At 33.5% G+C, this 65,427-nt stretch overlaps 1 protein-coding gene across 1 annotated transcript; it reads left to right on the forward strand.

The window, feature by feature from the left end:
• The first annotated feature begins 21,697 nt into the window (after nt 1-21,697).
• Nucleotides 21,698-26,833, forward strand: LOC120163633 (acyltransferase-like protein At3g26840, chloroplastic). Its single transcript, XM_039173520.1, is given in 15 exon segments — nt 21,698-22,177; nt 22,289-22,340; nt 22,451-22,506; nt 22,958-23,116; nt 23,304-23,408; nt 23,643-23,749; nt 23,985-24,106; nt 24,209-24,317; nt 24,547-24,677; nt 24,953-25,322; nt 25,614-25,727; nt 26,051-26,084; nt 26,087-26,135; nt 26,248-26,357; nt 26,443-26,833. Coding segments are annotated over 15 exon segments (2,094 nt in total). The 5' UTR covers nt 21,698-21,792; the 3' UTR covers nt 26,634-26,833.
• Nucleotides 26,834-65,427: the final 38,594 nt, after the last annotated feature.

Genomic DNA, 65,427 nt, shown 5'->3' on the forward strand with positions numbered 1-65,427 from the left:
AAACGATGAAAACAAATATAATTTGAAATCTATAAAAATAAAATATTTACAACACATAAAACGAATAATGTATGTCTAAAATAATGCAGAGAGTTGTAATATACAAACTATATATATACATGAAGGACTAGAACAAAATAAAATAAAAATTACAGCTCTAAACACAAATAACATAAATAATCACATTGATGATTTTAAGGGACTAAAATAGTATTAAGAGAAATCCTAGAGATTGAACAACAAATACAAACAAACCAGAGCCAAGATAAAAAATATTAAACAATACAGGTACTGGAAATACAAATAACCCATAAATAATAATAAGGATTGAAATAAAATAAACCAGAAATATGAAGGAGTAAATAATAATTAAACCATATGCAAAGAAGTGACTAAAATGAAATAATTACAAATATTAACAAAAATAATATAGCATATAAGAAAATAGCTAAATCACAAATATCGAAATATAAGTGCTCAAAACAAAATAAAGTAAAAGTTCATTAAATGGCTAAAAGGTGAGATTACAAAGGAGCATGGAGCTAAACAACTATTTACACTTTCTCAAAACACGCTAAAACCCCCATATACGACGTTGTTTTACATTTAATATATATATATATATATATATATTATCTAAGGCAAAAAAATGGTCATCCCTTCATTTGCTCGGCCTCCTCAACCGAGGGAAGAGATAGAGTCTCCCAAACTCTCTCAACTTCCTCTCGTTGGAGAAAGGGAGCCACCTCTCATCGACGATAGTCACAGCGGAGCTCACGATGGCTCACGCTGGCCAGAGGGAGCAAACGATTCCAAAAGTCCCCTCTCGTCCTCCCTAACCCAAATCTTAGGCCCCTTAGCCTAAAAACGACCCTAGAGTCCTAGATCTAGGGAAAAACATTCGAAATCTATCTTCCTCCAACGTAAAAACCACCGTCCGATATGCCTGCCGATCACGAGGTTGATCTTCTCTCAACGAGGACCTTTGGTTTGAAGGCTAAAATGTAAGATTTTTTTGGGTTTTCTTCCAATATTTTTTCTCTCTTCGAATCCTCTTATTTTTGGGGGGTTTTCTTTTTGTTCCAAATTCCCCTTCTATCCTCTCTGTCATCGAATATATGGTTACATGTTGATATCTCTTTTATTTTTGCTGCCATCGAGGAGATAGGGTCGTGGCAGAACTAGATCTGCCTTGGGATAACATTTAGATTTCTTTTTATTTTTATTTGGTTGTTGATTGAATGATTTGCTTGTTCTCTGACTGCTTCGGTGACTTTTTGTCACGTTCGATGGATGGGTTTTGATCGACTCTGACGGCGGAGGTGGGGAGAGTAAAGCTCGGCTTGTGCAGTGGTTGGTGTTAGGGTTTTAGAAACCCTAAATATCAATGATCTATACTATTAGATGGGTCCAGATCATGCGGCTGAGGGTTTGTGGCGCATGACTTGAGATGGAAAAAACTCTAGCGAGTTCGGGCCAGCTGATTGGGCCTGGTTTGGGTCATTCGGTTGGATCTTGGGTCAGATTTTGGGTCGGATTGACTTTCCTGGTGGGTTATTCCCTGAGCGTTGGGTTTGGTCTTGTATTTAGGTCTCAATTTTGAGCCTACAAAAATAAATGTAAATATAATAATAATAATAATAATAATAATAATAATAATAATAATAATAATAATAATAAATGACGAACGTAGAACCCGAACAAAAACGGGTGTCTACAAGTTTTCTTCGGTTTTATTTTTTTTCCTTTTATATTTTCGGCAAATTTGAAATAAATATAAAAAAAAAAAATGAAATCAGTTTGCATGTAATTAAAATGGAGAAGAGGGGTTAGATCTATTACCTTAGGAAGAGTTCGAACGAGGCCAATTCGTCGTTGCCGGAGCAGGGGATTCGAACAGTCGGGATCGTTTTGGAGTATTTTAGGGAGTTTTTAGGTGGGTTTAGCCTATATTAGTCGTCTATAGGTGTGGATATAAAATTTTTAGGTGTTTTGGGAAATTTTGGAGATTTTGGCCACCCTGTATGGCGGCCGGAGCGATGGCTGGATGGAGCGTAGGGCAGCCGGTAGTGGGCCGGCCGAAACTAGTTGAGAGAGAGGAGACTCTCTCTCTCCCTTTTTTCTGGTTTGGTGCTCAAATGAAATAAAAAAAGAATAAGTTGTATATATAGGTAAAATTTCGGGTAAAATTGCTTTTAAGTTCTCCAACATTTAGCACATTTTTGTAAAATGGTCACCTGTAGAGACCGAACTTGCGATTAACATATTTTTATGCATAATATATATTTTTAGGGTTATTTTCATTATGGTCCCTACACTTTTATGTGTGTTTTGCATTTTTGTCATGTGTAGTGACTAATTAATTTTTTTAAATAATTAGGGACTGATTTAGTAATATTTATTTTTTATTTTTTCATCTTTAACTTTTTGGTTTATTTTCTTTCGGACCCTATACTTTATGTGTGTTTTCCATTTCGGTTACTAGTCCTCGTTTTAGTTTATTTCTTTAATTTTGTGCTATAATTTGTATTTGTTTCAATTTAGTCATTTTATTATTTTAATTTATTCTAATTTTGTCACTTGTTATTATTTTTATTCCTTTTAGCCACTGTTTGGGTTCTGCTTATTATTTAATTATAAGTTAGATATGAAATCTTCAATTTATGCATTTTAGTCATTGATGGTTTATGGTTTATGATTTGTATATTGTTTTTGTTTTTATTTCATTTTAGTCTCATTTCACGTGTTATCTTATTTTTAGAAATATTTTAATTTGAGTGCCTTACATTAGTAATTTTCATTTTCGTCTTAAAAGATTAAAGTTGGTGTATTTATGATTATAGTTCTTGGATTGTGAAATATTTGCAATGGTTGCCTTGGTTTCTTGTTGGTTTTATGATTTAATCCTTAAAGTCATAATCATTATTATTTTGATCCATCATTTGCAATTTTGTTAATTACTCGCTAGTTGTAATATTTTTAAACGTTATTTTACTCGAGGAATTTATAGAAACGCGCCTTAACTGAGAAGGAGTGTGTTTCCAAGAATTGTTTGAATAAAATAATACAATTTATATTCAAATGAATTTGTTTTTAATATAATTAATATATGTATTTGGGTAATATTATTTTGTATGGGGAATCCATTGAAATGCCCCCTTAACAGACAAGGAAGGTATTTTCGAGAATTGTTCGTGCAAAATAATACCCCTTAAATTTTTCTAAAAATGATCATAAGTTAAATATATATTCGAATTTGCCAATTTCAATATTTAGATGATGTATAATCATTTAGGTGCTGATTTCTTATGTTGTGGGGGTGTTAATCCTTCCCTACACGTAATCGACTCTCAAACCTTTTCAAAACGAGTTTCTGGTTAAACACATATCATTTTTTATCTTTTAAAATTATTTTTCTTAAAACTATTTTAAAAGGTATTTTTAGGTATTCGACCTACCTAACCCAAAGGTCGATGGTGACTCCAAATTTGTAATTTTATGTATTTATTTTAAAACCCAACCTTTTCTAAGATTAAGTTGGATCGCTCCCCTCCATAGCCCTAAAAAGCTTAAAGACCGTTTCGATAGCTGTAGATACCCGTTTTCGCCCGGGTTATTATATATTATTATTATTATTATTATTATCATTAATTAAGTTTCATTTTTCCTCTTCAGACCCAATTACAAAACCAACCGGGCCACCACCCCAATTTCATAGGCCCAACAAGAATAGACCCAATTCAAGCAACCCATACCCAACCCAAATCCATATTCTGCTAACCCCCATACCCTACTCCATCAGACTTGGTTGAAGCCTCCATACCCTGTCATTCCCACGTAAAGCAACATCACTCCCCACCATGCTTGCTCGGTTGGTGCCAGGCCCTTAAGATATCACACACGCCACCTCCTGCAACAGCCATCACTCCATCAATCAACCAAAGATAGAACAATTTTAAAAAAGGATTATACCTATTGTAAAATGGGTATAAAACCCAATTCAACCTAATGTGAAAAGGGGGGACCCCAGGGATTCTACCAATGTAAAATCTATCTAGACTCTTTTCGATTTTCCAGGAAAAAGCAATAATATCAAAAGAGTTTGAGGTATTTTTCTTCGGTTTTTTTCCTTTTTTATTTTTGGCAAATTCAAAATAAATATAAAAATAAAATGAAATTAGTTTGCATGTAATTAAAATGGAGAAGAGGGGTTAGATCTATTACCTTAGGAAGAGTTCGAACCAGGGCCGGTTCGTCGTTGTCGGAGTAGGGAGCCGAACGGTCGAGATCATTTTGGAGTATTTTAGGGAGTTTTTAGGTGGGTTTTAGCCTATATTAGTCGTCTAAGGGTGTGGATCTAAGGTGGCGTTTGGTTCGCTGGAATGTTTATGAGGGAATTAGAATATGTGAAGGAATTGGAATCTGTAGGAATTGGAATCCAATTCTATATTCTGTTTGGTTGGCAGGAAATGGAATTGGAATCCAATTCCATATTTTGTTTGGTTCGCAGACATGTCAGATGAATTTGATTTCAGTAATGTAAAATGACAAAATTGTCTTTCTTATTTTTTTGCTTTATTTTAGTTTATTTTACAACTTACATGTAGTAATATATTATAAAAAATATTAAATTTTCATTTTATTGATTGATTATTCATTTCAATAAATTATAAAAATCATGCTAATAAACATTATAAGTTAAAATCGTCGCAATCAAAATATGTTAATAAGTTACCAAAAGATAGAGCAATATTTGATACATTCCAATCGGAGTATGTTAATTAGTTACCAAAAAATATACCAAAAACTATTTTTATTCAATATATGAATTAGAAACTCGACCCGACACGATCAAAATAATAAAAAAATTTATTTTTATTCAATAAAAACATTGACTTAATTGAAAAAAAAATATAGAGGGGTATTATTGTAATTATTCCTAAATATATAAGGTAAAATTATATATTTTTTTCGGGTCGATCCAGTTTTTTTCACCCTAAACCCGAACCGACCCAACCCGACCCAAATATCACACTTAAAAAAACCCGACCCGACTCGACCCGAATATCACACTTAAAAAACCCGACCCGAACAAAATAAAGTTTCATCCGACCCGACCCGAAATAATAAAAAATTAATTTTTTTAATAAAAACAATGACTTAATCCGACCCGACCCGAATTATATATATTTTCGGGTAAGTCTGGTTTTTTCACCCTAAACTCGAACCCGACCCGACCCGACCCGAATATCACACTTAAAAAAACCTGACCCAACTCGACCCGAATAGCATACTTAAAAAACCCGACCCGAACAAAATAATTTTCATCCGACCCGAATATATAAATTAGAAATCCAACCCGACCCGAAATAATAAAAAATTATTTTTATTTAATAAAAAAAGTGACTTAATCCGACCCGACATGAATTATATATATTTTCGGGTCGGTCCGGTTTTTTTCACCCTAAATCTGAACCCGACCCGACCCGAATATCACACTTAAAAAAACCCGATCTGACCCGACCAAAAATAAAGTTTCACCCGACCCGACCCGACCCGAATATATGAATTAGAAACCCAACCCGACCTGAAATAATAAAAAAATATTTTTATTCAATATATGAATAAGTTACCAAAGGATTGATGAAAGTAGTATAGTCAAATTTCAATTCCCTCCAACAAGGGATTGAATTCCATCCATTTTTGATGGAATTCACTTTCCCTCATTTGATGGAATTGAATTCCATCAGGGATTCCAATTCCCTTGAAAAACTTGAACCAAACATGGGAAAGTGGTGGAATTGGATCCCAATTCCCACCAATTCCAAGGGATTCCATCCAACCAAATGCCACCTAAAAGTTTTGGGTATTTTGGGAAAATTTAGAGATTTGGCCACCGTATACGGCGGTCAGAGCGGTGGTCGGACGGCGACCAGACGGAGCGTAGGGCGGCTGGCCGAAACCAGTTAAGAGAGTGGAGACTCTTTTTTTTCTGGTGTGGTACGCAAATGAAAAAAAAAGAATAAGTTGTATATATAGGCAAAATTTCAAGTAAAATTGCTTTTAAGTCCTCCAACATTTAGCGTCTTTTTGCAAAATGGTCACCTAGAGGGACCAAACTTGTGATTACCTATTTTTTGCATAATATATATTTTTAGGGTTATTTTCATGATGGTCCCTACACTTTTATGCGTGTTTTGCATTTTTTTCATGTGTAGAGACTGTTTAATTTTTTTTAAATAATTAGGGACTAATTTAGTAATATTTTTTCAGCATTAACTTTTTGGTTTATTTTCTTCGAGTCTTTATACTTTATACGTATTTTTTCATTTCGATCACTAGTCCTCGGTTTAGTTTATTTCTTTATTTTGTGCTATAATTTGTATTTTTTTCAATTTAGTCATTTTTATTACTCTAATTTATTCTAATTTTGTCATTGGTTATTATTTTTATTCCTTTTAGCCACTATTTGGGTTATGTTTATTATTTAATTATAATTTAGATATGAAATCTTCAATTTATACATTTTAGTCACTGATGGTTTATGATTTGGATATTGTTTTTATTTTATTTCATTTTAGTCCCATTTCACTTGTTATCTTATTTTTAGAAATATTTTAATTTGAATGTCTTACTTTAGTAATTTTCATTTTGGTCTTGAACGATTAAAGTTGGTGTATTTACAATTGTAGTGCTTAGATTGTGAATTATTTGCAATTGTTGCCTTGATTTATTGTTGGTTTTATGATTTAATCCCTAAAGTCATAATATTTATTATTTTGATCTATCATTTGCAATTTTGTTAATTACTCACTAATTGTAATATTTTTAAATGTTATTTTACTCGAGGAATTTATAGAAACGCGCCTTAACTAACAAGTAGTGTGTTTCCAAGAATTGTTCGAATAAAAAATACATTTTACATTTGAATGAATTTGTTTTTAATATAATTAATATATGTATTTGGGTAATATTATTTTGTAAGGGGAATCCATTGAAATGCCCTCTTAACTGACAAGGAATGTATTTTCGAGAATTGTTCATGCAAAATAAAACCATGTATATTTTTCTAAAAATTATCATAATATAAATATATATTCGAATTTTCCAATTTCAATATTTAGATGACGTATAATCATTTAGGCGTTGATTTCGGGCGTTGTGGGGTGCTAATCCATCACCACACGTAGTCGACTCTCGAATTCTTTTCAAAATGAGTTTCTGGTAAACGCATATCATTTTTTATCTTTTAAAATTATTTTTCTTAAAATTATTTTAAAATATTTTTAGGTATTCGACCTTCCTAACCCAAAGGTCGATGGTGACTCCAAATTTGTTTATTTATGTATTTATTTTAAAACACAACCTTTTCCAAGATTAAGTTGGATCACTCTCTGTCGTAGCCCTAAAAAGCTTAAGGACCGTTCCGACAGCTTGGCCACTCCATTGGGGACTATCGAGAGTCATGTTGTAATCTATTATACGTAATCTTTTTAGTTGAAAATGTTAAATTCGAAAGGTTGTTAAATTTTGATCCTATTGTTTTGGTTGCATCACATTGTACATCGTTTATTTATTAGTTATACTAATGTGTGATTTACATGTTTCAGATTTCTAACCTTTTTTAGTCTGATTATTTTTGGGATCGCGGCAAAGAATTGTGAGTTTCCCCCCTCTCGTGCTATAACCGTTCGAATATTTAGAGCCTTCTAGTTGTGCTATATCCCGTTAGGTAGGGGTGAAGGCCATGCTTAAGTGAGAAAAAATATTTTTCTCCGCATGGGCTTTAGCAAGTAACCTCTAAGGTACATATGCCTTGTGTTTACGAGCGAAACATTGAGTTTCCTTACATGGACATGGGAAATGCATCCTCTCAAATTGAACTCGATCCGTTTAAGCCTATAATGGGTGAGGATCAAGGGTCTGGCATGCCCAAAGGGGCACCAACAAAGGATAATTCGAGGACCCTTTTACTAGTACCAAAACTCTGCCTGTTTTGTTCCAAAATTAGGTCTGTGGTTTTTCAAAATTCACAAAGGGGAAATTCACTCTAACCTTTTCTTTGAATCTATTTATTTATTTTGCAAAAAACATGAGAACTAGAAGAGTATGCGGTTAGGTTCATTTTTTTTCAAACAAGCATGCGAACTAGATGGCAAGAGGTTAGGATTTATATGTTGAACAAAGCATAGGGGTAGAAAACATGTATGGGTAGGACTGTTATAAAACCATGTCAGGGTAGATACCATGTTGGGTAGGATCTTTTCCTTTTGTAAATATTTCTTCTGTTTTTTTGGTTAAATGGTACTAACAATTTCTTTTGTTTTATTTTTATCTGCCTTATGTTTGCATTTACATTTTCACATGTAACCAAACAATGTGTTAATTCACAAGTGATTGATTTAATCAGAAGGCTTTCATATCGACATAAGAGTTCCATAATTATGTAGTCAAAACCGTAAGGAATATGACTCACAAAAAATTAAACGACGAGAGAAGAGCTCAAGTTCAATCGAAGACTCCTGTTAAATGAACAAAGACCGAGATGGTATCAAATAGCCAGATGATAGTTGAATTCAAGAGATCCTTTGCGAGATATCAAGGTTGTTTTCCTCTTGGAGAATCCCACGAAATAGAAATATAGAGATCCAACAATCACGGTAAGTGGAGTAAAATGAAGAAATGTTGATCAACATTTTGAGCAGTCCAACAACTAAAGACAAACACCAAATCGTGAGAAATGCCTAGATCGAGTAAATGAAGAAAATGAAGCTTGTATGTCTAGTGTAAGGAACACTTATGATATGATGAAGGTTGTTCTATTGTGAACGCTTTTGGGAATTAAAACCTTCTGCATTTGCATATGCATTTGCATTATCGTTTTGCATTAGCTTATCAATTTTGTTATTTGCTTATGTAATAATCTTGTTATATCATTTGTATTAACTTGTTTTTATGATTGTTTTTCTTTTTACTTGCATCGCATGATCATGACATAATCAAAAGATGTTGATTTGTGAGTGGTCATCAAGTAAAAGGTTTTCATGATGGACAAAGGGTTGCATGATCAAGTAGACTATAACACAACTAGGGAATTACATCATGAGGAATCTCCGAGAATAGTGGAGAGTTGTACACCCAAAGATCGTATGTCTAACGAAGAGCAAAAGGAGATAAGAGACAAGAGGGAGCAAATATCAAGGATGATGAATATAATAATTGTTTTGGCCAAAGGAAAAGAGACTTCTGCAAAAGGAAAGAAAGAGTTCAGTTAAAACAATCTTGCGATGTCAAATACAATATGGACCACTGATCTTAACCAAAATGCAGTCACCATTCATATCAACAAGTTGTCTGGAGACACCAAGAAAATGGTGACAACTTTAGAAGTTCAAAAAGATGAAAAGAGTCATGCAATAAAAAATCATTGGTGTCTGAGAGTCTACTTCCAGTGTTAGGGGAATAAACCTGAAGACTCCAGTTTAATTCAAGCCAAGAGGTGACTCTCATCTTGATTATATCCCTATATCATATAAGGAGCTATATGATAAGCTTTTAGAAGCCCAGGAGGTGGCCCCGCATTATGTGAAACCTTGGCAGCCTCCGTATCTAAATTGGTATGACGTTAATGTTCGTTGTGAATATCATGTCGGAGTTCAAGGACATTTCGTTGAGAATTATATCGCCTTCAAGCATCGAGTCCAATATATTTTGGATCATAGAATCTTGGAGTTCGAGATGAAAGACCGACCTAGTTTAGTAACTGATTGTCCTGTTAGGTTAGAACCAAAAATGTTCAAAGATAAAGATATCAAGGGGGAATCCACGAGGAAGAAGATTTGCTAAAGTATGAAGCTCAAGTTTGTCATTTGAGGAATGAAAATGATAAACTAAATAGAGAAATGAAAGCCATGCATAATGGTTTTCAAAGGATCGGTCAAGCCTTTAAAAATGTTGGTATGGGAAATACCCAGAGGAGTAGACAACAGGGGTCCCTAAAACGAAAAACGATGTTGAACAATGGAGAAAGAATTGCAAGGTGCATGAAGGTCGAGCCAAGAAGTTCTCTTATGATTTACAGATTGTAGAAGAAAGGCGTAATATAATCGTTATTGATTTGGATAGATGTCAAGCCAAAAATCAGATGTTGAATATGTTTATAGCCAACATGGAAGCTTCATATCAGTGCCACAAGCGTGAGACTAATTTTGAGCTAGAAGCCACTAGAGCTAAGAACAAGACATTGATGAAGATTGTAGATGATTATGGAGATATTGCACGAACCTTTGTAACCACAAAGATTTCTTACAAAGAAGAATGAACAACATTGTCTACAGCTCCAAGAGCTGACTCAGAAGATGAAGGAAAAATTACATCATGCAAGAAGTTGTTGCCCAAGCAAGCAATGTGGCTCGCAAATTGGTTGATTTAGCGGGCTTTGCAAGAGAATTGAAGCAAATTGACAACTCAACACCTAAGCATGAGTGGAAGTTAACTTGGCTTTTGAGGGAGATAGATAAGTTAGGAGTAAAAGTTATCCCTTATATGTAAAGTTTATTGTATGTATTAAAACCTTTGTGTTCAATGAAAGTTGTTTTAAGATGGTAACTCTGGAATGACACCTTTTGCATACACGCATTTGCATCACATTTATTTATTTAAGCATTTTACTTGCGTTGGTTATGAAAACATGAAAATATCTACAAGATCAGTTACAAGAGCAGTTGGTCGGGTTACAACAAGATACGATGAATCAATCATTGGGATCTCTACAAGATGTATCAAATCAGATGATCCAGGTGATGGCAACTAAGACTGATGATAGAGAGAAGATAGCTGGTAAAGAATATCAATGTTATCAGACTAATGCATCGAGAAGGATAATATACCCTGGGGCATCCCACTCGAACCTAAAGAATAGCCTCATTAATCATGTGTAATATGAGTATGGATTCAAGCAGTTGAAGGAAGCAATTGGAGCTATAAAAAATGTTAATGCCTCCCACAAAAAACTTGAAGCGAGAGAGCTCACTTTGGTCCCAGATTTGGTCATCCCATATGAATTTAGGGTGCCTAATTTTGAAAAATATGATGGTACCAGTTATCCCCTAATCCACCTAAGAATGTTTTGTAGAAAGATGGAAGGTTACTTAAACGATGATAATATGTTGATTCACTACTTATATGATAGTCTTGTTGGGTCAACTATAATATGGTATAATCGTTTAAACATAGAGCGGATCAAGAGATGGGTTGAAATAGCTGACGCCTTTGTGGGGAAATATCGATATGTTAAAGGCTTAGCTATAAAGCGTCATGATCATCAAGAAATAAGGATGAAAGCCAATGAAAGCTTTAAAGAATATGCCCTAAGATGGAGAGGGGTGGCAACACAAGTTCAACCTCCCATGTTAGAAGAAGAGATATCATATACGTTTCATAATTTTCTCCCATAGCCGTTCTTCGAGTTAATGCTGGCAAATTCAACAGGGAACTTCAAGGATCTTGTGACAGTTGGGGAATTAATTGAAAATGCAATCAGTGAAGGAAACTTAAAAGTCACTTCCAAAAGCTCAACTGATCAAAAAGAGAAAGCTGATGATGTAAATGAATGTCACGTCCAGAACCCCTACAACCGCAAAAGAAAATGAGCAACTAGTCGTTCGGACCAACCAAAGAAAGTCTCACAATCGATAAAATAGTTTGGAAGTGTTCCAAACTTCTATTTCAGATTTGTACCCTTATTTGATTAAAGGTCAATACCGCATACCGAGGCCAACGAAAGTGCCACCAAATTCTTCTGACCACAGCTATGATCAATATAGTGTCTATGATTTCCACTTGAGGGCATATGGGCATTCTATGAGGAATTGTAGGCCACTGTTAAATGAGATAGAGATGTTTGTTGAAAATGGGACATTGACACAAGAATTGGTGGAACAATGGATGATGGACTCGAGTGGGGCATCAAAGCACAATGTGTAGCATCTGATTGAGTCAAGTGACACTGCATTAGATGAGTAATGGGGCATCATAATTAGGGAGAAATAATCCATCATGGAGCATTATTCCATTTGTAGCATCTTGTTTGAACATGTTTTTTTTCTTTCTCAATTTTTTTGTAAGGATATTTAAATAAACTTATGTTACTTTTAAATATAATGAGCATTGAATCAAATTTGCAATCTTACAGTTCTTTGAATATCAACTAAATTAAAAACTCTTTAAATGATTAGAGTTATGGATCTTTGACAAAATGATAAGATTGAAAACTGATAAAACAATGACCCTTGACCATACCCCAAAAGATACACTCGAACACCATACCCTTCTCTTGCAGGGACCGATATAGCCTTCTTCTCTCATAAGGAAACGAACAAGAGGCTTGGTATTCAGGTATACATAGGAGAGGACAACATGGGGCATCTATTGTGAATGATATTGAAAAACTGACTAAACTATACTTCTGTTAAGGACATTTAGTAATGTTCCTAATATTCACAAATGGAATGGTGGAGTGGATGAATTTAGTATAGGTCAGTTGTTTGAGAACTGAACTCTAAATATGAGATTCTCTAACCATCAAAGACACATAGACTATAACAGGTTATTCTCGATGAGCTTAAGAAATTCTAATTTTAATACTCAAAAGGTTAATAGGTTTATTATCATTATAGATTATACAATAAAGCTAAGCTATTCCACTAAAGCAATTGGTTATAGAGGAAACTCAAAAGCCCCGACTTTATGAATATATTGTATTCAAATCGTGACATTGCTCGGGTACTCAGTAGTTCAGTGTTTGCTCCACTGTAATTGTCAAATCGAAGACTTTGTGATGAGATAAACCCTTCACATAGCCCAATGAAGGTGATTATAATATATATACAATAAATTTGAATTCAGCTAGCCAAACAATGGCAAATTAAATCAAATTTATCTAATAACGAGTTTCAGTAAAATGGACTAAGGGAGTTGAGGAACACCTGTTATAGTCAACCTCACACAAGCACTCAGGAATTTTATATTTAGACTGATGTCTCTACACTACTTCAACTAAATAAGTCTACGAAGCTTGAACAAATGAAAGATTTTAGAGAACTGAAATAAAAGTGTTCTAGAAAGTCTAGTAATTGAATATACCAGCTACGTCATTTTGTCTGCATCCGGTTAAAATATCAAGCCAAGAATAAGGGGCATGTTATAATGTTCACAAGGACTGAGAAAGAAATGACATCTTTGGTGACCAAAACCTTAGAAAATAGGAAACTAACCTGAAGCCAACCCATCAATTTTGACACTTATCAAAGAGCCTATAACTTTGAAAATATTAAAAGAGTTGTTGATTCCTTTAATATTATGTGAACTCATGTTTGTGATTTGATTATGAGCCTGAATTAAGAAGTAATACTTTACAAGTTTCTTTCATTCTTTGCTTTTTAAAATAAAAGAAATGAGAAAAACATTTTCAAACATGGCAGTCTCAAATGCGAAAGGTACTGGAAGCAGTTGAGGCACATTCTGCCTAAATTGGAGAAAAAAGAATAAACAATGCCATAATAATGAAACATTCCACAATCTTGAAAGCAAGTAGTCCAATAGATCAGAAGGGATATAGGATAGAACTGGTAACACTTCCTTGTGACATTGTTGGTAACCCGTCAAGAAGCAGATGATCGCCTTATTCAAAAGGGACACATATCCCAACTCATAGCATTTCTGTTACCAAAATTGATCACTTCTTAAGTTTCTGTGGCATAATGACATTGTTGTTTAGTAATACAATAGTGAGACCAATTAAGGATGAAATTTTTGCACACAAATAGGGATGAGTCATGAAAGTACCTGCATTGGGCATGACCAAAATTCTAGATCATGTTGGGATAACAAGGTTCAGGCCGAGACATTAAGAATGAGCCTCACAACTCAGAATGTCAGGGATAGACTATGAATTCGAGAAGAGCATACCTTACAGAGAAAATCAGTCGAGCATTAATTAACTGTAGGGTCCTGTAAAAATAACTCTGATAGTGCAATTGAGTTAGGGACGGAAAGGGGCATCAAGATCATAATTCTGACTGCAGCAAGAATTCAAGAAATGAAACATCTCTTCTAAGACTTTAATGAAAATGGGAGGCAAAGAAAACAAAGACATAAGTTGATCAGATAGCTATTAAAAAATGCAAGCTTGAAATTATAGGTTTTTACATTGATATCTGAAGTAAACCCTAGAGATGAATGATTAAGTGGAAAAAGACCGAGTTTGGCACTTTGGAGTCAAATGAAGATTGAATCAACATTTATGCATTCATGACAACATCATTTGTATAAAATAAAATACATTACATTGATACAATTAATTGCATTCATATTTCACACATAAACACATGGTTTTTACAGATCTTCATGTAAAAAAGAAGAATCATGATGTCAAAATCTTTACAAGTGGAAGGTAGAATTCAAACCTTAAATACAAGGAATCATGTTTAGATATACAGAACCTGAAGAACAGGGTAGGCCCAATCCACAAAGAAGCATTACTTTGAAGTGGGCATGTTATCTGACCATTAAGTTGTTTTAAAAATGAGAAAATAATTTCCAAAGTTTCTCATTTAATGTTTTTAGAAAATGAAATTTTTGGAAAGTAAGAAAGCGATTTCCAAAGTTTCTTACCCGGTAAATTATTTCCAAAATTTGTATGTCCTACAGGCCATCAGTAAGTCTTTCGAGCATGATGCTTAAATCATTCTGGTCATCTGTAAGTCTTCGAGCTAGATGATGAGTCCTTCAGACCATCTATAAAACCTTCGGGATGAATGTTTTCACATGATTTTGAAAAATGAGAAAGTGATTTCCAAAGTTTCTTATTTAATGCTTTCAGAAAATGAAATTTTTGAAAAGTAAGAAAGTGATTTCCAAAGTTTCTTACCCATTAAATTATTTCCAAAATTTGTAAGTCCTTCGGGCCATCAATAAGTTTTTCGAGCATGATGCTTAAATCCTTCAAGTCATCTGTAAGTCTTTCGAGCAAGATGATAAGTCCTTCGGGCCATTTATAAGACCTTTGGGCTGGATGTTTTCACATGATTTTGAAAAATAAGAAAGCGATTTCCAAAGTTTCTCAGAAAATGAACTTTTTGAAAAGTAAGAAAGTGATTTCCAAAGTTTCTTACCCAATAAATTATTTCTAAAATTTGTAAGTCCTTCGGGCCATCAGTAAGTCTTTCGAGCATAATGCTTAAATCCTTTGGGTCGTCTGTAAGTCTTTCGAGCAAGATGATAAGCCCTTCAGACCATCTATAAGACCTTCGGGTTGGATGTTTTCACATGATTTTGAAAAAAGAGAAAATGATTTCCAAAGTTTCTCAGAAAATGAAATTTTTGAAATGTAAGAAAACGATTTCCAATGTTTCTTACCCAGTAAATTATTTCCATAATTTGTAAGTCCTTCGGGCCATCAGTAAGTCTTTTGAGCATGATGCTTAAATCTTTCGTGTCATTTGTAAGTCTTTCGAGCAAGATGATAAGTCCTTCGGGCTATCCGTAAGACCTTCGGGTAGGATGTTTTCACATGAACTTCGAAAAATGAGAAAGCGATTTCCAAAGTTTCTCATTTAATGTTTTCAGAAAATGAAATCTTTGAAAAGTAAAAAGTGATTTCCAAAGTTTCTTACCCAATAAATTATTTCCAAAATTTGTAAGTCCTTCAAGAAATCAGTAACTCTTTTAAGCGTGATGATTAAATCCTTCGGGTTATATGTCAGTCTCACTTGAGACAACGTCGAGACGGAACCGACAAAAATGTGTAGTCTTTTTATCTTTGCCCTATTATTGTTAACACAAGCATGGGCAAAGAGGGGCAGCTGTAGATACCCGTTTTGCTCGGGTTATTATATATTATTATTATTATCATTAATTAAGTTTCATTTTTTCCTCTACAGATCCAATTACAAAACTAACCGGGCCACCACCCCAATAACCGAGGCCCAACTGGAACAGACCCAATTCAAGTAACCCCTACCTGGCTCAACAAGCAATCCAACCCAAACCCAGATTCTATTAACCCCCATACCCTGCTCCATCAGACCTGGTTGAAGCCTCCATACCCTGTCATTCCCACTTGAAGCAGCAACATTCCCCACCATACTTACTCAGTTGCTGGTAGGCCCCAGAAGATATCACACACGCTACCCCCTGCAATAGCCATCACTCTATCAATTAAGCAAAGGCTGAACAATTTTAAAAAATGATTATACATACTGTAAAATGGGTATAAAACCCGATTCAACCTACTGTGAAAATGGGGACCCCGGGGATTTAACAAATATAAAATCAATCTAGATACTTTTCATTTTTTTCAGAAAAAACAATAATATCAAAAGAGTTTGAGGTATTTTTATTCGGTTTTATTTTTTTCCTTTTATATTTTCGGCAAAATCGAAATAAATATAAAATAAAATCAATTTTCATGTAATTAAAATGGAGAATAATGGTTAGATCTATTACAATAAGAAGAGTTCGAACCGGGCTAGTTCGTCATTGCCGGAGTAGGGGAGCCGAACGGTCGGGATAGTTTTGGAGTATTTAGAGAGTTGTTAGGTGGTTTTAGACTATATTAGTCGTCTAGGGGTGTGGATCTAAAAGTTTTGACTGTTTTGAGAAAATTTAGAGATTTCAGCCACCGTGTACGGCGGCCGGAGCGTAGGACGACCGACAGTGGGCCGGTCGAAACCAGTTGAGAGAGAGGAGACTTTGTCTCTCCCCTTTTTTCTAGTTTGGTGCTCAAATAAAAAAAAGAATAAGTTGTATATATGGTAAAATTTCAGGTAAAATTGCTTTTAAGTCCTACAACATTTAGCGCATTTTTGCAAAATGGTCACTGTAGGGACCGAACTTGTGATTTACCCATTTTTATGCATACTATATATTTTTAGAGTTATTTTCATTATGGTCCCTACACTTTTATGCGCGTTTTGCATTTTTTTCATGTGTAGTGACTGTTTAATTTTTTTAAATAATTAGGGACTGATTTAGTAATATTTTTTTCAGTATTAACTTTTTGGTTTATTTTCTTCCGAGTCCCTATACTTTATGCGTGTTTTTTCATTTCGGTCACTAGTCCTCGGTTTAGTTTATTTCTTTAATTTTGTACTATAATTTGTATCTGTTTCAATTTAGACATTTTTATTATTGTAATTTATTCTAATTTTGTCACTGGTTATTATTTTTATTCCTTTTATCCACTGTTTGGGTTATGTTTATTATTTAATTATAATTTAGATATGTAATCTTCAATTTATGCATTTTAGCCACTGATAGTTTATGATTTGGATATTGTTTTTATTTTTATTTCATTTTATTCCCATTTCACTTGTAATCTTATTTTTAAAAATATTTTAATTTGAGTGTCTTACTTTAGTAATTTTCATTTTGGTCTTGAAAGATTAAAGTTGGTGTATTTATGATTGTAGTGCTTGGATTGTGAAATATTTGCAATTGTTGCCTTGATTTCTTGTTGGTTTTATGATTTAATCCCTAAAGTCATAATCTTTATTATTTTGATCCATCATTTGCAATTTTATTAATTACTCGCTAGTTGTAATATTTTTAAATGTTATTTTACTCGAGGAATTTATAGAAATGCACCTTAACTGACAATGAGTGTGTTTCCAAGAATTGTTCGAATAAAATAATACATTTTATATTTGAATGAATTAATTTTTAATATAATTAATATATGTGTTTGGGTAACATTATTTTGTATGGGAATCCATGAAATGCCCCCTTAATTGACAAGGAAGGTATTTTCGAGAATTGTTCGTGCAAAATAATACCCCTTTTTATTTTCTAAAAATGATCATAATTTAAATATATATTTGAATTTGCCAATTTCAATATTTAGATGACATATAATCGTTTAGGTACTGATTTCGGGTGTTGTGGGGTGTTAATCCTTTCCCACATGTAATCGACTCCCGAACCCTTTTCAAAAACGAGTTTCTAGTTAAACGCGGATCATTTTTTATCTTTTAAAATTATTTTTCTTAAAATTATTTTAAAAGGTATTTTTAGGTATTCGACCTACATAACCCAAAGGTTGATGGTGACTTCAAATTTGTTTATTTATGTATTTATTTTAAAACCCAACCTTTTCCAAGATTAAGTTGGATCCCTCCCCACATATCCCTAAAAAGCTTAAGGGTCATTCCGACAGGTTTGTCTAAAGGTTAATAATAATATAAATGTAAAATAAAATAGGTGCTACCTATGATGTTAAATAGGCACTACCTATTACGTTAAATAAGCGCTACATATTACATTAAACTAGCTATGGTTTGTTTAAAGGTTAATAATGCTATAAACGGCAAAATAAAATAGGCTCTACCTATTACGTTAAATAAACGCTATCTATTATGTTAAACTAGCTACCAATTTGTTTAAAGTTTAATAATAATGTAAACGGTAAAATAAAATAGGCGCTACCTATTATGTTAAATAAGCGCTACCTATTACGTTAAACTAGCTAATGGCTTGTTTAAAGGTTAATAATAATGTAAACGGTAAAATATATACAACTTAACCGTTTGAAATATTTTTTTAAAATTCGAAAGTATTGATACTTGTAGGTTGATGTGAGGGGTAGAATTCATCAACTTTTTCAAAAATATTGATACATCAAATATCAATTATCGATATTTTAACATTCATAATTTTTTTCAAATGCTGAAGTCTCGATAACAATTATCAAAAATCTAAAATTCTAAAGTATCGATATCGGGTATTAATAATTTTCCTGAATACATACTGATACATATAAACTAAGTATAAAATAATTTCCATACATCTATTCTAAGTATCAATATTTTTACAAAGATATTTTAATGGAATTTTGTAAATAAGTCACTTTTAATCTTAACATTTCAATTTTTTTTCTTTCAAATTAACAAGTTTCTAAAATAATAAAAATATCGAACATCATAGATGATATTGATATTTGCTAAAGTATCGACCGTTAGATCATAGTAGTATCAATATTTATTTTAAAAATAATTGTCATCCAAAGATATGTAATATATTAAATCTTACTGATATCATTAAACACAATTTTAATATTCCAGATTGTAACCTACTTCTTTATTCAAAATAACATTATTGAGTGCAACCTAGTATGTTAATATTTATTTATAACAAAATAAGAAATTAACTTATTTTGTTGTCGTGGGATTTCGAATGTCAAATCAGTTGGATCTACCTAATATGTTGATAATATTAATAACAAAATAGGTAATTAACATATTTTGTTATCGTTGGATTTATAAGCCTCCATCAGCTTAAACTTTGGTAATATTTTAGGCGCTATCTAATATATTAATAATATTGATGACAAATTAAGTAATTAACTTATTTTGTTATCGTTGGATTTCTAAGGCCCCTTTAACTTTAAACATGCACTGCCTGTTACATTAAATAAGTGCTAACTGTTATGTTATTATGGTTGATAATATTTACAGTAATTAAACGATTATGTTAAAATCAATATTTTTTGGCGCATTTTACATACGACAATAATATTCCCGTTATTACCATTATTATTACAAACACAAATAATATTTCTGGTAAAAACATATAATATTTCTGGTAGTGCTTTTAACCGGTCACTTATTTAACCAGTCACGCTATTTTTAACCGTATTTTAACCGCCTCACAGCAGAAGCTGCTTTTTGGTATAGAACATTTCCAAGTTTTGAATCCTTTTTGAGGCATATTACTCTTAGTTCGAAACCCTAAACCCAAGGTTTAGGAATCATTGGGACAATATACTCAAAAGTTTTGGAAACCCCTCAACAAGGTTTCCAACCCAAACCCATTTTGGCTAACTTACAATTTAATCACATTTGATGTTCTATTTTAATTTTTGGGACTTTCAAGTTTTTTATAATTGATATTTAGTTCAAAATGGAGAATTTTTTTATGATTTATAAGATTGATTATTCAATTTGATTCTGATTCGAATTTGGTTAAGTTTTGATCAATTGATGAGATATCTCTAGTTTAGTTTTCAACTAGACTGTGACAGATGTGTTACAGACATGGTCAAATGAAGGATTCAAACTAAATAATTTGATAAAAATAAATATAATTTTACGAAAATTTTCTAATAAGACAATATAGAATCAATTATAAGATTTAGACTATTTTTTTTTTATGTTGACTTGAAATTTTCTAAATTTGATTTGTTTGAAGTTTTGATGTAGATGCATAATGCTTTTTGTTTGATGTTAGTATGTTCCTAAAATTCCAAATTGATTTTGAAATATAAAATATAAAACCCTAAAATCAATTTTAAAAAAACCTTAAATTAGTTTTAAAATATAAATCATAAAATCCTTAATCAATTCTGAAATGAGAAATCATTAAATTATCTGTATAAAATAATTTATCGTATTTTTTAGTGAGTTATTTCTCAATTTATTCACTATTTTTTAACAAACTTATGTCGATATATTTTTTTGAATAGATATATATAAATATGTGAAAAGAAAATTTAACTTACACTGATATAAAAATATGAAATTAGTAGTTAAAATTACAATTTAAATATTAATTTTAAAAAAATGCTTAAATATGAAGGGTAAATTACACCATTCCTCAATGAATTTTACTCTCTTTCCTATTTCACTCACTGTATTTTTAATTTTTTTAATTTACTCATTGAATTTTCAAATTGCTCTTATTTTTGTTACTACAAATCATTTTATTATTATTATCTATGACATGGCATATATTATTATTATTAAAATATAAAAATAAATAATAAAATAATGTTTTCACTTTTCCATCACCCACAACATCACCACCACCCATTCATGTCACCGTTGGCCTTTGGAATCAGTAACTATTTGATTCCAAATTATATCGAGAGATTTACTTCGACATGTTGAGTCTGAATCCAGTGCTTGTTTTATTAAAAAAATATCCAAAAACTCTGAATCTCGACTGAAACATTTTGGTTTCCTTACTTTCGATCTCTTATTTGTGGATTCGGAGTATGTTTCGAGAAAATAGAGGATATATTTGAACTTATGGGGTCAAGATGAAGTGACCCATGAAATTTGAGACCGAAAGACCATCATCTAAAGCGGTCGACAACACCGATGTTTCAATTTTTTCACTTTTAATTTGATCTGGAGCATGCTCCGACAAAATGGAGGTTGGACTCAGACTCAGGTGTTGAACGAAGCGTCCGATAAAATCTGAAACCAAACAGTCACAATCTACAGTCGTCGACAATGGCGTCCAACAAACAGTGAACACCACCATATGTTTTTATTTTATATTTTAAATTATTTTATATTAAATAATAAAAAATGTCATATTGTATCAAAATAATAATAAAATAATTTATAGTGACCAAAATAAGAATAATTTAAAAATTCGGTAATTGAATCGAAAAAAATTAAAGTATAATAAATTAAATATAAGAGAGAATAAAATCTAATGAATAATAGAGTAGTTTATCAAATATGAAATATAAAATAAAATGAGTCGGTTACACCTAACCAATAAATAACTTTCTTGATATGGACATTTTATATAAGGCGACGTAATTATTCTACTAAACACAAAAAGAAAATGGCCAAAAAAAGCATAATTATCTAAAAGAATCAGTCTATACATACAGCTGAGCATCGTACACCTTGTTATATGCTCCTTTGTCTCTTTAATCCTTCCTTATCAATTTTCCCATTTCCACTGTTGCTTCAATCAGAGAGCTAAAAGGAATACGTCGCCATGGCGGCAACCGGATCTTCTCCCTTTCTCTACATTCCGTTTGTGAAGTCAACGCACGCTAATTCCGGGAGGTACCGATGTGTAAGCTTACATCGACCCATGGCGGTATCCGCAGACCAGAGCTCGTCGCCGGCGAGGGTCACGATGCAGAACGGAATATCGTTGGACTTGGGGGAGAAGAAGAGGAAGGAAGCAAACGAGTTCATATCAAAAATTTACTCCAATCCGGACGAAATACCAGATGAGAAGGGAGAAACGTTGAGAGATTATTTGGAAGAGTGTAAAGATTTGATGATTGAACCAAAGGCGGGGCCGCCACGGTGGTTTACTCCTTTGGAGTGCGGGTCCTACACCAGTGATTCTCCTCTCCTCCTCTTCTTGCCTGGTTCGATATCGATTTCTTTTCTTATAAGGAAATCGTAGCTAGCTTCTGACATTAACTTCAAAGCTATCAACTTTTGGAAACGAAATTTATATTTGGAATTTACCGATACAGGGATAGATGGCATGGGGTTTGGACTCATTAAACATAATCGTAAACTTGGAAAGTAAGTGGAAATATTACTCTTATTTTCAGTCGAATTTATTTCTTTTTCTCAAGTTTTGAATAGAATTTGAATTTCTTTGTGTTTTCCCCCCTTCCTGATATTGAATGCAGGATTTTCGATATGTGGTGTTTGCATATTCCAGTTACGGATAAAACATCGTTTACGGGTAATAATAACATCCTTACTTTTTGTTCTATACTCATTTGCTTTCATGCATATGTTAAAAACATGTAGTCCTTGTTGTGTACTTTATATTTTTTACCATTTAAAGATGGTATAAAAGCAAATATTAATCATTACTTATATGATAAATCTTACAAAGTAACTGGTAAATGTTATCTACTACTCTTTATTATGATTTTTCTTATTCATGATTGAGAAATTCTTCTTCTTCTTTTTTCAACTTGATTATCTCGAGAACTCATTTTAACTGCTTTGGTAATTAACTTGTAAATGGTTCAGGGTTTGCTTTCTCACAAAGAACAAAGCAAAAAAGCTAATGCCTAGTTGATCAAAAAGTCTCTTTATGAATATTAAATCAGAAATAAATTATCAATAGCCTGTCTTAATCTTGTTTCATCTTTATTATCTTCAATTTCATTATTTTCCTTCCGTAGATCTAGTGAAGCTGGTTGAAGGAACAGTAAGGTCCGAGTGCAAGAGATCACCAAACCGACCAATTTATATTGTTGGGGAGTCTCTTGGAGCATGCATTGCCTTAGACGTTTCTGCTCGTAACCCTGACATTGATCTCATGCTAATTTTGGCTAATCCAGGTGCAAACTTATGCTGTTATAATCCTGTTGACAATAAAAAAGGATTGATATAGGGACCTGAACATAACAGTAATAGTAAGAAGTGTATAGGACACAGTTATGATATCATATTTTAAGATAAGATGTATTTCAGACCCAGAAAACTGGCTAAAGAGTGATGATCATTGTATTTCGGTTCTGTTTGCAGCTACATCATTTAGCAGGTCACAATTACAATCTCTAATACCTTTACTGCAATTCATGCCCAGTCAACTCTTGCCTTACCTCCCTTATATGATGAACTTGGCATCAGGTTTGGAGTTTGTTCTCAAATTTCCATTTTGTTGGCCTTGCTACTTACCTGAGGTTGAGGTGTACAACTTGTTTTATTTAGTCTAATTGCCTTAAGAGAAGAATGTTAATTAATTCTCGTTGAAAACATGTAAAGCAATGATATTATAGCATAGTGTTTCATAGATTTATTCTTGTTATTGCTGATCAGAGAATTATGAATGTTGGTGAGATATGAGCATTGCTATCTATTTAGGTGATCATCTGAGGATGGTCTTGGAAAATACGGTGAAGGGACTTATGCCACACCAAACCATTGGAGAGCTAACACAGGACCTGGTTGCAATCTCATCTTACCTCTCTGTAAGATTCTTTCATGAAGCATTAATACTATTTCAGTCGACATTTCTTGTTGTAGTCTTCAGCTAAATCGTTTTGTTGCAAAAATATATATGGAGATGATAGTTTCAATACACTTGTATCTTTGAGGTCATTTGTGAAAAGATGATAGCCTCGTGGAGGTTATGACACTCACGCAATACAATTCTCCTAATATTTTCCAATTTCTTGCCAATAGAATTGACAATTTAAGTATCAGGTTCTGGCAGACATATTGCCCGGGGAAACACTTGTCTGGAAGCTGCAAATGCTTAAATCTGCTTCTGCAACTGTCAATTCACACCTCCATGCTGTAAAAGCTCAAGCACTATTGCTTTGCAGGTCCGTAGTCATCAGCTCCATCCATTGATCTTTTTTGTTAATATTCTCGCCTAGTTTGTGGACTTTATTGTGATGATGGATGATATTTCTATTTTTCATTAGTGGAAAGGATCAGTTGTTTCCCAGTCAAGAGGAAGCCCAAAGACTGTACTGCAGGTTGCCTAAATGTGAGATCCGTACTTTTGAAGAAAGTGGGCATTTTCTCTTCTTAGTAGGACTCTTATCTCTCTCTCTTTTATGCTTTGTAACTAGTTAGCAGCATGAAAATTATTTTGATAGAAATTTGGGTAAGAAGGAGATTAAATAAAGCTGATAACTAACTCAGATGAGTCTACGAAAGTATCGTTTGTTTACATGGTAATGCATAATCTTTAAATTTCTTGAAATATGGTTTCAGAACCCATTTTAATATGCATCATAGTTGTTCTCATTCATTGCAGGAAGACGATTTTGATTTGGTAACAACCATCAAGGGTGCTAGTTTCTATCGCCATGGAAAATACCTGGACTACGTGTCAGATTACATTCCACCAACACCTTATGAATTCAAGAAAATATATGAATCATACAGGTAATAATTATCCTCCTATAGGAAAACTTTTGTGCAAATTGCATTAGCAAGAATAAATCATGAGTGATTCCAACTGGAAGAATGACATTTTGTTTGTCTCAGGTATGTAAAATTGTTGGTTGGTAAAGCTTTACCTTATTCATCCATGCTGATGTGTATGCTTTTACTTGAAGTGGACTAGATCACATTGGTAGTTCCCAATTATAGCATATTTTGTTAGTCGTGCAAGCACGTCAACAGCTAATACTATTGTCTCAAAATATTGTTATTCGTAGAATGGTATTTGCTGTTACTAGTCCTGTGATGCTCTCAACTTTAGAGGATGGCAAAGTGGTGAGGGGCCTGGCTGGAATACCCTCAGTGGGACCAGTCTTGTTTGTTGGTTATCACATGTTGCTTGCATTTGAATTAGCTCCCCTAGTGCTTCGGTTTATGATGGAGAGAAATATTCTTTTGCGAGGGATAGCCCATCCAATGATGTTTAATAGATTTAAAGAAGGCAAAATGCTTGATCTAGCATCATTCGACACATATAGACTAATGGGTGCAGTTCCTGTCTCCGGACCCAACTTCTACAAACTTCTTTCTTCAAAGTCTCATGCCTTACTGTATCCTGGAGGTGTTCGTGAGGCTCTTCATAGGAAGGTAATATACCACTTCATGGCGACATTATCCATCTGAAAAATTGTTCAAATGTTCATCTTAACAGAAGAAGTTCAGGCTTCTCCATACTTGACACAAGTTACATGCCTCTGTTATGAATTAAAAAATAGCGACTGTGATGGGTAGATAGATTTTCTGCTTCTCGATCTTTCCTTAGTGTCTTTCTCCATATTTTAATCCTACAAAATTTCACTCTCTCACAGTCTAATGTTGATAACTTAAAGGAAAATTGCATCTCTTGAACCCGCACATATTCTTTTTAAAAATTCTCAGGGTGAAGAATACAAGTTATTCTGGCCAGAACAGTCGGAGTTTGTGAGGATGGCATCTAGATTTGGAGCCAGAATTGTACCTTTTGGTGTGGTAGGGGAGGATGATATTGGTGAGGTGAGCCAAATGTTTTTTTCTACTGTAGCATATTGTTTTGGAGCACATGAATGATGAGACATCGGTCTTCTTGTCGACCGTGTGCTTGTAGTCTTGGTAATTGTTCTACATTAAGGAAGACATCGTAAGTAAAATCGAGATAAATTAATAGCCTAAATTTATGCAAATTTGGTATGATGCAATTTAAATTTGAGGTGAGACAGACATGGATAATCTGCTTTGCATATGAAACACTGTGTACCATCCTTTTCTTTCCTTTTTTTTTTCTTTCTCTTTTGGTATATTACATACATATTTTTTTTCATACGGATTACTGTTGTCAGCTAGTTTTTGATTACAATGACCAAATGCAAATTCCTTCCTTGAGGACTTCATAAAAGAACTCACAGAAGAGGTTGTGCAGTTGAGGTACCATTATTTCTCTGAGACATACCTTGCATCTGAAGTTTTCCATAATTGCTACATATTCCTTCCCTTGCATCATTCTCTTTCTGGTATCCTTACAAGTTTGGAATGGTAGGACTGATGCAAATGGTGAGGTGTCAAACCAAGATGTCCACCTTCCCGGAGTTATTCCGAAATTGCCTGGCCGATTTTATTATTATTTCGGGAAACCTATCGAAACAGAAGGTACTTTCTTTCAACACTATTTGTTGAATAAAGATGTTCATTAGCAATATAATTGACACAATACTCTTGTGTATATTTTTTGAAGGGATGAAAAAAGAGCTAAGAAGCAGGGAGAAATCTCAGGAACTGTATTTGCATGTGAAGTCAGAAGTTGAGAAATGCATAGCCTACTTGAAGGAAAAAAGAGAAGAAGACCCCTACAGGAATTTGTTGCCTCGGTTGTTATACCAGGCTACACATGGTTTCACTGAAGAAGTCCCGACGTTCGAGATTTGAAACTCGAGACTGTTTGCATCAAGGTTGCATAATTACATGTCAAAGAACAAAGGCAAAGCTTCTCTTCGGATTTGTAGATCAAGGTTGAAGAAACACGTTCCATTTATAAGTCTAAGGGAACTATTAGGAGCAAAAGTAGGATACAGAATAAAGACAGAAAGCTGGACCATTAGAAGAAATGGCCAAAAATTTAGGAATGAAATCATTAATGTGACGAAATCGGTTAATTAATCAAAATTATTAAATATCTTATATATAATATAATATTATTTATAACCAAATTGCTTTAAAGTATCCTTAAACATTCAATTGACATTCTTTTTTTTCTTTTTATCAAATTAAGTTTTTTACAATAAACATTTAATTACCCTTGCAGTTATCGATGTACGAACTCATGACCTCTAGGAACAAAATCGATTTCTTTAACTATTGAGGTAAGTTGGTTCATGCTTTAAGTGATAATAATTTAGATTTATGACTGACATTATAAAAATAGTAGAATCAAGTTATGTTAAATTAAAATATAAAGATAAAACTTCAAATTATAATAAAGAAATACAAATAATAGTTTTCTACCCCCAAGATACTTTTAACTTTTGCTTAACCCACATGATTCCTATCCCTACTGTACCTCTCTAACTGGTTCCATCACTTGATCCCTGCTGCAAACAAACCAAATAAAAACGTCAGTTATTCTTCAATGGCTAATAGTTGAAATTTCCATGCATGAAGGTTATAATTTCCAAATAAACTAATTCCATTCCTTGTTGTTATCGTTCTCTGCATCACACTGTTGTTTGCCCTTCTCTACCTCTTCTGCATTATCATCTCCTTGGGTGTTTTCATGAGTGCAAAATACCTTGAAACTTGGTGATCGAGGACACTCGATGATGTCGTCTCTCTCGAGTTCATCTTTGGGCCCTTCTTTGCCCTCTGAACCCATCTTCTCCATAGGCACAGCATGCTCTGCAGGTAACACCAAGATGACACCATCCGCAACAGCTCCGTCATTGTTTCGAAGACATGCTGAGGTTGTTCGGACTTTTGGCATTGAAATACCGTAACCCATCGAGCCGAGGAGGAGATGATTTAATGCCTACTGTATATGCCCTTCTTGTCAATGTATGTATAACGTGTTTCAATAGTAACTATGGAAATATAAGGAGAGATGCAACGAAAATATTGGGATTTGCTACATAACCACAAAGAGGTTCATCACAATCTTCCAATGCATTCTTGTTTTTCCTTTTGTTGTTGTCCAGTACAGCCAGAACCGGCATTAATATGACAGATGAAAACCAATTTGCCTTGTTAACCACAATACTTAAAATGATTGATTTAATTCGGTATTAGTAATTAGTGGTAGATTCAGAAATTTAAAGAAGAGGGTCCAAAAATTTTAATATTTTTCTTTAATAAAATGGGTATGCAAATTTTATTGTGTTTTTTTATTTTCCTTAATAAATTGAACTATATTTAATAATTTATCCAAAATAATAAATATGTATCCACCCTTGGTACAAACAAAGAATAGTTTATCTGAACCTAAAACTTCCTAATTTGTAACTTGTTATACCTCATTTGAATCTCCTTCAAAAAAATGTCGCCAAAGGTTAAAGTCTCTATTGACCACATACTAATGGACCACATACACCGAAGTCAAATACTACCAATCATCGTCTTCGATAATATTCTTGTCATGACTACCGAAAAATCTACGAAATTTGTCATGACTATATCTATCATCAAGCGATTGTATTTATTCAACCTGACAGCTTACGAGTAATAATCATGATTTTAAGTCTAATATTGACACCAAAAGCTATCTGTAGACACTTTTTTTGTCCGGATTTGTTTTGTTTTATTTTTTATTATTTTATTATTATTATGTATATATATAGTAATTGTAATACCCCAACCCGTACCCGACCCGGATACGAGTTCGAGATGTCACATTGACTTTTTAAAACAATTTCCTTACAAAATAACTGAACATTTGAACTTATATTAAGAAAATACAATAAATACTATTAAATTATGCTTATTATAAAAATTTGGAAAAAAATGCGTATTTGTGAACAGTACCATGAACAGTGAAAAATTTCGAATATAAACTGTGTATCGATGCACTGCTACAGTAACTTTCGTAAAAATACGTATAATCTCGTAAAAATCTAAGCTTTCATCCGTATAAATTTTATCAATTACATATACGCATTTAAAACATTAAAAAAAACTCAATCGTATGACTTTTCAAAACCGATTAGAACATATCGAATTTAATCCTTTATTTACATGTCAACCGCTTTCCTTATTACAAAATACATACTATACATTTCTTTTCTGATCTGATCTTCGGAAAGGAGGAACTGACCTGTCTTGCATAACTTTTATCTATCTTCCTCTTCTCGGAACCTACGTATGAAACAATCACACGCTAAGTCGTTGACTTAGTGAGGCATATAAAACATATAATAAAAATCATAAAACATTTCATATATTAAATTACATACATGCACATATACTATCATATTTCTATTCATATATCAAATCCACACTTGTACATATATGATTATCTTCTTCCTTATCATTATCCTATTATTATCATTAATACCTTTTATCATATAATCATATACATATCATTTATACACATCATATATCATTTCATAAAGAAATACACTTAACACCATATACTTCATGTAATACAGTTCATATAACTAAAACATATATGCTTTCATATAACCAATACATGAATCCTGTAATTTATTCCATATAATAAATCACATATGCATATCACCTTTAGTATATTTGTTTAATCTCTTTATTAGCCCATGTACACCAGTGAGAACTTAAGGTATGTGAGTACATTGAGTGTTGAAAACATTTTGTGTTTCGATATAACAGATTAAATTTAAATAAATTTTAAGATTTTACAAATGATTTTCTAAGTATATTCGATTTAATTAATTGAATATCAAATTATTACTCCAAGTCTTTTAAGATCAATTTCAAACCTTACTAAATGTGTAAAATTGTGTTTTATACTTAATATATTTTTGAAACAATTTTCACAAAGTATTTTGAACCAAAATCAAGCCTAAAATAAATTTTTCAGAGTGATGCACCGATGCACCAATCCATGCATCGATGCACCATGAATTAAATTGAACATCGAATGCATTTCATGCATCGATGCACATGCCATGCACCGATGCACTGAGGATTTTATGAAAACATCGAATGCATTTGATGCATCGATGCACCAGCTATGCATCGATGCACTCTGGCTATTTTGAAACATCGAATGCACTTGATGCATCTATGCACTCTTAGTGCACCGATGCACTAAGGGTCCAACGGTCAAAATATTTGAGTTTTACACTGATGCACCATGGGTATGCATCGATGCACTGACGCTCCCAACTATTTTAATTAATTGTTTTCATACTAAAACGGCTATATTATCTTCATTAATGATCTCCAACGTTTAGAAGTGATTCAATGTGTATTTAAGCAAGCTTAGAAGCCATTGATCAACAACAAGAAACATCAAGCAACTAGAATCAAGAGAGAATCAAAGAGAAAGCATCAAACCTCAAGTTTGAGCATTTCAAGACTATTTTTCATTCAATATTCATCTTGCTTTCAAGAACACTTATTGTGCTCAATTGTATTCATTTTTGAGTGTTCTTTTCTTTGTTCTAGAATTGTTCAAACAATCTACCTTGTGAGGATTTCCTTGTAAGTTTGCAAAATTTGTATTGTTCTCTTTGGGAGAGAGTGTTCTCAAGAATTTGGGGTATAATTCTTGAGGGTTTGTAAGGTTACTCTTTGTCCTCAAAAGAAAGACAAATTAGTGAATTTGTGGAAAATCCTTAGTGTGGATAGATAAGGTAGTGGACGTAGACTTTGGTTGAGAAAGTCGAACCACTCTAAATCGTTGTGCAATTATTTTCAATTTTCTGCAAAAGCTTACACCAAAATTTTTATTGCCAATTCACCCCTCTTGGCCAATTCCGTCAATCGATTAACTCAACAATTGGTATCAGAGCCTAACTCATTTGAAGGTTTAATCGCCTCTTGAGTCAATTCGGGAAGAGTTATATCGATAATCAAAGTCATCAATGGCCTCCGCTTCAAACTTCGACTCCGATCTCGATTCGATGCCCGTCAACAAGCCTCCTTTCTTCAATGGGGCTAACTATGCCTATTGGAAGAATAGAATGATGTACTTCATTCAAGAAAGTGACATGGGAGCATGGAATGTCGTAGAAGAAGGATACTTCAAGCCTCTCACTCATCCAAGATTATGGAGTGAATGAGAGACAAAAATGTTCCAGCTTAACTCCAAAGCCATCCATATCATATTTTGTGCTCTTGGACCAGATGAATACAAAAGAGTTTCATCTTGTACAACCGCCAAAGAAATATGGGACAAAATTCAAGTCACTCGTGAAGGTACCGATGAGGTAAAGAAATCTAAAATTAGTATTCTAACGTATAGCTATGAAAATTTCAGGATGAAACCAAATGAAGATATCAAAGCTATGACGGATAGATTTTCAACGATTGTCAATGATCTCAAATCATATAGAGAGATCATTTCAAATGAAAAACTTGTGAGGAAGTTAGTCTACTCCTCCCAAAATTATGGTAATCAAAGAAGACAGCAATCATCGAGTCTAAGGATCTAACATCCTTAACTCTTGAAGAGTTAATCGGTTCACTCCTCACTCATGAAATGATGCTTGAAGATGAGGTGGACCTTGATAAGATTGAAGAGACACCAAAGGAGAAGAAGAAGAAGAAAAGTATTGGAGTTGCTCTCAAATCCACCAAAAATGAGAGTGATTCAGATGAAGATGACGATGACGAGGAAATGGCATTGTTTGCCAAACGGTTCAAAAAAATGATGATACCTTACCGAGGAAGAAAATTCAAACGAAATGAAGGCCTAAAAAATGAACCAAAAGAAAAGGACTCGATCATTTGCTATGAATGCAAAAAGCCAGGGCATGTCAAATATGATTGCCCACATTAAAGAGGAAGGGTCAATTAAAGAATAAGCACAAGGCTCATGTGGCTACATGGAGCGATGAAGAAGGTTCCGATGAAGAGGAACAAGAAGTAGCAAACTTGTGCTTGATGGCATTCGGGGAAGATTCTAAGGTAACCTCTAACTCATCTGATTTTGATGATTTATCCTATGATGAGCTATTAGAGGAATATAATGGGTTGGCTTGAATTATGAGAAATTGTTTTTAAAATATAAAAATGATGTTTCTAAATTGAAAACTGAAAATAAACTCACATCCAAAACCAACAACGATCTTGAAAGTAAAATCAAAGATTTGCAAATCAAACTAGAAGAGTTTGAAAAGAAAAATTTAGATTTGCAAAATTTACTTTCAAAGATCAATGATGATCATCAAAAGAAAATTGATGATCTTAAAGCTTCTTTTGATAAAGTTGGAACAAAACGTTTTGAAAGTGGAGAAAATTCAAAATCCAACTTTGTTAGAAAAAGTTTTAAAAACTACAATCATAGAGGTCCCCAAAGAACCTCTAATAAAAAAATTGTTAGAAGTATATGGGTTCCTAAGGAGCTCATTACTACTAAAGACAAGGATATCCTACATAAATGGATACCTAAGGGGACTAGGATTTTGGAAACTAATGAATATGGAACCAAAAGAATTTGGGTACCAAAAATCAAAAATTAATCTATGTTTGTAGGGAAAGGAGCATTGCTACAAGGCACGGGAAACAAATTCAAATTCATGGTACCTTGATAGTGGATGCTCAAGACACATGACCGGAGAAAAAGCCGGTTCATTGAGCTTAACGCCAAAAATGGAGGAGAAGTGACTTTTGGAGACAATTCAAAAGGTCACATTGAAGGTATTGGTACAATAGGTAATACCTCTTCCATAAAAATTAAAAATGTTTTATATGTGAATGGATTAAAGCATAATCTATTGAGTATTAGTCAATTATGCGATAAAGGATTCAATGTCTTATTTGAAATTAATGGTTGTAAAGTCATTGACATTGCATCTAATCGGATTATGCTTGTTGGTCATAGAATAGGAAACATATGCATGGTGCATTTAGATTCTTTTGATATGACTAATTTATACCTAGTTTCTAAGGATGAGCATGATAGTTGGTTATGGCATAGGAGACTAGGACATGCTAGTATGAGTGTTTTGCAACGATTAATTCAAGGAGACCTAGTAAGAGGGTTGCCTAAGCTTAAATTTGATAATGATAAAATCTGTGATGCTTGTGCTAAAGGAAAACAAAAGCGAGTTTCTTTTAAATCCATTAATGATGTATCAACTAGTAGAGTTTTACAATTGATCCATTTAGATCTTTTTGGGCCAACTTGAACTACTAGCTTGGGTGGAAAACAATATGCATTTGTCTTGGTAGATGACTATTCTAGATATACTTGGGTTCTATTTTTAAGTACTAAAGATGAAGCATTAGAACAATTCATCACGTTTTCAAAAGTAATCCAAAATGAAAAAGGTTACTCTATAACTAGTGTTAGGAGTGATCATGGAACTGAATTTGAAAATATTGGATTTATTGAATTTTGTAACTCTAACGGTATTAGCCATAATTTTTCAGCACCTAGACCCCCTCAACAAAATGGAGTTGTTGAGAGGAAAAATCGAACTTTAGAAGAAATGGCTAGAACCATGCTTTGTGAAAATAATTTGCCAAAATATTTTTGGGCGGAAGCCACAAATATCGCTTGTTATGTTGTAAATCGAGTAAAAGATTAGGCTAATTTTAAAGAAAACTCCATATGAAATTTTCAAAAATAAAAAGCCTAACATTAGTTATTTTCATCCTTTTGGATGTAAATGTTTTGTTTTAAACAACGATAAAGAAAACCTTGGCAAATTTGATGCTAAAAGTGATGAAGGAATTTTTCTGGGTTATTCCTTAAATTCTAAAGCTTATCGTGTATTTAATAAAAGAACTTTAGTTGTAGAAGAGTCTATACGTGTTGTTTTCGATGATAATCCCCTTTCGAGGAAGGATTCTTGTGTGAATGATGATGTATGTGTTATAAATACAAATGACGTTAGACACAACGTTGGAGAACCATAATCAAAGGAAGAAACGAAAAATGAAGAAACTCATGATCCTCTTGAGAATCCAACCATTGAAGAAAGGGAAGTATCTTATCCAAGAGAGTACAACTATGTAAAGGATTGTGAAATTATAGGTGATCCATCCAAAGGGGTAACTACTCGATCTTCTCTTAGAAATATTTGTAATTATGTTGCATTTATTTCATGCATAGAGCCTAAGAACATCAAAGAAGCATTAAAAGATGAACATTGGATTATGGCTATGCAAGAAGAATTAAATCAATTTGAGAGAAGTAAAGTATGGACATTAGTTGAAAGGCCTAGTAATAAAACTAATGCAGGTACTAGATGGGTATTTAGAAATAAGCTTGATGAAAGTAGTAATATAGTGAGGAACAAGGCTAGACTTGTTGCTCAAGGCTATACTCAAGAAGAAGGCATAGACTATGATGAAACATACGCTCCCGTAGCTAGGATGGAAGCAATTAGAATGTTATTAGCATTTGCATGTTTCAATGAATTTAAATTATATCAAATGGATGTTAAAAGTGCATTTTTAAATGGTTTTATAAAAGAAGAAGTGTATGTGGAACAACCTCCAGGTTTTGAAGATTCAAATTTTCCGGATCATGTTTTAAAATTGACAAAAGCTCTTTATGGTTTAAAACAAGCTCCTAGAGCTTGGTATGAAAGATTGTCAAATTTTTTAATTGAGAAAGGTTTTCCAAAAGGAAAGGTTGACACTACATTGTTTTTAAAGAGAAAAGGTAAAGATTTATTAGTAGTTCAAATTTATGTTGATGATATAATATTTGGTTCTACTAATGATGTTCTTTGCCAAGAATTTTCTAAGCTAATGCAAAGTGAGTTCGAGATGAGCATGATGTGAGAGCTCTCATATTTCTTGGAACTCCAAATCAAGCAAAGAAAAGATGGCATCTTCATCAATCAAGCTAAGTACGTCAAGGATATGCTCAAGAAATTTGGATTGGAAAATGGGAAACCCTATGCCACTCCAATGAGTTCTTCTATAAAGCTTGACTTGGATGAAGGAGGTAAATGTGTGGATGTTAAAATATATAGATCCATGATTGGTTCTTTTGCTTTATCTAACCGCAAGTAGACTGGATATTATGTTTAGTGTTTTCTTGTGTGCTAGGTTTCAATCATATCCTAAAGAATCACATTTACTAGCTGTTAAGAGGATCTTTAGATACCTTAAGGACACTCCTAGTATAGGACTTTGGTATCCTAGAGACTCTAGCTTTAGCTTGCATGCCTTCTCAGATGTGGATTACGGAGGATGCAAATTAGATAGGAAAAGCACCTCCGGTACTTTCCAATTCCTTGGAAATATGCTATTTCTTGGTTTTCAAAGAAACAAAATTGTGTTGCATTATCTACCACTGAAGCAGAATACATTTCAGCTGGTAGTTGTTGTGCACAAGTTTTATGGATGAAACAACAACTTTTAGATTATGGAATTGAAGTAAGTACTATTCCTATCAAGTTTGACAATACTAGTGCTATTTGTCTCACTAAAAATACCATCCAACACTCTAGAACTAAACATATTGAAATTAGACATCACTTCATTAGAGACCATGTCGCTAAGGAAGATGTAGCTCTAGAATTTGTTGATACTTTGCACCAATTAGCGATATTTTTACAAAACCCTTAGATAAGGAAAGATTTTGGACACTTAGGAGAGAATTAGGTTTAACTGACCTATCTTCACTTAGTGTTTAAAATAATTTTAGCACTTTTAATAAATATTGAAAATTGCTTATAATAATAATCTTTGATTGCATTCTTGCTATTAGTTAGGGGGAGTTTATGATTCTTGATGAAAAATTAATTTTATGTTCAAATATCGTTTAAAAATTAATTTAATTGTTTGAACATGATTAATTTTCAATATATGAGTTGCCAATACCACTAGAGGAAATTAATTTAGCATTTTGGGTGTTTAAAATCGGATTTTAGCATTTTGGTGCAGAGGGAATCGATTCCCCCTTTAGGGAACCGATTCCCCCTTTGAAGGGGAACCGATTCCCCCACAAGGGAATCGATACCCCCCTGGGGTTCTGGTTATACACGGCAGAACCCTTCAAAATCCTCAAAAATTCTCTCCTTTCTCTTCCGCCGTTCCCTCTCAACTCTCTCCTATCTCCATTCTTGCCTCAAATCATCGATTTTAATCAGAATTCACTTCAAATATCATCTCCTAAACTTGCAATCATCATTAAAATCGTGCAAACAACATCAAAATCCACTCAATCTCATCCTTCAAGGTAAAATTTTCTAAACTCACTATTTTATTGATTTTGAACATATGAATAGTTTTAATTAGTTCTAGGATGAACTTTAGATCGGGCATTGATTGTTTAGTGATTAGAAACTAGATATTACAACCAATTTCATCAAAAACACAAGAATTTTTCAATTTTTTTTAAAATTTTCGAAATTAAAAAAAAATGTTAATTTTCAAATTATTGTGTTTTGATTAAATTATGTTGTTGTTATGAAAACTATACATATATTGTTTCTCAAAACCATATTTTTCAAAAGTTTTTCAAAAACTTTGCCCATTAGGATTGATTTAGAGAACCTTGAAATATTGAGGACTCAATTAAGTTTTGGATTGATTGAATTGCATACATGTGTTTTCTAAATTGCAGGTTATCAATTCCATTCTGATTTCCTAAACCATGTCCAATCCTAAACGTGCTAGGTCATCATCTAGTCGCTTACACCGTCAACCAAATCCACCTCCAAATCCTCCTCCTATTCCAATTTCTAATCCTAATCCCATTGATCCTAACTTGACTATCCAAAATTCGTGTTTCAATCATCCTGGTCCTAGAAATCATCATTTTTGGTATTATCAATATTTCGACTCTTACAAAATCCGGGAAGAACGTATTCCTTCTCGTCAAGCTATGTTAGCTATTAATTTTAAATATCTTCCTCTTTTACAAGAGTGGAAATTTGATAAACTCTTTGACCTTGAACCCATCGTTTACCATCAACTTGTTCGTATTTTCTATTCTAATGCCGTTTGTGTTAAAAACCAAACTGAAACCGAAACCATAGGAATCCGTTCCTACCTCCTTGGACAATTCTTATATATTGACTCGGCTTACATAACCAATACATTCGGATTAGATAATGATGGTATTTCAAATGAAAAACAGGTTTTAGGATCTCGTTATAAAAGAAGGGATAGTGCAAGTGTCTGAGACCTTCATGAACATTTTCTTCATCTAATGATTTCTTGGTGGTTTCGACCATCCGGAAGTCGTTATTCTACTCTTAGAGCCTTAGATCTTTGGTGGTTACATTGTTTCAAAAACAATATTAATATTAACCTATCTCAGATTATTTTTGTTGAAATTGTTGAAACCGTAAATCTTGTTCCTAACAAGAAACTATGTTTATCCCTAGTTTACGGTTGTATTTTGAGTAATCTGTTTTCCAAAGCTGGGCTTAGAGTCGGTCTAGATGCCATTTTTCCCTTAAGAAACAAATTAACCTTCTTTCCTTAACGAGAGCGGGATGGATTAAGGATAAGGAAACCGGTGAATGGTTCGATCTTCTGCAAATACTCCGGGAGCTAGTTCTTCACAAGCTCCACCCGAAGCTGAAGAAGATCTCGAGCTTGAGCAATTAATGTGAGACATCGATGAAGCCGAAGATGAGCCTGAGCAGCCCGAGGAGCAAGCACAACAAACGCATCAAATGCCTCCATATTTTCAATCATTTATGGAGACATTCGATTTCCGATATGATACCATGGATTCGCGCTTTACTTCTATATAGTCCCACTTATCCACAATGGGAGGTCAACAATTAGAAATTCTTCGAGAGATGCGTGCAAACAACGAAGCAACCAACGCGCGTATTAATGAGCTCACTCATGAAATGGCCGCTATGCGAGCTCGTTTTCCTCCTCCTGATCCTGATATGTGATTCTATGTTTTGCTTTGAACTCCAAACTTATTGTTTTAACTTTTTGAATATTTTGGAATGTTTGAATTTATGGATTGATTGACTTTGAATTTTTTTGGATTTATGAATGGTTAGAAATTATCTATTTGGTGTGATTAAATTTATTCATTATTGCATCATTTACTTCATGATTAGATATATGACCAATTTTGCCATTTCACATTAACTATGAATATTGATTATGAAACTAATGGCTAACGTTTCTCTTGCTTGTGATCTTAGCAGCTTAAAATATAATCAATTGGCTAAATGATTTCAAAACCTTGTTTAATTCTTTAAAATGTCTTTTTGATTTAACAAAAAGGGATAGAAGTGTTAAATATGTTTTTTAAATGATAAATGGGAGAACTGTTAGTGTTAAAGTAAGGGGGAGTAATTTCTCAAAATCTTAAAATTACTAAAATGTTTTGTTATATCAAAAAGGGGGAGATTGTTGAAAACATTTTGATATTTCGATATAACAAATTAAGTTAAATAAATTTTAAGATTTTCCAAATGATTTTCTAAGTATATTCGATATAACTATACGAATATCAAAACATTACTCCAAATCTTTTAAAGATCATTTCTAATCCTTACTCAAGTGTAAAATTAAGTTTTAATCTTAAAACAATTTCAAAATAATTTTACAAAGTATTTCGAATCATTTCAAAGCCAAAAATTCCAGATTGCTCAAGGGAACCGATTCCCCCCCAAGGGGGTACCGATTCCCCCCTTGTATAACGGTCGAAATATTTGAATTTTACACTTAGGGAACCGATTCCCCATAGGGGGTACCGATTCCCCCCACGCTCCAAACTGTTTTATTAATTGTTTTCACTCTAAAACGGCTATATTATTTTCTCTAATCATCCCGAACGTTCAGAAGTGATTCAAGGTGTATTTAAGCAAGCTTAGAAGCCATTGATCAATAACAAGAAACATCAAGCAATTAGAATCAAGAGAGAATCAAAGAGAAAGCATCAAACCTCAAGTTTGAGCATTTCAAGCCTATTTTTCATTCAATATTCATTTTGCTTTCAAGAACATTCATTGTGCTCAATTGTATTTATTCTTGAGATTTCTTTCTTTGTTCTAGAATTGTGCAAACATATTTGCCTTGTGAGGTTTTTCTTGTAAGTTTGTAAATTTTTATTTATCTTTGAGAAAAGAGTGTTCTCAAGAATTGGGGTATATTCTTGAGGGAGTTGTAAGGTTATCTCTTTGGCCTCAAAAGAAAAACAAATTAGTGAATTTGTTGGAAAATCCTTAGTGTGGATAGCTAAGGTAGTGGACGTAGACTTTGGTTGATAAAGTCGAACCACTCTAAATCGCTGTGCAATTTCTTTCAATTTTCTGCAAAAGCTTCCACCTAAATTTTTATTGCCAATTCACCCCCTCTTGGCCGATTCAGTCAATGATTAACTCAACAATTGGTATCAGAGCCTAACGCATTTGAAGGTTTAATCGCCTCTTGAGTCGATTCGGGAAGAGTTATATCGATAATCAAAGTCATCAATGGCCTCCACGTCAAACTTCGACTCCGGTCTCGATTCGATGCCCGTCAACAAGCCTCCTTTCTTCAATGGAGCTAACTATGCCTATTGGAAGAATATAATGATGTACTTCATTCAATCAAGTGACATGGGAGCATGGAATGCCGTAGAAGAATGATACATCAAACCTCTCACTCATCCAAGGTTGTGGAGTGAAGGAGAGACAAGAATGTTCCAGCTCAACTCCAAAGCAATCCATATCATTTTTTGTGCTCTTGGACCAGATGTATACGGAAGAGTTTCATCGTATACAACCGCCAAAGAAATATGGGACAAACTTCAAGTCACTCATGAAGGTACTGATGAGGTAAAGAAATCTAAAATTAGTATTCTAACGCATAGCTATGAAAATTTCAGGATGAAACCAAATGAAGATATCAAAGCTATGATGGATAGATTTTCAACGATTGTCAATGGTCTCAAATCATATGGAGAGATCATTTCAAATGAAAAGCTTGTGAGGAAGTTAGTCTACCTCCCAAAATCGTGGCAATCAAAGAAGACGGTAATCATCGAGTCTAAGGACTTAACGTCCTTAACTCTTGAAGAGCTAATTGGGTCACTCCTCACTCATGAAATGATGCTCGAAGATGAGGTGGACCTCGACAAGATTGATGAGAAACCAAAGGAGAAGGAGAAGAAGAAAAACATTGGAGTTACTCTCAAATCCATAAAAAATGAGAGTGATTCGAATGACGATGACGAGGAAATGGCATTGTTTGCCAAACGGTTCAGAAAAATGATGAGACCTTATCTAGGAAGAAAATTCAAACAAAATGAAGGCCTCAAAAATGAACCGAAAGAGAAGGACCCAATCATTTGCTATGAATGCAAAAAGCCAGGGCATGTCAAATATGATTGCCCACAATTGAAGAAAAAGGGTCAATCAAAGAATAAGAACAGGGCTCATATGGCTACATGGAGCGATGAAGAAAGTTCTGATGAAGAGGAACAAGAAGTAGCTAACTTGTGCTTGATGGCATTCGGGGAAGATTCTAAGGTAACCTCTAACTCATCCGATTTTGATGATTTATCCTATGATGAGTTATTAGAGGAATATAATGGGTTGGCTTCGGATTATGAGAAATTATTTTTAAAATATAAAAATGATGTTTCAAAATTGAAAAATGGAAACAAACTCATATCAAAACCAACAACGATCTTGAAAGTAAAATCAAAGATTTACAAATCAAACTAGAAGAGTTTGAAAAGAAAAATTTAGATTTGCAAAATTTGCTTTCAAAGATCAATGATTATCATAAAAGAAAATTGATGATCTTAAAACTTCTTTTGATAAAGTTGGAACAAAACATTTTGAAAAAGGTGGAAATTTAAAATCCAACTTTGTTAGAAAAAGTTTTAGAAACTAAAATCATAGAGGTATCCAAAGAAACTCTAATGGAAAAATTGTTAGAAGTATGTGGGTTCCTAAAGAACTCATTACTACTAAAGATAAAAATATCCTACACAAATGGATACCTAAAGGGACTAGGATTTTGGAAACTAATGAATATGGACCCAAAAGAATTTGGGTACCAAAAATAAAAAATTAATCTATGTTTGTAGGGAAAGGAGCATTGCTACAAGGCACGGGAAACAAATTCAAATTCATGGTACCTTGATAGTGGATGCTCAAGACACATGACCGGAGACAAAAGTCGGTTCATTGAGCTTAACGCCAAAAATGGAGGAGAAGTGTCTTTTGGAGACAATTCAAAAGGTCACATTGAAGGTATTGGTACAATAAGTAATACCTCTTCCATACAAATTTAAAATGTTTTATATGTGAATGGATTAAAAACACAATAATTTGAAAATTAACATTTTTTTTAATTTCGAAAATTTAAAAAAATTGAAAAATTCTTGTGTTTTTGATGAAATTGTTGTAATATCTAGTTCTAATCACTAAACAATCAATTCCCGATCTAAAGTTCATCCTAGAACTAATTAAAACTAGTCATATGTTCAAAATCAATAAAATAGTGAGTTTAGAAAATTTTACCTTGAATGATAAGATTGAGTGGATTTTGATGTTGTTTGCACGATTTTAATGATGATTTCAAGTTTAGGAGATGATATTTGAAGTGAATTCCGATTAAAATCGATGATTTGAGGCAAGAATGGAGATAGGGAGAGAGTTGAGAGGGAACGGTGGAAGAGAAAGGAGAGAATTTTTGAGGATTTTGAAGGGTTCTGCCGTGTATAACCAGAACCCCATGGGGGTATCGATTCCCCTGTGGGGGGAATCGGTTCCCCTTCAAAGGGGGAATCGGTTCCCTAAAGGGGGAATCGATTCCCTCTGCACCAAAATACTAAAATTCGATTTTAAACACCCAAAATGCTAAATTAATTTCCTCTAGTGGTATTGGCAACTCATATATTGAAAATTAATTATGTTCAAACAATTAAATTAATTTTTAAACGATATTTGAACATAAAATTAATTTTTCATCAAGAATCATAAACTCCCCCTAACTAATAGCAAGAATGCAATCAAAGATTATTATTATAAGCAATTTTCAATATTTATTAAAAGTACTAAAATTATTTTAAACACTAAGTGAAGATAGGTCAGTTAAACCTAATTCTCTCCTAAGTGTCCAAAATCTTTCCTTATCTAAGGGTTTTGTAAAAATATCCGCTAATTGGTGCAAAGTATCAACAAATTCCAGAGCTACATCTTCCTTAGCGACATGGTCTCTAATGAAGTGATGTCTAATTTCAATATATTTAGTTCTAGAGTGTTGGATGGGATTTTTAGTGAGACAAATAGCACTAGTATTGTCACACTTGATAGGAATAGCACTTACTTCAATTCCATAATCTAAAAGTTGTTGTTTCATCCATAAAACTTGTGCACAACAACTACCAGCTGAAATGTATTATGCTTCAGTGGTAGATAATGCAACATAATTTTGTTTCTTTGAAAACCAAGAAATTAGCATATTTCCAAGGAATTGGAAAGTATCGGAGGTGCTTTTTCTATCTAATTTGCATCCTCTATAATCCACATCTGAGAAGGCATGCAAGCTAAAGCTAGAGTCTCTAGGATTCCAAAGTCCTATACTATGAGTGTCCTTAAGGTATCTAAAGATCCTCTTAACAGCTAGTAAATGTGATTCTTTAGGACATGATTGAAACCTAGCACATAAGCAAACACTAAACATAATATCCAGTCTACTTGCGGTTAGATAAAGCAATGAAATAATCATGGATCTATATATTTTAAAATCCACACATTTACCTCCTTCATCCAAGTCAAGCTTTATAGAAGAACTCATTGGAGTGGCATAGGGTTTCCCATTTTCCAATCCAAATTTCTTGAGCATATCCTTGACGTACTTAGCTTGATTGATGAAGATTCCATCTTTTCTTTGCTTGATTTGGAGTCCCAAGAAATATGAGAGCTCCCCCATCATGCTCATCTCGAACTCACTTTGCATTAGCTTAGAAAATTCTTGAGAAATAACATCATTAGTAAAACCAAATATTATATCATCAACATAAATTTGAACTACTAATAAATCTTTACCTTTTCTCTTTAAAAACAATGTAGTGTCAACCTTTCCTTTTGAAAAACCTTTTTCAATTAAAAAATTTGACAATCTTTCATACCAAGCTCTAGGAGCTTGTTTTAAACCATAAAGAGCTTTTGTCAATTTTAAAGCATGATCCGGAAAATTTGAATCTTCAAAAGCTGGAGGTTGTTCTACATACACTTCTTCTTTTATAAAACCATTTAAAAATGCACTTTTAACATCCATTTGATATAATTTAAATTCATTGAAACATGCAAATGCTAATAACATTCTAATTTCTTCCATCCTAGCTACGGGAGCATATGTTTCATCATAGTCTATGCCTTCTTCTTGAGTATATCCTTGAGCAACAAGTCTAGCCTTGTTCCTCACTATATTACCACTTTCATCAAGCTTATTTCTAAATACCCATCTAGTACCTACAGTAGTTTTATTACTAGGCCTTTCAACTAATGTCCATACTTTACTTCTCTCAAATTGATTTAATTCTTCTTGCATAGCCATAATCCAATGTTCATCTTTTAATACTTCTTTGATGTTCTTAGGCTCTATACATGAAATAAATGCAACATAATTACAATATTTCTAAGAGAAGATCGAGTAGTTACCCCTTTGGATGGATCACCTATAATTTCACCATCCTTGACATAGTTGTACTCTCTTGGATAAGATACTTCCCTTTATTCAATGGTTGGATTCTCAAGAGGATCATGAGTTTCCTCATTTTTCGTTTCTTCCTTTGATGATGGTTCTCCAACGTCATGTCTAACGTCATTTGTATTTATTACACCTACATCATCATTCACACAAGAATCCTTCCTCGGAAGGGGATTATCATCAAAAACAACATGTATAGACTCTTCTACAACTAAAGTTCTTTTTTAAATACACGATAAGCTTTAGAATTTAAGGAATAACCCAGAAAAATTCCTTCATCACTTTTAGCATCAAATTTGCCAAGGTTTTCTTTACCGTTGTTTAAAACAAAACATTTACATCCAAAAGGATGAAAATAACTAATGTTAGGCTTTTTATTTTTGAAAATTTCATATGGAGTTTTCTTTAAAATTGGCCTAATCATTACTCGATTTACAACATAACAAGCGGTATTTGTGGCTTCCGCCCAAAAATATTTTGGCAAATTATTTTCACAAAGCATGGTTCTAGCCATTTCTTCTAAAGTTCGATTTTTCCTCTCAACAACTCCATTTTGTTGAAGCTGAAAAATTATGGCAAATACCGTTAGAGTTACAAAATTTTATAAATCCAAGATTTTCAAATTCAGTTCCATGATCACTCCTAACACTAGTTATAGAGTAACCTTTTTCATTTTGGATTACTTTTGAAAACGTGATGAATTGTTCTAATGCTTCATATTTAGTACTTAAAAATAGAACCCAAGTATATCTAGAATAGTCATCTACCAAGACAAATGCATATTGTTTTCCACCCAAGCTAGTAGTTCAAGTTGGCCCAAAAAGATCTAAATGGATCAATTGTAAAACTCTACTAGTTGATACATCATTAATGGATTTAAAAGAAACTCGCTTTTGTTTTCCTTTAGCACAAGCATCACAGATTTTATCATTATCAATTTAAGCTTAGGCAACCCTCTTACTAGGTCTCCTTGAATTAATCGTTGCAAAACACTCATACTAGCATGTCCTAGTCTCCTATGCCATAACCAACTATCATGCTCATCCTTAGAAACTAGGCATAATTAGTCATATCAAAAGAATCTAAATGCACCATGTATATGTTTCTTATTCTATGACCAACAAGCATAATCCGATTAGATGCAATGTCAATGACTTTACAACCATTAATTTCAAATAAGACATTGAATCCTTTATCGCATAATTGACTAATATCATTAGATTATGCTTTAATCCATTCACATATAAAACATTTTTAATTTGTATGGAAAAGGTATTACCTATTGTACCAATACCTTCAATGTGACCTTTTGAATTGTCTCCAAAAGTCACTTCTCCTCTATTTTTGGCGTTAAGCTCAATGAACCGGCTTTTGTCTCCGGTCATGTGTCTTGAGCATCCACTATCAAGGTACCATGAATTTGAATTTGTTTCCCGTGCCTTGTAGCAATGCTCCTTTCCCTACAAACATAGATTAATTTTTGATTTTTGGTACCCAAATTCTTTTGGGTCCATATTCATTAGTTTCCAAAATCCTAGTCCCCTTAGGTATCCATTTGTGTAGGATATTTTTATATTTAGTATTAATGAGTTCTTTAGGAACTCACATACTTCTAACGATTTTTCCATTGGAGTTTCTTTGGAGACCTCTATGATTGTAGTTTCTAAAACTTTTTCTAACAAAGTTGGATTTTGAATTTCCACCTTTTTCAAAATGTTTTGTTCCAACTTTATCAAAAGAAGTTTTAAGATCATCAATTTTCTTTTGATGATAATCATTGATCTTTGAAAGTAAATTTTGCAAATCTAATTTTTTCTTTTCAAACTCTTCTAGTTTGATTTGCAAATCTTTGATTTTACTTTCAAGATCGTTGTTGGTTTTGGATATGAGTTTGTTTTCATTTTTCAATTTTGAAACATCATTTTTATATTTTAAAAATAATTTCTCATAATCCGAAGCCAACCCATTATATTCCTCTAATAACTCATCATAGGATAAATCATCAAAATCGGATGAGTTAAAGGTTACAGTAGAATCTTCCCCGAATGCCATCAAGCACAAGTTAGCTACTTCTTGTTCCTCTTCATCGGAACTTTCTTCATCGCTCCATGTATCCACATGAGCCCTGTGCTTATTCTTTGATTGACCCTTTTTCTTCAATTGTGGGCAATCATATTTGACATGCCCTGGCTTTTTGTATTCATAGCAAATGATTGGGTCCTTCTCTTTCGGTTCATTTTTTAGGCCTTCATTTAGATTTAATTTTCTTCCTCGATAAGGTCTCATCATTTTTCTGAACCGTTTGGCAAACAATGCCATTTCCTCGTCATCGTCATTCGAATTACTCTCATCTTTTGTGGATTTGAGAGCAACTCCAATGTTTTTCTTCTTCTCCTTCTCCTTTGGTGTCTCGTCAATCTTGTCGAGGTCCACCTCATCTTCGAGCATCATTTCATGAGTGAGGAGTGACCCAATTAGCTCTTCAAGAGTTAAGGACGTTAAGTCCTTAGATCGATGATTGCCGTCTTCTTTGATTGCCACGATTTTGGGAGGGAGTAGACTAACTTCCTCACAAGCTTTTCATTTGAAATGATCTCTCCATATGATTTGAGACCATTGACAATCGTTGAAAATCTATCCGTTATAGCTTTGATATCTTCATTTGGTTTCATCCTGAAATTTTTATAGCTATGCGTTAGAATACTAATTTTAGATTTCTTTACCTTATCGGTACCTTCATGAGTGACTTGAAGTTTGTCCCATATTTCTTTGGCGGTTGTACACGATGAAACTCTTCCGTATTCATCTGGTCCAAGAGCACAAAAAATGATATGGATGGCTTTGGAGTTGAGCTCGAACATTCTTGTCTCTCCTTCACTCCACAACCTTGGATGAGTGAGAGGTTTGATGTATCCTTCTTCTACGGCATTCCATACTCCCATGTCACTTGATTGAATGAAGTACATCATTCTATTCTTCCAATAGGCATAGTTAGCTCCATTGAAGAAAGGAGGCTTGTTGACGGGCATCGAATCGAGACCTGAGTCGAAGTTTGAAGCGGAGGCCATTGATGACTTTGATTATCGATATAACTCTTCCCGAATCGACTCATGAGGCGATTAAACCTTCAAATGAGTTAGGCTCTGATACCAATTGTTGAGTTAATCGATTGACTGAATCGGCCAAGAGGTGATGAATTGGCAATAAAAATTTAGGTGGAAGCTTTTGCAGAAAATTAAAGAAATTGCACAGCAATTTAGAGTGTTTGACTTTATCAACCAAAGTCTACGTCCACTACCTTAGCTATCCACACTAAGGATTTTTTAACAAATTCACTAATTTGTTCTTTCTTTTGAGGCCAAAGAGATAACCTTACAACTCCCTCACGAATATACCCCAATTCTTGATAACACTCTTTTCTCAAAGAGAAATACAAATTTGCAAACTTACAAGAAAAACCTCACAAGGCAAATATGTTTGCACAATTCTAGAACAAAGAAAGAACACTCAATAATAAATACAATTGAGCACAATAAGTGTTCTTGAAAGCAAAATGAATATTGAATGAAAAATAGGCTTGAAAGGCTCAAACTTGAGGTTTGATGCTTTCTCTTTGATTCTCTCTTGATTCTAATTGCTTGATGTTTCTTGTTGTTGATCAATGGCTTCTAAGCTTGCTTAAATACACCTTGAATCACTTCTGAACGTTGGGGATGATTAGAGAAAATAATATAGTCGTTTTAGTGTGAAAACAATTAATAAAACAGTTTGGAGCGTGGGGGGAATCGGTACCCCCTATGGGGAATTGGTTCCCTAAGTGTAAAATTCAAATATCTCGACTATTATACAAGGGGGAATCGGTACCCCCTTGGGGGGGAATCGGTTCCCTCTGAGCAATCTGGAATTTTTGGCTTTGAAATTATTCGAAATACTTTGTAAAATTATTTTGAAATTGTTTTAAGATTAAAACTTAATTTTACACTTGAGTAAGGATTAGAAATGATCTTTAAAAGATTTGGAGTAATGTTTTGATATTCAAATAGTTATATCGAATATACTTAGAAAATCATTTGGAAAATCTTAAAATTCATTTAACTTAATTTGTTATATCGAAATATCAAAATGTTTTCAACAAGATGTCATCTACATCAATCAAGATAAGTACGTCAAAGATATGCTCAAGAAGTTTGGACTGGAAAATGGTAAACCTCATGACACTCCAATGAGCTCTTCAACAAATCTTGACTTAGATGAATGAGGTAAATGTGTAGATGTTAAATTATATAGGTCAATGATTGGATCTCTACTTTATCTAACTGCAAGTAGACCAGATATTATGTTTAGTGTTTGCTTATGTGCTAGATTTCAATCATGTCCTAAGGAATCACATTTACTAGTTGTTAAGAGAATTTAGATACCTTAAGGACACTCCTAGTTTAGGACTTTGGTATCCTAGAGACTCTAACTTTAGCTTGCATTCTTTTCTGATGCGGATTATGGAGGATGAAAATTAGATAGGAAAAGCACCTCTGGTACTTGTCAATTCCTTGGAAATATGCTGATTTCTTGGTTTTCAAAGAAACAAAATTGTGCTGCATTATCTACCACTGAAGCGGAATACATTTCAGCCGGTAGTTGTTGTGCACAAGTTTTATGGATGAAACAACTTTTTGATTATGGAATTGAAGTAGGTACTATTCCTATCAAGTGTGATAATACTAGTGCTATTTGTCTCACTAAAAATCCAATCCAACACTCTAGAACTAAGCACATTGAAATAAGACATCATTTCATTAGAGACCATGTCACTAAGGAAGATGTAGTTCTAGAATTTGTTGATACTTTGCACCAATTAGCGGATATCTTTACAAAACCTTTAGACAAAGAAAGATTTTGGACACTTAGGAGAGAATTAGGTTTAATTGACCTAGCTTCACTTAGTGTTTAAAATAGTTTTTTTGGCACTTTTAAGAATAAATGAAAAATGCTTATAATGATAATTTTTTGATTGAATTCTTGCTATTAGTTAGGGGGAGTTTATGTTATTTGATGAAAATTAATTTTATGTTCAATTGTTGGTTAAAAATTAATTTGATTGATTGGACATGATTAATTTTCAATATTTGAGTTGCCAATACCACTAGAGCTAATTAATTTAGCATTTTGAGTGTTTTAAAATGGATTTTTGACATTTCTATGCCTAGTGCATCGATACACTTAACAGTGCATCGATGCATCCCTTTGAATGTGCATCGATTCATCATATTGATGCACGCCTTGAATGTGCATCGATGCACCTGGTCATGCATCGATGCATCCGTTGGGTTTTGGGATAAAATACCTTATTTTCTTCATTTTCTCAAAACCTAAAAACCCCTCTCTCCAAACCGTTCGTTCCTCTCTCTCTAAAATCTCCATTTCTGCTCAAAATCAACGATTTTTCGTCAAAATCTTCAAGTTTTTCAACTTGCAAACCTGCTTCAATCATTAAATCGTGCAAAACAACTCCTCATCCCTCTCAATCCGAATTTTCAAGGTATTTTTCTAAAAACCTCTATTTTACAAATTTATGATTTTAGAACTAGTTTTAATTAGTTCTAGAATGCACATTATATCGGGCATTGATTGTTTGTTGGTTCTAAACTAGATTTTACTACCAATTTCGTCAAAAACAAATTTTTCAAAAAAAATTAATTTCGAAATTTTTTTTAAAAAATATTTTTTAAGATTTTTAATTTAATTGTTTTGTTTTCATGAAAACTATATTATGATTGTCAAATATTAATCTTAAATAGTTTTTCAAAACATGCCCATTAGGATATGGTTTAGAGAACCTTGAATTATTGAGGACTCATTTGAGTTTTGGGATTGATTATGCATACATGTGTTTCAAATTGCAGGTGACATTCCTTATTCCAATTTCCTTTAATCATGTCAAATCCTAAACGACCTAGGTCATCTTCGAGTCGATCAAACCAAAACCGTCCTCCCGTTCCTCAACCTCCTAATCCCATTCCTCCTCCACTTTCATCTCTATTAGGATCTTGTTTTAACATGCCTGAGCGTCGTAGAGACGAATTGTACTCTAGGTACAGAAACTCTTTCCAAACTTATAGAATCCGTGAAGAGCGTATTCCTTCGCTTCAAGCTATGATTGACATCGATTTCGAATACCTTCCAATTCTTAAAGCTTGGAAGTTTGATAATGTTTAAACTTAAACCCATCGTCTATCAACAATTGGTCTGCATTTTCTATTCCAATGCGGTATGTATTCAAAATGAAACTCAATGTGGAACTATAGCCATTAGATCCTATCTTTTAGGCCAATATATTAATATTAACCCCGAGACTATAGCTTTCCGTTTTGGGTTAGATGATAATGGTGTATATAATGAAAGTGAAAATGTAGAATATCCCTATGTTCCAAACTCAAGTGTTAGTACTCTACGATCTCATCACGATCGCTTTCTCCATTTGATGATCTCTTGGTGGTTTAGACCATCCGGAGGTAGGTACTCCACACTTCGTTCTAGGGATTTATGGTGGATGTATTGTCTTAAAAATAAAATCAAAATCAATCTACACCACATTATCTTCAGTCAACTAGTTGATGTCATAAACATTGTTCCTTTAAAACATGTCGAAACATTAGTTTATGGATGTCTTCCTAGTAACCTTTTTATCAAACTTGGTCTAGACGTTTCTCTTGACAATCCTATCCCTCTTTAAAATCAAATGAATCTCACATCCTTGAAGAAAGTGGATTGGAAGCAAGACGAGGTTACCGGTCAATGGGTTTTTAGACCTGGAAAGCAAACTCCGGGAGCTAGTTCCTCACGAGCTGCTCCTAGCTCCTCTCGTTCTCCTCCTCCTCCAGCTCCGGCTGATGATGATCCTGAATTTCAACAACTTATGCAAGACATCGATGATCACGTACCTGATGATGAGCCTGCACCGGAACCTGTTCCACAAGAAGAAAAAAATGCCTCCGTATTTTCGTTCGTTTTTGGAGACATTTGATTTACGGTATGTGTCCATGGATTCACGCTTCACATTCATTGAGTCCCAGCTCTACCTTGGGAGCTCGACAACAAGATATGAATGATCGTTTGGATGCACTCTCACTTGATATGAGAGCACGTTACCCTCCTCCTCCTCCCGATCCTTCAATGGATGAAAAGACTTATGTTTTTTTGGGGATGAACTTGAATTGTTAAAACATTTTGGGTTATCTTTCTTTGATTGTTGGATGACTATTAGATATTATATATATTTTGGTTTTTTACAACATATGCATCAGTTATTTTTTTAGTTGCAATATGACCAATTTACCATTTCACATTTTTATGAATATTGATCATGAAACTAATGGCTAACTCTCTTTTGATTGTGATCTTAGCAGCTTAAGCTATATATATATATATATATATATATATATATATATATATATAGATAGATAGATAGATAGATATTTAATCAATTGGCTATTTTTTTTCAAAACCTTGTTCAAATCAATTTTTACTTTTTTGATTTAACAAAAAGGGGGAGAAAATGTTAAGTGTTAAAATGTTTTTAAGGGAGAAGTGTTATAAGGGGGAGTAATTTTCCTAAATTGAAATTAATTTTTAGAAAATCTTAAAATAACACAAATATTTTGTTATATCAAAAAGGGGGAGATTGTTGAAAACATTTTGTGTTTCGATATAACAAATTAAATTTAAATGAATTTTAAGATTTTACAAATGATTTTCTAAGTATATTCGATTTAATTAATTTAATATCAAATTATTACTCCAAGTCTTTTAAGATCAATTTCAAACCTTACTAAATGTGTAAAATTGTGTTTTATACTTAATATATTTTTGAAACAATTTTCACAAAGTATTTTGAACCAAAATCAAGCCTAAAATCAATTTTTCAGAGTGATGCACCGATGCACCAATCCATGCATCGATGCACCATGAATTAAATTGAACATCGAATGCATTTCATGCATCGATGCACATACCATGCACTGATGCAGTGAGGATTTTATGAAAACATCGAATGCATTTGATGCATCGATGCACCAGCCATGCATCGATGCACTCTGGCTATTTTGAAACATCGAATGCACTTGATGCATCGATGCACTCTTAGTGCACCAATGCACTAAGGGTCCAACGGTCAAAATATTTGAATTTTACACTGATGCACCATGGGTATACATCGATGCACTGACGCTCCCAACTGTTTTAATTAATTGTTTTCACACTAAAACGGCTACATTATCTTCATTAATCATCCCCAACGTTCAGAAGTGATTCAAGGTGTATTTAAGCAAGCTTAGAAGCCATTGATCAACAACAAGAAACATCAAGCAACTAGAATCAAGAGAGAATCAAAGAGAAAGCATCAAACCTCAAGTTTGAGCATTTCAAGCCTATTTTTCATTCAATATTCATCTTGCTTTCAAGAACACTTATTGTGCTCAATTGTGTTCATTTTTTAGTGTTCTTTTCTTTGTTCTAGAATTTTGCAAACAATCTACCTTGTGAGGATTTCCTTGTAAGTTTGCAAAATTTGTATTGTTCTCTTTGGGAGAGAGTGTTCTCAAGAATTTGGGATATAATTCTTGAGGGTTTGTAAGGTTACTCTTTGTCCTCAAAGAAAGACAAATTAGTGAATTTGTGGAAAATCCTTAGTGTGGATAGCTAAGGTAGTGGACGTAGACTTTGGTTGAGAAAGTTGAAACACTCTAAATCGTTGTGCAATTATTTTCAATTTTCTGCAAAAGCTTCCACCAAAATTTTTATTGCCAATTCACCCCCTCTTGGCCGATTCCATCAATCGATTAACTCAACAATGAGGTTGTGCACTATGTTGTCATCACAACTCGTATGGGGTCCCACTAGGGGCTATGAAAATTTTCCCGAATGACCTATATAACTGTCCATATGTTTCGAAGAATATAGGTAAAATGTTCATATGTTCCGTAGAACATAGGTAACCCTCGACTCTTGGCATGCCAACTATACCACTAGCTCTCATATCATATAACGTGGGCATTATCATTTATACCTTTCATATCACTTGTTCTTTCTCTTCTGTCACATACTACATGTATGTGTAACCATCTATGTCATTTCATATAACATGTAATACATATTGCATATTCATTTAAGCATGTAGATCATGTAACATTCATATAGTCATATAGCTTATCTTATTTCACATTGGTCGTGTCTCATAACATATATCACATATGCATATAATCATGTAACATATATAATAACCTATATCCATTTCATGTATTCATGCACATATAAGAATCACAAATCAAATAACATTTTAGAAGTCACTTCTTACCATAGTAACTCCATCACTGGCTCATCGCAAGCCAATGTTCGTTCAATAACAGAAGTACAATTAAAATTGCACTCACCTTAGCCTTGCTTTGATTCGATCCTAATTCTTTGATTATTCCAGAACTTGTTTAGGCTCAATATCTACATAAACATAAATTCCGATACAATTATCAAAAGCCTAAACATTATAATTTGATGTTAATAACTCAAGCTAGGTTAATGAACCAAAATTTCATTTTTCCTTTAGGGGTGTATCGATGCACTATAGGTGCATCGGTAAACAAAATAGCTTCGAAATTCCCATGCATCGATGCACCCTTTAATGCATCGATGCACCTTCAAAAATTATCTTAGTGCATCGGTACACACTCATAGTGCATCGATGCACCTGCCCAGAATAGACTATTTTATCCGAAAATCATCAACACTTCACCCAATGTTTCATGTATAAAATCCTTATTATGCTACTAAATTCATCTATAACAAATTTAACAGTTTCCTATCATTCCAACACCTTATAATCTTCCATATTTCATCCAAATTCTTAAGGCTAAGCATCATACCAAATTTTCCATGTTATCCAAACTTTGATTTAACACTTATAACTTCTTATTCACACCTATGACAAGTCAAATTTAGTTTCAAATTCAACTTATCAACTCTTTTCCAAGAATTCACTTAAAACCCCATTTTCTTTAATCTTTCATAACTTCTTCATCTTTTCATTTTAAGATAACTTAAGCTTTCCTTAAGCTTAGTTATCATCTAATGATCAAAACTCACTCTTAAAATTAACAAATAATCAACAAAATAGAAACTCACCTTTGCTCTAGCTTGGACACGTTGGAGAAGAGAAAAAGATGAAGAAGAGAATTGTCTGGAGACTTATCTCTTCAATCATGCTCTACATGGGTATTATAATACCCAATAATTATTATTTAATTATTTTCCTTGTTCCATGACTCATTTGCCCTTTGACTCCTTTAATAATTACTAAAAACTTTCAGGAAATATCTCCACATAAATCATTGAACTATTCAACTATTCTACTTTAATTACCAAATTCTGAAATTTTACAATTTAATCACTAACCTGGAATTGAGGATGTTACAAATCTCCCATCCTTTTAAGAAAATTCGTCCTCGAATTTTCATTGTACATACCAATAAAAACATATCTTTTAATGTTCTTATGCTGCTTTCACAACTTTATCCCATCTTTATAACTTTAATAATCAGCTTTACTTATACATAACTTTATTCTTCACCATCTCTTGCACTTGTATTTTTCTTCCTCAAAGCTCTCTTTAAAACTTGTAAATACTCTTCTCTTTGCCTTCATCATATCTTTATAATCCAAATACGTAACCATATTCAAATCCATATCATACTTAATTAACTCACTTTTTCTTTTCTTCCAATCTTATAACTATATCACCTTTACTATTACAATTAGTAAATATCAACTGTTCAATCAAGGGCACAAGCCCTAATCATCCAATCATATACCTTCTTCTCAGTCAAAATTTTCCTCCACGGTATCGTACTCAACTTTTCAAACTCAAACTTTTACTCACACGCAGTATTATTCCTCTGTTTCAAAATCAAAAGTTGTAACTTCCTTTGTCTTATAAACTGATCACCAATATACTCATTCTTAAACTCTTCTTATCAATCCTCAGCTTTACTCAACCATACAAATCCTCATTTCCTTCACTATATCACATTACTCTGATCAAAATATACAAATGTATCGAATACATTTTCATTAAGAAATCTTGTTAGCCAATGCTAACTCTTTCTTCTATAATACAAATCCTTATCATATCCACACTCTTGCTTATACACAGTACTATTCCTTTGTTTCAAATTCATAACTCTAATTTCATTCATCTTATAAACGTATCACTGATGCACTTATTCTTGAACTCTTCTACAATTCTAACCACATCATTTGATCTTTTAGCGTTCTTATGGTGACATTTGTCCATCATACTCTAGCTTGCTCACGTAGTAATGAAACTACTCAATTTAATTTCTCTACTTTGGAGAAATGAACACCTTCTATCATTATCTTCATATCATTTATCCAAAGGTCTGTAACAATAGAACATTTCTCAAATTTTACCCTTGAACTCGGGTGCTCTTAACCTTTTTAACTATTTTGATACATTCATTCTATGAGTTAACGAAGTATACAATTGAAAACACATCGAATACCATTCAACATCATGATCATTCTCTAATCTTATACAGGCACTCCCTGAGGTGATCGCTCTTCTCCCTGCTTGGTCAGGGCAGGTGAATGTTATTACCTTCAGGTTTATCGCCTTGTGCTTCACTTTGGAAGCTCTCATATATTCATGTACCCATATCATTTCTTCTATCACATATCACGTGTGCATTTGATCATCCAATTCATATCATATAACATATTTCATTTGCATATGTTCACATATCATATATCATATCATATAAACATATATATCTCATAAATCATTCTCAGGTAGTCACTTATCTTATATAACATAACAATTTAACTTTATTAACAAGACAACACACTCTTTACCCTATCAGATCAGAAAATTTTCCACTTTGTGTTGGCATGTATACTTTTTTAAAACACTTTTGACTTCATTTTTAGCCTAGAATCGGCTAAACCATAGCTCTGATACCATTAAATGTAAAACCCCAACTCGTACCTGACCCGGATACGAGTTCGAGATGCCACATTGACCTTTTAAAACAATTTCCTTACAAAATAACTGAACATTTGAACTTATATTAAGAAAATACAATAAATACTATTAAATTATGATTCCTTGTGAAAATTTGAAAAAAATACGTATTTGTGAACAGTATTATACAGTATGAACAATACCATGAACAGTGAAAAAAATTCGAAAATAAATTGTGTATCGATGCACTACTACAGTAACTTTCGTAAAAATACGTATAATCTCGTAAAAATCTAAGCTTTCATCTGTATAAAATTTATCAATTACATATAAGCATTTAAAACATTAAAAAACTCAATCGTATGACTTTTCAAAACCGGTTAGAACATATCGAATTTAATCCTTTATTTACATGTCAACCGCTTTCCTTATTACAAAATACATATTATACATTTCTTTTCTGATCTGGTCTTCGGAAATGAGGAACTGACCTGTCTTGCATAACTTTTATCAATCTTCCTCTTCTCGGAACCTACGTATGAAACAATCACACGCTAAGTCGTTGACTTAGTGAGGCATATAAAACATATAATAAAAATCATAAAACATTTCATATATTAAATTACATACATGCACATATACTATCATATTTCTATTCATATATCAAATCCACACTTGTACAATTAAAATTGCACTCACCTTAGCCTTGCTTTGATTCGATCGTAATTCTTTGATTATTTCGGAACTTGTTTAGGCTCAATATCTACATAAACATAAATTTCGATACAATTATCAAAAGCCTAAACCTTATAACTTGATGTTAATAACTCAAGCTAGTTTAATGAACAAAAATTTCATTTTTTCCTTTAGGGGTGTATCGATGCACTATGGGTGCATCGGTACACAAAATAGCTTCGAAATACCCATGCATCGATGCACCCTTTAATGCATCGATGCACATTCAAAAATTATCTTAGTGCATCGGTACACACTCATAGTGCATCGATGCACCTGCCCATAATAGACTATTTCATCCGAAAATCATCAACACTTCACCAAAATTTTCATGTATAAAATCCTTATTATCCTACTAAATTAATCTATAACAACTTTAACAAATTCCTATAATTCCAACACCTTATAATCTTCATATTTCATCAAAATTCTTAAGGCTAAGCATCATACCAAATTTTCCATGTTATCTAAACTTTGATTTAACACTTATAACTTCTTATTCACACCTATGACAGGTCAAATTTAGTTTCAAATTCAACTTATCAACTCTTTTCCAAGAATTCACTTAAAAACACGTTTTCTTTAATCTTTCATAACTTATTCATCTTTTGATTTTAAGATAACTTAAGCTTTCCTTAAGCTCAGTTATCATCTAATGATCAAAACCCACTCTTAAAATTAACAAATAATCAACAAAATAGAAACTCGCCTTTGCTCTAGCTTGGGCACGTTGGAGAAGAGAAAAAGATGAAGAAGAGAATTGTCTGGAGACTTATCTCTTCAATCATGCTCCACATGGGTATTATAATACCCAATAATTATTATTTAATTATTTTCCTTGTTCAATGACTCATTTGCCCTTTGACTCCTTTAACAATTACTAAAAACTTTTAAGAAATATCTCCACATAAATCATTGAACTATTCAACTATTCTACTTTAATCACCAAATTCTGAAATTTTACAATTTAATCACTAACCTGATATTGAGGATACTACAGTAATATAGTATAATTTTTGAAAATGTTTTTTGAAAAAAATATAATATATAATTTTTAGAAAACAATTTTCGAAAATATATATATTATATAGTTTTAAAAACATTTTGAAAATATATATATTATATAGTTTTTGAAAACATTTTTAAAATATATATAATATATAGTTTTTGAAAACATTTTTGAAGACATATATATTATATAGTTTTTTATTTTACCATTTTATTTATTTTGTTTTTTATTATTTTCCATTTGTTTTTTTATTTTTTCCTTTGTTATTTTTTATTGTTTTCATATTTATACATTTCTATATTAATTCGATCTTGTACTTCATTACAAATTTAACATTTCTATCTTTTAAGGGTCTTTGTTCAATCGATCAAAGGTAATTATTCGAATTGAATTTTTTAAATTTTAATTTTAATTTTCTCGATTAAGACAACCAACGAATTAATTGGTACCGAAAGGGCAGTACAAGGATGCTAATCCTTCCTTGATTGTAACAGACTCCCGGACCCGACAAATTTCTGGTAAGACGCAGATCAGGTAAGATGGTGTTCAATCAGCCCAAATTCTTGTTTTTAAAATGATCGATGGCGACTCTAACCTATTATTTCAAGTCGAAGCCCAATTTCAAGCCCAATCGAAAGACGGTCGCGACTGCTTGGCGACTCCACTGGGGACAGGTAAGTGAGTCAGGCCAGAATTAATTTTTCGGTTGCCTTTTTTAAGCGAAAATTGTAGGTTTAAGTTTTAAGGTAACTTTTCGATCCTTATTACTTACTTTTGATTATATTTTCAAATAAATAGTTGTACTGACGTTTTTCAATTATTTCAGATCTTTAACTTTTTCCATCTAAGGCTCTATACCTGAGCTCTGAACTCTTTTAAGTGGGGGTGAAAGTGACGCCTTCGTGGGAATTTATTCTCTGTATGGGCCTAGCAAGTAACCTTCGGGATTCGTATACATTATGTCTTCGTGTGAATTTATTCACCGTGCGGGCATAGGGAATGTATCCTCTCGAGTTTAACTTAGTCTACATGAGCTTGTAATGGGCTTAGGACTAAGGGTTTGGCAAGTCCAAGGGGCACCAACAAGAAGAACTCAGGTACCTTCTTTAGAACCTAAACTGGGAGACTACAAGGAATTAGAGCCTACCCCAAAACCTCATTTCAAACCATAGGCTGCTTTGAGATTATTTCCTACTTTATTTTCTGTTCGAAGCATGTGAACTAGAAATTGATGTTGTTAGGACTGGTTCAAAATTAACATGTGGGATAGAGATCATGTTAGGGTAGGAATTAAAGCATGTTGGGTAGATATCATGTGGGGTAGGACTTTTTATTTTCATTATTTTTTTATTATCCTTATCTCACAAACTTTTTTTCTTCTATTTTTGTTCTCTTTTATTTTATTTTCATCTATCATCATTCAAAAGAGGTGTTGATCCACTAAAACGTGTTCGTTAAACCTAAATAATTTGCATTAATGGATAAAGGGGTTGTAATACAAGAGTGAAAAAGCAGAGGTCCGGCTATTGTCAGGGAGACAATCTACAAGACAATTCAACCAAGAAAACGTGGTACCCGCAATCGAAGAATATGTCACTCTACTGCATTGTAAAGGATTCAGAATGGACTGGATTTACACCAAAGTCAACCTTTTGAGTTGGCAAAGGTTGCAGGGGCAGACGAGAAAAAAGGTTACTGACCTGGGGTCCCTTCAAAGATAACAAGAACAAGATGGCAAAGCGATAATTGAAACTGGAGGTCATTGTTGACAAATTCAAGAAACAAACAGATAAACTTTGGATAGTTTCTATCGATGGAAGGCTCCAATAGTGTTTCCGTTTAGGAACAGATTCAGTAGATAGTGAAAACTGGAGATGCAGCCATTCGAGACTTCTTGGGACAGGTACAAAAAGCAGCTCAGAGAAGCTGAAACGATTGAAAAGGTATCAACCGGCGAAAGAATAAGGCGGAAGATGAATCAACATGTTAGAAACTGTTCGGGGTCTAGAAGAATATACCTTTAAAAAAAATTGTCTCTTAAGAAATAACGCTTTTGTCCCAATAAGAATTATTTATATTAACAGACACATTTTTGGATCAATGCCTCGAACATTTCATGCATCATGCACTCTTGCATATTTCGCATTATTTTTTTTTCATTACATCCACATTAACTAACAAGAGATGTCTCATAAAAATGAACAAAAATTGGACACACCCGTTCAAATAAAAAGGAAATGGAAGCTAAGATTGCTCGACTTGAAGAGAACATGTTAAGGTTATGGAAGGAACTGGAAGAAAAAATAAATCAAAATCAACAAAATACCTTGGATTCCACACTAGGAACCAAGACTTATTTGTTGACAAGATTATTTCAAGGTTGTTTGGCCTGAATCAAAGGAATGCTCCTGGGGCAGGGGCATCTGAGGGGGTAGTTGCACTGCATACTCCACAGTTGGTAATTTCATTTGGAATCTCACTAGGACTTCAAAATAATTCAGATGGTTACCGCATTCCAAAATTTAGTCAAGAAGTCAAAATAAAGATGGTAGAAACGACCATTAAACAAAGAGGTAGGTCGAGTATAAAACCTCTCTTGAAGAAGAAAGAATGAGATATCGTCATCATTTTTAATGCTAGCAAAGGCGTTACAATATCCAAATCAAAACCAATTGAAGTTATACCATCTTCTAGACAAGATTCGAGAGAACCAACGAGAGAAAAGGGGAAGAAGCATTTCGATCCCATTCCCATGACATATAAGGAGCTTTACCAACAACTGTTTGACGCACATGTGGTGTCACCATATCCAGAAAAACCTCTAAATCCCTCATACCCAAGGTCATATGACGAAAATGTGCACTGTGAATATCATGGCGGTGTTCCGGGGCATACTATTGAAAACTGCCTCGCCTTCAAGAGGATTATCCAAAGAATGTGCAACAGGAGCTGGATTCATTTCAACAATTCAGAATCACCCAACGTTGCATAGAACCCTCCGTCTAATCATCAAGAGAATGAGGAAAATGCAATCACCAATGAGAAGGGTATAAAGGCCAAAACCAGAGTCTCTGGAGTGAAGTCACCTCTTGCTTGGGTATGGAGGCAAATAATAAATGCGGGGTATCTTGCACCACATCCTAGCACATCATATTCCAAAGGTTGCATTCATTGCTGTTATCACAATGAATATGGTCATGATGTAAAAGAATATGTCGAATTTAGAGCCTTGATCCAGCTACTGATGGATAGAAAAAAGCTAGAATTTTACGATGAAAGTAATGACACTCCCGAAGCAGAAATTTGTGCGTCTGAGGGTATTTCAAAAGAAGCCATGGCAAGTGAAATGGTTGAAAAATAGGGAGCAAGTGCAGATAAAGGCCCTAATCCTCGATATTCTAGAAATAGTGGGGCATCCTAACGAGGCTTTATTCCATTTTGCAGCATCCTATTTGGACTTGTTTTTTTTAACTTTCTCATATTTCTTTTTGTAACTTGCTTTTGAACTTTGACATATTTATTTTTATAAAGATATTTAAATGAATTTATGTTGAGCATTTAATCAAATTTACAACATGAAATTCTTTGAATGTCAACTGAATTAAAAAACTTTATAAGTGATCGGAGTTACAATGACATGATCAAATAATGACCCTTGATTTGACCCCATAAGATACACTCGAACACCATATCCTTCTCTTACAAGAACCAATATAGTCTTCTCCTTTCATATGGAATGACTAAGAGGCTTGGTATTAGGTATACATAGGAGCGGACAACATGGGGTATCCCTTGCGTATGACATTATTATACTTTGGTTGAAGACGTTCAGTGATGATAATGATCTTCACATATGGAATAGTCAAGTAGGCGAATCTAGTTTAAGTCAGTTGCTTGGAAATTAAACTTTAAGGATGAGATTTTCTTGACTTTCAACAACACCTAGACTATAACAGGTTCTTCTTGACAAACTTAAGAAATTGGATCTGTATACCCAGATTATAATATTATATATATATACACAATAAAGATTGAGTTGTCCCTCTAAAGCAATTGGTTAAACGCCCCGGCTTTATGGATAACATTCAGCTAGCCTGATAAAGGTGATTATAATATCTATACAATAAAGCTTGAGTTGTCCCTCTAAAGCAATTGGTTAAACGTCTCGGCTTTATAGATAAGATTCAGCTAGCCTGATAAAGGTGATTATAAGATTGAGCTGTCCCTCTAGAGCAATTGGTTAAATGCCCCGGCTTTATGGATTCATCTAGCCAGAAAATGACAAATTAAATCAAATTTATCTAAATAAAGAGTTTAGGTAAAGATGGACTAAGGGAGTTAAGGAACACCTGTTATAGTCAACTTTACACGAGCAGTCAGAAATTTCATTTTTAGACCGATATTTCTACACTGCCTTTGTTAGAGAAGCCTACGAAGCTTGAACAAATGGAAGATTTCAAAGAACCGAAATAGAAGGTCTAGTAATTGATTATGCTAGTTGCGTCATTTTGTCTACATCTGATTAAAATACCAAGCCAATGAAAAGAGGCATGTTACGATGTTAAAAAAATGACATTTTTTGTGTGGCTGAAACCTTAGAAAATAGGAAGCCAACCTAAAACCAACACATCAACTTTGAATATTTGTCAAAGAGCTATAACTCTGAAAGCATGAAAGAGCTATTGATTCTTTTAATTTTCTGCGAACTCATGTTTATGATTTGATTCGATTGTGAGCCTGAATTAAGGGGCAATGTTTTACAAAATTCTTATATCCTTATATTTTTTCCTAAAATAAGAGAAAAGAGAAAAACATTTTCAAACAGGAAATTCTCATATGTGAAGAGTCGTGAAGCTGAAACCCGAGAAAAAAATGGGGCATGATCGATTCCAAGGACCATTCCAGTAGACAAAAATGAGGCTTCATCCAAGAGACAAAACAAGAACTAATTCATGTTGCATGCATCTTACACATACTTAAGAGCATCACATTTATCATTTTTCACATACATAATTTTTTGCAGCTTTTAGAGTCAAGTTTCAACTTCAAGACGGAAGATACTCGATTCAAAAGCACCTTTAAAGATCGATGGTGGTTGCTTAACTCAGCAACGAGAAGCTACACCTCAACCAACTTGACATACTGTAAGATCGACAATCAACTTAGACGGGTTCGAGATCCAATTCAGAATGGATCCAGTTCAGCTTAACTCAACGATGAGTGGCTATTTTCCAGTTAAACTTTTCATGCCATATTTCAACTAACAAACTACCTCACTTGTCTTTCTCAAAGAGGAGTCACTCGAAGAATATCCCACATGGCTTTCCCGTGAAGGGTAGTCATCCAAATATTATCTCACCTGGTTCAGACCCGCGAAGGGGAACCACCTGAAGAACATACCACTTGGCTTTCTCGTGAAGGGGAGTCATTCAAAGATCATCTCACCTGGTTCAGACCCGCGAAGGGGAACCACATGAAGAATGCACCACTTAGCTTTCCCGTGAAGGGGAGTCATTTAGAAAATTATGATCGGCTTAGACCCGCGAAGGGGAGCCATCATTCACTTGAAGAAACTATTCGCGGCATAGCTCAAGGCGAGAAGGGCTATCTGTCAACCAAGACCTTCGGGTTCGATTCCATTCAGCTCAAAGGCATATCAAATTTGCAGAATAACTCAAGGCGAGAAGGGTTATCTACCAACAAAGGCCTTCTAGTTCGATTCCATTCAGCTTAAAGGCATATCAAATTTACAACATAACTCAAGGAGAAAAGGGTTATATGTCAACAAAGACCTTCGAGTTCGATTACATTCAGCTCAAAGGCATATCAAATTTACAACATAGCTCAAGGCGAGAAGGGTTATCTGTCAACCAAGACCTTCGAGTTCGATTACATTCAGCTCTAAGGCATATCAAATTTACAGCATAACTCAAGGCGAGAAGGGTTATCTGTCAGCAAAGACCTTCGAGTTCAATTACATTCAGCTCAGAGGCACATCAAATTTACAGCATAGCTCAAGGCGAGAAGGGCTATCTGTCAACAAATACCTTCGAGTTCGATCCCATTCAGCTCAAAGGCATGTCAGATTTACAGCATAGCTTAAGTCGAGAAAAGCTATATGTAAATAAAAATTGTTGAGTTCGATTCCATTCAGTTCGACGACACATCAACTATAGAGTAACATCGAGAAACTATTTTCTGGTTGAAGCCAAGGTCTTTAAGTCAAGAAGAATATCTGGGGCAATCTCTCGGCTTAGTGCATCATAACTCAAGGCGAGAAGGGTTCCTGTCTATGAAAACTTTCGAGTTCGATTCCCTTCAGCTCGATGACATATCAAGTACATGATGGAGTCAGGGAACTATTTTCCAGTCGAATTTTTAAACCAAGTTCTTTAAATTGATAAGAATACCGAAGTTGACTACAATTTGGCAACGAAAAGCCACATTTTGATTCAAATTCCGAACTACGGCTTCAATTTCATATCATTTCAAGATGGACTCAACTTCGCGGAGGAGAAGTCATCCGCAACTCAATTTGACAGGGAGTTATTCCTAATTGCAATATCAAATTCAATTAGACTCAATACCCCTTATACTGAACGAAAATTTGTGTCCTTTTATCTGTCCTATTTTTTTGTTACACGAAAAAAGGACAAAGAGGAAATGTTGTAGACACTTATTTTTCGTCTGGATTTGTTTTGTTTTGTTTTTTTTTTTTTTTTTATTATTATTATTATTATTATTATGTATATAATAATATAGTATAATTTTTGAAAATGTTTTTTAAATATAATATATAATTTTTAAAAACAGTTTTCGAAAATAATTATATATATTATATAGTTTGAAAACATTTCAAAAATATATATATTATATAGTTTTTGAAATCTTTTTTAAAATATATATAATATATAGTTTTTGAAAACAATTTTGAAAATATATATATTATATAGTTTTTAAAACATTTTTGAAAACATATATATTATATAGTTTTAAAAATATATTTTTGAAAACATATATATAATATATAATTTATAAAACATTTTGAATATATATAATATATATTTTTTAAAACATTTTGAAAACTTATATAGTTTTTTAAAAAAACATTTTGAAAATATATTATATGGTTTTTAAAAAACATTTTGAAAACTATATGATATATAGTTTTGAAAACTTTTTAAAACTATATATAATATATGGTTTTAAAATCTTTTGATTATTATTATTATTATTATTATTATTTATTTTATTTTATTTTATTTTATTTTATTTATTTTATTAATTGTGGTCCAAGTCCAATATTCGAGTCCAATAGAAGCCCCAACCGGGTTTGGGCCTGACCCAGCCCAATCCGGACTAGGGTTTCTCATCTTTCAGTCAAGGTGCTGCAAATCAATGAAGTTAAGATCCAAGTGCAAAACGGCCGGCCGAGATCTCGGGACTGACCCATCCTGGGATGACCTGTCACACGAACGACCAAATGGTCCGAAATACCGGAAACAGACCTGTGGCCATCGGAAACAGCCCGTTGGGGGGCTATATAAATACCATCGGGAACACAGTAAAGGGGGAAGATTGAACATCATCGAATAACGAACAAAATAACATCAACACAACAAGCCAACATCGAAACCAGAGAACAAAAAGGGCCACCAAACATAAGATCGAACTCATACACAATGGTCGATCGAACAGTCGGAAAAACGGTCATACAACAAGAGCGTCAACAAAAATCCAAAAACGCATTGAAAATACCAAACACAAAAAAACAACACCCAAAACAGTCGAGCAAAACCACGAAGAGCCATCGAAAGCGAAAAAATCACCGGAAAAGGATAAGATAATCGAGAGAGTTTTGTAGATATACGGTTTTCTGGGTCGATTTTGGGGATTTGGTGGCTAGATTTGAGTTCACAGGGTTAAGGGGAGTTCGTAGGTGAGTTGTGGTTTTTTTTCCGACCGTCGACGATGGCGGTCGGAGCGGCGGACAGCGGCGGTCGACGGTGACCGACCATCCTCGACGAGGGGAAGCTGAGAGAGAATTTTAATTCTCTCCCTCTTTGTTTCGTTGAGGAGAATAAGAAATGAATGATTTAGGGTAAATAATTGAGCTTTATACAACCCGTTGGGCCGACCGCGTTTCGATCCGACCCAACCGAGGGTCGTGTATT

Source organism: Hibiscus syriacus, unplaced genomic scaffold, assembly GCF_006381635.1.
Source record: "Hibiscus syriacus cultivar Baekdansim isolate YM2019G1 unplaced genomic scaffold, ASM638163v2 tig00111467_pilon, whole genome shotgun sequence".
NCBI lineage: Eukaryota > Viridiplantae > Streptophyta > Magnoliopsida > Malvales > Malvaceae > Hibiscus > Hibiscus syriacus.